Raw genomic sequence first — 72,089 nt, forward strand, 5'->3', positions numbered from 1 at the left:
TAAATGAATGTCCTATACTACAAGGACTTGGGTTGGATGAATCCCATAATTAATATCTCCTTCTAATAAGGGATAGTAAATAAAAATCCTTTATTAAAGAGGTGAGCTGAGTAAAACTCGTAAAGTTCAATTCCCTTACTAAAGGGACGAGCTGAATTCCCTTATTAAGGAGTGAAACTCGTATAATTTATTCCCTTATAAAAGGAAGAGTACTGTTTCCTCGGGTGAAAAAAAAAATCAGGAACAGTACCCCCTCGGGTGGAAAAAAAAAAAAAAAAAAAAAAAACCTGAGTTACTATTCACATGAATAGTGCCCGCGGGTACTGTTCACATGGGTATTAAAAAAAAAATAAAAAATTTCCCTGAGTTACTATTTACGTGAATAGTACCCGCGGGTACTGTTCACCGGGGTTGAAAAAAAAAAAAAAAAAAAAAAAAAAGTTTTATTATTATTTATTACATTCCCAAAGCTAGACGTGCAAGCTTGGGAATGGGGGACAACTGATAGGGAAAAATATAAACCTACTCTACCCTCGATAAGATTGATTAGATTTCATTATCAAGGATAATGAAATCAAATCTGACGTGGTTCAACAAGTAAGAATAATCCTACTATAACTGGAGGAGGTCAAAATGATTAAATCATATCCCGACAAATCTGATAATAAATCTCCTATAATTTTGCACAAGTAGAAGATAAGGTTAACCATCGACATCAGCGGAACGATTTTGATTCCAATCAACAGCCATAAATAGGGCATCAAGCCATTAAAGAAGGTACGACGTAAAAACTATTATTAATCCCTGCCTTCTTTTTAGACCTCCGTAACTAATTTGATCGTCGGAGAGCTCTTGGCAGGCACCACACCGGTGCCGTCAAGGTTCATCGATCTTCTCCTCTCTTCCTTGCAGGAAAACGGTATCGTATCGGATTGCGCGAATTTCAGCCTCAACAGTTTTAGTTTTTAATTTTTCAAAAATTTCAAAAATTCCAAAAATACTTTGAAGAGAGATCATCACAGTTCGATCGAACTGGACAGGAAAAGTTTTTAAAAATAGAACCTGAGGGTCTCAAGATCGATTCATTAGATCCATCCAACCCTCCAAACCCTCAGTCCCTTATTCTCGTCACCACTGTGCACCCATCTTCATCATCATCTCCGGCGAATCTCCGACGAGATCCAGTGGGCTTCGACTCACTCTCTCTTATCTCTCCTCTCGGATTTGAGTTTGCATCCCCCCTTCGCATCTCATCCATTTCTCTCATATTTTAGGTGAGATCCGAGATCCACTTTGTGATTTAAGCTTCTATTCTATGTATTCGTACTTTACATGCTAGATCCATGATATATTGTTGATGAAATCTACCATTGATGAAGCTTGAGGCACTATGTATATATGTGTATATATATGTTTATATGTTTTGTATATTTTTTATTTTTGAATTGATTGTAAGAGTATGGGCTTTGTAAAGTGAGTAGGATTGATTGTATGTTGTGTTGATGGGCCCACGACACTATTCGTGAAGGCCTCGTGCCATCCACGTCACAGATATATGACCTTTCGATTTTCATCTTCGCACAGTTCGATCGATCGAACTTATTACTCAGATAGATCTTGAGAGATTGATCAAACTCAGTTTTTTAGTTTCTCAGATCGATCGAAGTTTTGAGATCGATCTCACATTTTTTATGATCGATCGAACTTCACAGATTTCATACATATATTCCATACATCTTATCTTATGTCATGTTATCTTATATATGCCCAATGCCTATGATATTCCACATTGGATGCATTTTACACTTATACTACTTAGCATGTTCACCTCCTGTCACTTGTATAGATTGATGTCATATATGTTTCGTCTATCTTATTTGACATGTATGTTTCTATTTTGTGCTTTTAATTCTTTATTTTGGCATTGACTACCCTTGCAAGTTTTTAAATTATTTTTCAGGCTATTCCTAAGTGCAAGACTGTAGCCCGCGGTCACTATCACTGCTGGGGCAGGCACACTTTCGATGCCGAGGCCTGTCCTTCTCATGTACAGGACCCTGCACAGGAGTAGCCATTAGAGCCTACTCCACCTCAGTCACCTTCTCATGAGGCTGAGGCTGATCATATTCCATCTACTTCTAAGGCTCAACCTGCGTTTATACCATCTCCATCTCCTCCACCACACCAGCCAGCTCGAGAGCGTGACAGGCCAGCACCTAGATATGCATAGATGATAGTGGACCATGAGTCAGTTTTCGACATAGATTTTTTCTCCAGATTGGTGCTGACCCGATCAGCTTATGATAATATTATCAGGAGGGGCCTTGTAGCTATTCTTGCCCCAGTTACTAAGCCAGTCTACCTGTGGCTCGTACGGATGTTCTTCCAGAACCTCCGACCATCCCTGCGTACCACGGCAGAGTTGGTCACTACCATAGATGGCCATCAGATTTCTATTACTGTGGATACAATAGCCAGATCATGCCATTGTCCACACCGATGCCCTCCGAAGCTACATGAGCTATATCCGAGGCTATACAGGCCTTCTTATGCCCACGTGGCAGTTTTCTTGACAAGTCACCATGCCGATGGCGAGACTTTCGCCACCCGTACTTATCTTCCAGATGACCTATGGTTCTTTGATTCCGTTCTCTTTCGAAACATATATATAGCCGGGCACAAGATTCAGCGGCGAAGAGACTATCTGACAACCCTCAACGCATTTTATACAGGCCACTGGGTATCTATTCCTACACTCATCTGGAGCTCTTCGATGAGTATATCAGCAAGGAGAAGCCCAGAAGGGCTAAGTCTCTCCCATTTGGCCACCTCATTAACCAGATACTTATTGATTAACGTTATCCTTTCCATCCTCGGGAGTACCCTGAGAGAGGTTCCTGTCACTTCTTAAAGAAGGACTGGGACAAAAGCTATAATGCTATTATTACCCGATTACAAGAGGCTACAGCTCAGGCGGCAGAGGACTTAGATTTAGACGATTTAGAGGCTGAGGAGCCAGCAGCAGCAACAGACCCAACAGCGGACGACGCACCAGTTGATTCGGTTGTTGAGCGTATGGATATTGATTTAGAGCGACCTACAGATGTCATAGAGCAGCATTCTCCAGCTGGGTCGCTAGTACACGAGGAGGAGCAGACTCAGGATCTTTCTTCTGATTCATCCGTACCTGAGGCTCCTAGTCAGACCCCCAGCTTTGGAGAGAGTCTTCAAGCTCTAGAGGATACAGTGGTTGCTATCAGAGCTGATACTACTGCCATTCGAGCCGATGCTGTGGCCCACCGAGCTGATTTTGCTACATTCCGCATGGATGTCATGACTGCACTCCGAGACTTATCTCACGATATCCGTGGAGCACGCCCTGCCCGTCCTGCCTCGTCCACCTGAGATTCCCAGTTTCTTCTATCTTTTCATACTACACCTCTGTGATCTATACTTCATTTTTGTCACTGTATATTATTTGCAGCCGGATATGTCGGCTTTGTTCTTTTGATGTACTATATACTTTATTTTCTTTATATATGTTTTTGCTATGGATGTCATCTATTATGTTCTTATATCTATCTATTTGACTCCATCAGGTGCATCAGAGTGACTATAGTGAGAGAGAATGCTACACAATTTTCAGGACCACCCTTATATCTCTCTCCCTATTTTATCTGCTTTATCCCATTTACACTTGCATATCCACTATGCACTGATTATCTCTTTTGTTATCTGATGAATTTATCCGAGTGCCAAATTTTAGGACTACAGTTAATCCCAAGTTTGGGGGGGCCATGCCACCCATTTTGGATACTTCAGTCCCAACCATTATTTGCCTTAATTACACCGGTATACTCTTTCCTTTTATTCACTTTGCACATTGAGGGCATTGGGCCATTTAAGTTTGGGGGTAATGGTGTATGTTACAGTGTTTGCTTTTAAATTCAAAATTTTGAGCATGACTTGTGTATTTGAGAGATTTTCTATGATTGGTCCATATTAGCGATGATTTTGATCTTTTGAGGACTATATTGCTTAAAATTTAAAAATTGTTTGACTTGAGAGTCCAATACTCCTTGTATGCCTTGCGGATGCCATTTAGGAGTAAATTTTTCGAAAGATTGATATCTTGCTTGCATTTGTGGTCCACATCATCTTGATTTTGTGATTGTTTTGAGGTTCACTCTAGTATTCTACACTAGCACAGGCGCACACTAGCATTCATTTGTGGGGTACATGCTTTGTTGATTATTGAATTGGTTATATCCCAATTGGGCTAGTAATGTATTGAAAGCTTTCATTCTTGATAAAGGTGGATAACAACCCCTTTTCACTAAGTAGCCGGGATTCTAGCCTCATCAAGCACTAAACTTCTCGCGCCGAAAGGTGGAGAGCCCAAACTCTAGGTTAATAATTGAATACGAAAAAAAAAAAAAAAAAAAAAAAAAAAAAAAAAAAAAAAAAACAAAAGTTGCAAAAGCAATAAAAAAAAAGTGAGGACTTCTCCCAAATGGTGAGAAGTGGGAAATGATTAGATGGAGGTTGTTTTGATTTGTAACCTAGTTGATTTGAGCTTGTAAGTCCTTAGGGGTGTTTGAACACCTAATGCCCTAAAGCCGTCTGGTTTGGGAGTCATTGACCTAACGCTCGACCTAATGAATCGCTAGAAAGCTTAATAGATCAACACATTGCACCATGCTTCCATCTTTGATCCTAAAAAAAAAAAAAAAAAAAAAAAAAATCAAAAAAAATCGAGTGAAAAGAATAAGCACACCTAGAACAATAAAGCTTAATTAAAAGGTTCACTTTTTGTCTTGATGATTGGTACTAGATTTGTGTGCTAGTTTGAGGGTAAGGATGTGATTATTTCTTTAGTTGGCTTAGATAGCAACACATTTGATGCCGGTCCACTCAAAAAGGATTCTAGAATTGTTTTGATTTGCATGATCATTTTCTTGATGTGTGGAGGACCATACTTGCTTACTTGATGTTGAAATTTTGGGAGATTGCTTAGAAATGTTTGAAAAATTGCATACTTGAGGTAGTTTTCTCCCAATGCTTGTTTGCAATATTGGTGCCTCTTTTGAAAGAATGAGCTTAATGTTTATGGGTATCATTTCTGGAAACCCTCACGAGACTTCACTCGTCCAGTAGGGGTAACCTAGGGGTTTAAAAGGCTTGTTGCATATGCTAAGTTCAATCGTGTTCCCTACGAAAGTGGCGTTATCCATTTATTGCTTTCTAGTTTATAGTTGTATAGTTATTCATTTCATTCCTTTACTTTCTAGTTCATTGGTAGGGACTAACAATATTTAAGTTTGGGGGTGTGATGAGCGCTGAAAAGTACGTATTTAAACCCCTTAAGCTTAAGCATTCTAATACCTTTATCTATCTTACTTTACCGTTTTAGATTGATTTCGTGTTATTTCCATTTTCAGGCACTTATCCCGAAAATAAACTAACTCAACCAAATAAGAGCAGAAATGAAGCAATTCTGGGATGAATCAAAGAAAGAAGCCAAGTGGAAGCAAAAGAAAGAAAAAGGTGGAATTCAACATATTCGATTGATCTCAGATCAAAGTTCGATCGATCCAACATGATCGATCTCAGCACTTCAACATGGATCAAAGCCATGATGACATTTTCAGAGATCTCAAAAGTTCGATCGATCTAACATCATTCTTTGATCGATTGAACTACTTTGTCCTTATCCAAATGATTGATCTTATCTAGTTGTACCACCCTACCAACTACTTTTGTCCTTTTCCCAAAAATATCTTCGAAATATCTCAGATTTGTTTTTATCCAAAAAGGCACTGCCATTGAGGATCGATCCAACTTCAGTTCGATAGATCTCAGCCATGTTCAATCGATCCAAATCCAAGGTTCGATCGATCGAACTTTTTCTAGTGCGAAAAAGTTAAATTTCTAGCCCATTGAAAGCTGTCCTTATCCAATCATTGGGGAATATTTTGTGCACGACCCCAGCTCATTTTGTGTGTCACTTAACCTACCTATATATAGAATATGATACACTTTTTGAGGAGGATATACTGGAGACACTTAGATTGATTTATCACAATAGAGGCTATAATTAGGGAGGAAGAAAGGAGGAGGAAGCTAGAGACACAAGCTTGAGAGCTCTTCATCAACCAAGGAGTAGATTTCTTCCTTGGAGTCTGCCCTTGAGGGTTGGAGAAGCACTACCATAAATGGCTAGACATCCTCTTGGGGCTATAGTTAGCCCCAAACATGCTTTCTACATCTTGATTTTGTGTATTATTGAGGGATTAGTGTTGTAATACACGTTTTGGCACTTTTATATATATAGATCTTGTTTGTTCAATGATTTATGTGGTTTAATACTTCCAATTGATCATTTCATTATATATATATATATCTATGTATGCTAGAATAGATGTTCATGTATTTATCTCTATTTCTTGTGTTATTGATGCATGTCTATGTGCATTAATGCCATAGATCTAGAGATTGTCAAAACATAGTGCTTAATGGAATGCTTTTGAAATTTTCTTGATGGTTCATGCTCATTGCTTGATGAATTATGCCTCTCCCTTAGCTTAATTAGTTTAATTTCATGTTATTAGCTTAATTGTAGTGTAGTGGTCGCATAGTTGTTAGATAGGAGGACAATCTATACTTGTTGTTTGATGTTCCATACTTTTGAATGCAAGTAGCATATGTCTCTAACCTCGTGGTGTATTTGGCTTATGAGCTTAATGAAAGGATTAATGACTTGCTAGATATATTGTGCTTTTCACATGCTACTTAGACAATATATACTTAATTGTTAGATATATTGTACTTTTCATATGTTGATTAGACAATATATACTTAATTGGTCACTCTTGCTAATTGAATCAACCAAATACACACACACATCAATATTGCAACACACATTTCCCTCATTAGTCACTTGTTAAGGGTGTAGAAAAGTATTATTTGGTGGTGACCTCTAAACCCCAAGATCTCTCTCTCTTACTTACTCTTTATTGCATTCAATTATTTAGTTTAATTTGCTTTCTAGTTCAATCAACCAACCAATTATTTGTTTGATCACTCAACCTACTAACCCTAATTGTGATTCCACGACCAAATTCGACTCTAATCCCTTGGGACGATCCCTACTCACCCTAACTATATTTTTAGTGAAGATAGTAGTGGCTTTTATAAATGTAAAACTTGGCCCTCGCCTTAATGCACACTTTCTAAGCTTATGGTGTAGCGATGACCACCACTATCAGTTTCATTGTATATTATTTTCTCTTGTTCTCATTATTATTTGTTCAATTAGGTACTTGACTACAAGGAAAGCAAACTTTGGAACTTGAAGCAATCATTGGAGCTTAAAGCTAAAATTAAAATTTGAAGTTGCTTAAGGACCATTGTGAGCAATTCTAGGAACTCTTGTATTTTAATTGTTTCACTTCTTTGAATGTTTGTGATAGCCCTTGTTAAGGCTTATTATATTACTTTATCTTTGTCCAAGCATAGGCCCTTGTTGAGGCCATTATTTGTTGCATTTGGATTTTAATTATGAATGAAGGAATTGTTTAATCCAAGTTTAGGGGGAAATTATATCCCTTCACCTTATGCCCCTTCATCACATTTTAATTCTTATGAGATTGAGTCCAATTCATTTCATGCATCATCTTATTATGCACTTGATCACTTATTTAATCCTTCTTATGACTATTACCCTCCCCCACCATTTTATAATGAACCAACTCCTCCACCTTCTAAGTACTCACCCGGATTTGAAGAAAAAGTTTTAGCTTTACTTAATGTGCATATTTCACAAACTCCACTTATTAATTCTCATTCTCAAACTTTAGCCAATCTTGAAGCTCAAATTGAGCAAATTACAAGTACTCTTTCTTGTCGAGAAAAGGAGGAAGAGACAAATGAAAAAATGACAAGAATTTCAATGTATATAGATGAGGATGATGAAACTGAAGAGGAAAATAAAATAAGTGAGCTAATGCCTAGCACTCTATCTTGTATAGAGGAGAAAGTGGCAAGTGAGTTAGTGGCTAATCCAATAGAGCATAACATGATTAATGAGGACTTTCCTTGTTTTGATTATGATTTTATCTCAGACATTGTTACTCTAGAGAGTGAGAAGACGTTGACCACACTTGAGGTAGAAGAGAAGGAGGAGGAACTTGTTGAAGAGGGCCTTCCTTCTATTATCTCCAATGACCCTCTTGAGACATGCCTTTTTGAAATGTATAAAAATTACGGTTTTGACCTTGAAAGCTCCAAAAATGAAGTGAACTCTCTAATGGACTCCTTAGCTAACTTGGAAGGAGAGGAGATGGTTATTTTTGAGGAAGAGAAGAAGGATGAAGAGAAGGTGTTCTTTGATATTCCAAATGAGTCTTTGAAAGACATTGACTTGCCAATTTACAAAGGAAGTAATTTTTTGAATACACTTCAAGAGCACAAAATTAAGGCAAGGCTAACCATGATTGATTTTGTTTTCAAGACCGTGGATGAAAAGAACAATATCATCTCTTTCATTTCTTTTCAAGTCATTCTTTTAGAGGATGATTTCATTGTTATAAGTGAGGCATCAAATGAGAAAATGGAAAAAATGGTCAATAAGGATATTTCATATCCGGTTTTTGATTCCTTTGATTAGTGAGTTGGCCCAACGTCTTGTTAGAGACGTTAAACACTAGTATTCGTAGAGTTTTCAACTCTACTCCTCTCCTATTTCTTTTTATTTTTTATTTTTATTTTTCATTCTTGTGTACATTCTTCCATTCAATTTTCAATTTTTATTCTTGTTACTATCATTGGGGCCTAGCATAGGATTTTATGCACTTTTATCTCAAAATGAGGCATTTGGTGCCAGATCGATCACAAGAGCACTTTCGATCGATCGAACATCATCTCTGCATATTTTCATCTCTCTGTTCCGTCGTTCGAAGAAAACCTGCATATTTCAGCTCTCTGTTTGAACGTTCGAACTTTATGTTCAATCGATCCAAGTCAATTCGATCGATCTAGAAGCCATCATGATCGATCGAGATTCCATACCTAGAAAAAATTTCAAAGCACTGCAAATTTCATACTCTCTATCCCATCGTGTGAGCATAGATCGATCATGGTATGATCGATCCAAGTCAAGATCGATCACAGCTTTGCCCCTTTGAATTTTTGACTTTTTCTTTTTTCTATTTTTATTTTATTTTTCATCTTCTTTGACTTTTGTTATTTCTTTTACTTTATTTACTCACTTTTCTCTTATTAAAAATAAATAAATAAATAAATGTTTTAAAATTTGTTAAAAATACAAAAATATTTTTGTTTATTTTATTTTATTTTTGAAAACTCCAAAAAGATTTCTATTTTATTTTATTTTCATTTTTACTTTCAAGATTTATTTTTATTTCAAATTTTTTTTAAAAAAAAATCCAAAAAATATTTTTCTTTTCTTTTATTTTATTTTATTTCCTTTTATCTTATTTCCAAAAAAATCCAAAAATATTTTGTTTAACTTTAATTTTTAATTTTTCTTAATTTTTAATTTTTAATTCCGAAAAAAAAAAATGGTTTTTCAACGTAGCATTCCGTCTTGCTAGAAACGTTAAACTTAGCACCACATGACACATTGTGTCTTTTATCTCTTGTATCATACATGTTCTTGTTCATTCTTATTTCTTTATTTTTCTTGCATTTTGTTTCATTGTATATATTTTCATAAATAAATAAATAAATAAAAATTGCATTCTTTATTTCATTGCATTTTCATTTATTGCATTTTTATTTCTTTGCATTTTATTGTGTGTGTATACATACTTATTATGTCATAAAAAAAATGAAAAACAAAAAGTAAGAAAATTTTGTATATACTTGCATTGTACATATTGTTTTTCATTTCTTACATTATACATATTCTTTCATTACATTTTGCCTTCTTTATTTTTGTTTTTGCATTTTGTTCATGCATTTTATTCTTTATTTTTCTTGCATTTTATATATACTTGCTTTCATTAAATGAAAAATATAAAAACTTTTCACCATTGTGCCCTTATGTGTAGTCATGCACACTTTATGCTTTAGCTAGGGTTTGATCTCATATCTCTCTTTCATCTTATGCCATATTGCCTTAGAATGCATAATTTGATTATTCTTATCCCATTTGATATTTGATGAGAGTTTGCTAGTGTGGTTAATCAAGTAGGTTGCTAATTCCAAGTTTGGGGGAGACGTATTTCGAATTGGATCATTGCCGAGCTTCATGTCTTTGCCACCACGGTATACTCTTTCCATCTTTTCCATTGTTCTCATTGCACATTGAGGACAATGTGTGGTTTAAGTTTGGGGGTAAGGTGTCTTGTTGCATTCTACTTAAAGTTGAACTTTAATTCATGACTGAGATTTGAGATCGATGTTTGCAATGATTTTGATCTTTTGAGGACTATATTGCTTAAAATTTAAAAATTGCTTGACTTAAGAGTCTAATACTCCTTGTATGCCTTGTGGATGTTATTTATGAGTAAATTTTTTGAAAGATTGATATCTTGCTTGCATTTGTGGTCCACATCATCTTGATTTTGTGATTGTTTTGAGATTCATTCTAGAATTCTACACTAGCACAGGCGCACACTAGCATTCATTTGTGAAGTACATGCTTTATTGATTATTGAATTAGTTATATCCCAATTGGGCTAGTAGTGTATTGAAAGCTTTCATTCTTGATAAAGGTGGATAACAACCCCTTTTCACTAAGTAGCCGGGATTCTAGCCTCATCAAGCACTGAACTTCTTGCACCGAAAGGTGTAGGGCCCAAACTCTAGGTTAATAATTGAACTTGCTATACAAAAAAAAAAAAAAAAGTGAGGACTTCTCCCAAATGGTGAAAAGTGGGAAATGATTAGATGGAGGTTGTTTTGATTTGTAATCTAGTTGATTTGAGCTTGTAAGTCCGTAGGGGTGTTTGAACGCCTAATGCCCTAAAGCCGTCTGGTTTGGGAGTCACTAACCTAACGCTCGATCGCATGAATCACTAGAAAGCTTAAGAGATCAACACATTGCACCATGCTTCCATCTTTGATTCTAAAAAAAAAAAAAAAAAAAAAAAAAAAAAAAAAAAAAAAAAAAAAATCGAGTGAAAAGAATAAGCGCACCTAGATCAATAAGCTTTAATAAAATGTCCACTTTTTGTCTTGATGATCGGTACTAAATTTGTGTGCTAGTTTGAGGGTAAGGATGTGATTAATTCTTTAGTTGGTTAAGATAGCAACATATTTGAGGCCGGTCCACTCAAAAGGATTCTAGAGTTGTTTTGATTTGCATGATCATTTACTTGATGTGTGGAGGACCATATTTGCTTGCTTGATATTGAGATTTTGGGAGATTGCTTGGAAAGGGTTGAAAAATTGCATACTTGAGGTAGTTTTCTCCCAATACTTGTTTGCAATATTGGTGCCTCTTTTGAAAGAATGAGCCTAATATTTGTGGGTATCATTTCTGGAAACCCTCACGAGACTTCACTCGTCCACTAGGGGTAACCTAGGGGTTTAAAAGGCTTGTTGCATGTGCTAAGTGCAATCGTGTTCCCTACGAAAGTGGCATTATCCATTTATTACTTTCTAGTTATAGTTGTTTAGTTGTTCATTTCATTTCTTTACTTCGTAGTTCATTGCTAGGGACTAGCAATATTTAAGTTTGGGGGTGTGATGAGCGCTGAAAAGTACACTTTTAAACCCCTTAAGCTTGAGTATTCTATGACCTTTATCTATCTTATTTTCCCGTTTTAGTACTTATTTGTATTTTTGTCTATTTCAGGTCAATAATGTTAAAATGGGCTTAAAATGGTTTCTTAAGGCCTTTTTGGAGTCAAACTAAGTCTTAGTGATGATCCGGAGCAAAAAGAGGCTGATTTGGAGCAAAAAGAGATTGATGCTGAAAATATGCCAAGTTGGATCCATCCAACTCTCAAGTTGGATCCATCCAACTTTCTGAGATCGATCGCAGAAAAAGTGAGATCGATCGAACTTTTCTGAGATCGATCAAAGTTGGATCGATCGAAAATCAAAGTTGGATCAATCGAACATTTATTGGCAGCGAGCTATCTTATTCCCGTGCGCGCCCAAAAGTCCACCTACCACATAGTATGGGATTAGATATTTTTGGAGCTATATTCCTGACTTAGTGACTAAGAAAAGGACCTACTATATAAAGGGAAGTGACCCATTTTGTAAAGGAGTTTTTTATCTTTTTATTTTTTACATTGTATTTTTTATTTCTCTCTCTAGCAAAGTTAGAGATTAGAGTTAGAAGAAAAGAGGGAAGTGGAGGCATATCTTAAGATCCATCTCTAGACCACTCACTCTATCCATCTCTAGAGCTTCAAAGAAGAAGAAGAAGAAGAGGAAGAAGAAGATGGAGCCATATTTGGAGCTTGATTCCATAACCACATCCACCTCCTCCATGATTGACTAGATCTATACTTAGGGCTTGGATGAGCCCTAAGTCTTGTGTAATCTAAACCCTTGTATTTCTATTTTTGGGGATTTATATATATATTGTTCTGATTAGTGCTCTAGCCTTGTGATTGTTGATTTAATTCTTCATTATGATTCTCTATTTTAATTACATGTTGTCTTATGTGTGATTATTTGGGGAATTGATCTCTACACTAGATTCTCTATGTTGGTTGCATGTCTATGTGTGATTAATTAAGGATTTAATGATGGCTAAGCATGGGTTTTCATTGAATGGGTTTGTCAATTAATTTAATGGTTTATACTTATGTATAATGGGTTGTTGTACAATTTAATTCATGCATGTAGGTAGGTAAACAATCTATGCTTGCTTAGATATTCCATGGCTTATTATTGCAAATTCATTGATTCTTTAGATTGATGTGTGCTACAATTGTTACTAGTTAGATGGGTCATGCTTAAAATTGATGGGTTGTGCTACACTTAGTTTAGGTAGACAATTCATTCTTAAATTAGATGGTCCATGCTTAATATTGTAATTGCTAGTCGTATTTTGTTTACAACAACATATTCCCCATTAATTGAAAGCAAGTGGTTAATTACACGAGCTTAGTGGTGATTCCAACACCCTAAGTCCTCTCTTCATATTTCTTAAATCCCTATCTCTAATTAGTTTTATTTCACTTTCATTTTAATTAATTGTTTTCTAGTTTAATCAACCAATCTCTCTCTTTGCAATCATTTGGTACATTAGAGTTGAAGTTAAATTCCAACATGTATAATCCCTTGGGACGATCCCTACTCACTCTTGCTACATTAGTAGTAGTGTTGGTAGTGGTTTTTATAAATTTAAATTTGACCTAAAAGACTTCTTGAACCACACATTCACTACATTATTTTGGCGTATGTTAAGCGGCCTCGTCAACAATCTCTAGATCTATAGCATCAACACACATAGACTTGCATCAATAACACAAAAACTAGAGATAAACACATGAACATCTATTCTAGCATACATAGACATATGGATAGAATGAAATGATCAATTGAAAGTATTAAACCACACAAATCATTGAATAAACAAGATTCATATATAAAATAAATGTCAAGACAAGATTACAACACAAATCCCCTTAAAATACAAAGCATTAGAGTCTAGAAGGCATGCTTAGGGCTAACTCTAGCCCCAAGAAGATGTTTAGCCACTTATTGAAGTAGTCATCCAACCCTCAAGGGCTATCTTCATGGTAGAAAATGACCTTCTTCTTGATGGAAACACTAGAAGAATGGAAGAACTTCCAAAGATGTGTAAAAGCTCTCTCTAGTCTCTAGCCTCTCCTCTCTCTTTTTTTCTCTCTAAGAATGAGATATGATATGATCTTCTATGAGTTATGATGATCTATGATGATATATATGTAAAAGAGGCTCAAAATCCTTATATAGGAGGCTCAAGTGTGACACCCAATGGTCTGGATTCGTGCACTATGGTCCTTGAATTGATTGCACCATGAGCCAACTTTTAATGAGCTGAAACTTATTTTTTTCGGACTTGAGGAGGTTTGATCGATTGAACTGACTTGAGATCGATTGAACATTGCTGAGATCCATTAAATACTGCAGAGATCGATCATCCGTGGCAGCACCTTTTTGAATAAAGACAAATCTCTAAGATATTTTAGGAAAGAGACAAAAGTGGTAGGTGGGGTGGTAGGTGAGGATAAGATCAAATGTTTTCGATCGATCAAAAAAAGGTTGGATTGATCGAAGATTATGAGATCTTTTGGAGAAGGACAAAGGCTTAGATCCACCTTGAAGTGTCTAGATCGATGTTGTTTCGATCGATCGAAGTGATGTTGAGATCGATCGAACTTGTTGATTTTCCACACTTTACTTCATTCTGCTTCCACTTTGCTCTTTTCTTCTATTTAACTTGAGATTGCTTCTTTCAGGCTCTTATTTGGCTGAATTAATTTATTTTGGGGATAAGCGCCTAAAAAAGGTAATAACACGAAATTAGTTTAAAATGGGAAAGTAAGATAGATAAAAGTCCTAGAATACCTAAGCTTAAGGGGTTTAAATGCGCACTTTTCCGTGCTCATCACTTTGCAACTCCCCGTCTAACAGTAACTTGACCTCAGGCTTATGCTTGATATTTGTATAAGAGTAGCAGGTAGATTAGACAACACTCCTAGAATGCTCTAACCCTTTCATAGTGTGATCACTTTTACTTCTGTTCTTCAACTGTCATAACTTGATATAGAAGACAATCTGCTTTGGTTTGATCGATGTAGATGCAACTATATGATCTCAATTAGGATTTGAACATCACAACTCTAACCGTACTAGGTGAATATGTGTGTGTTCTAAGAGGACAACAGTAAAATCAACGTTGATTTTCTAAGGGAAATAAACTTCCTAAGGCTTTGTATGATATATGAATAATGATGTAAAAGTCGTGCATAAACCTATGTGTATGACATGGTTTATATAGAGGTTTGCAAAGTTCTATTCCTTTTGAAAATAAAGGAAATTTCGTGCATAGGACTTGGAAAAAAAATTGAATAAAAAAGGATTTAAACAGAACAAGGAAACTGAAAAACCTTTTACAAACAGGACTTTTGGAATCGATTCCCAATCTTGGTACCGGTTCCTAAAGGACAGTAAAGAGTTCTTCAAATTACAGCTTCTTGAACTGGTTACCAAATGCAGGTACCGGTTCCCACTTGACATAATCCAACTTGAACTTTGATTTTTTGTATTTTTAGATAATTGTGTCCTAAGTGAGAAACGATGTCTTAATGTGTTATTCTTTCCTTTTCGATGATCAACAATACTTTCCTCTTCTGAATAACCTCTGAATTCCGTAGTCGATGTCGAGTCTAATATGGTAACTGAAATTATAACACGACTAGGGTTCATTTTGTTACAGAAATTTGCCAATTATAAAAATATATCTCACATTTTACGTTATCCCGAACGTAAATGATCCACTATGTATGAAGCAAAGTACATCGAATATTGAGGCTCACACCTTTTCACTCTACTAAGACCCAACTGAACATTGAGGCTCACACCTTTTCACACCAAACATTGAGGCTCACACTTTTTCACTCTACCAAGACACCCAACTGAACATGTGAAGTTAGTGAGTTTTTGGATTAATGCAACATTTATAGCACCAAACTTGAGAACAAGTATAAGTCTCAGAGAGAAATTCGGTGAAATACTGATAAAGATTTCGGAGACAAGCTGGGATTCTAACAAAGATTCGATGAAGTTTCCAGCCGACGATGGCATATTCTGGTGAGGTTCCGATAAAGTTTCCATCTACGAACCGGGATTCTGGTGAGACTCTGGTGAAGGTTCTAACCTTTCATTCCGCATTCAATCAGTTATTCTAGCAATCGAAATTGAAATTCTTGCCAACTTTTTGGTAATAAATTATGAAATTCTAAACATTCCACAAGGGTACATTCAATATCTATATATATTAATATATGCGTTTAAATATAATTTCTTAAATTATATTTTATTTTAGACGAATGATTGGACGGAGATGGATACATAGGTTAATAGAGGGTACCTCTATGGACATACAAATTATTAAATATGGCTTAGTTGAATCCCGGAGATAGTGCTGCCAATTGAAATTCCGATTGCACTTAGGATAAGCATCAACTATCTTCAAGAAAGGATTATGCGTCTCTAAGCCTTTGATTTGAAATTATGTTTCATTTCTTAATTATGTTATATCATAGTATTATTATTTATCATATATTATATTTATGTGATTATTTTCTCTTAACATCGAATATATTATCATTTTGTGTTCCGGTTCCAACACTTTACAGGAGGGATAACTGTTGGTAAAATATATGCTTCATGTGACATTTAAGATATAACAAACCTTATACTAATACGTCATGAGATAATTAACAATATGCTAAGAAATCATTAATTGAACATGCAACTCTATATTTAATTAAATATGCAAGATAAATTAATAAAATAATAATAATAAATAAAGAACCTGGACCGAGGCTAGTATTGGATACTATGTCCTTAAGACAGATTCGCCCCGCTATGGTGCTAACGGACGCAGTGGCGTTTATCTCCGAAGATACAACGGTCTACATCCACCAGTAGTAGTACTACAAACTCGTGGATACGGCAAACCTCCTTCGTGTAATACCCTCTCTAACTCAAAAATGCATCTATACTATATATAAATACTGAATTAGATGCAATTTGAACCAAATGGTTCGGACCAATCTTAATATGGCTCGATGAAATTGGATTAGAGTCTAAGTGGTTCAGACCACTTAACCTACGGTTTGAACCCACTTGGATTAGGTTCAAGTCTAGAGAGGGAGAAAGAAGAAAATGAAAATGAACCACTTGCAAATGATCCAAAGGGGGGTATTTATAGAAACAGAAATGCCTTTTCGGATTGGGTGTATCTCTTCATTATTGGACACAACCATTGCAATAGGTTGCAATGGTTCCCATGGTGTCTGTTCAACACTAGACACATCTATTCCAATAGGTTGCAATGGTTCACATGGTGTCTGTTCACCAATAGACACATCCATTCCAATAGGTTGCAATGTGCCTTTTCGAGTGGGTGCAACCATGGGTTATGATGGTTCGAAAAAAGGTGTAACCCTTTGAAAAAAAAAACTAAAAAGTGGTTTTTTAATTTAAAAGGTATAACCCTTTAGAAAAACTAAAATATGGTTTTTTTAATTTAAAAGGTGTAACCTTTTAGAAAAACTAAAATATGGTTTTTTAATTTAAAAGGTGTAACCTTTTAGAAAAACTAAAAAGTTGTTTTTTAATTCAAAAAACCAATCACCCAAAAAACCCACCCATTTGTGAAACCCATTTAAATAAGCCCAGCCCAAAATTAGGCCCAATCCAAAATTCCAAAAAAAAATAATCTGGACTTTACAATTAGGCCCAAGCCCAAGCCCAAGCCCAAGCCCAAATCATAAACTCAGCTTATTTAAATTTTAATTTGTTTCAACATTTTTTCCATGTGGGACAAACACTTCCCACATTTTGCATACCCATTTAGGCTTATCAAAACACCATACTTTGGAGCTAATTTCTCATTCACCCAGAAATGGATTTAAGAAAGTAAATATACCACGTTCATCTCCTTGCGAAGAGAAACACGTTCATCTAGAGATCCGCAAAAAATTCTTAGCGAAATCTATTCCAAATCTCATCCAAAGTTTATGTTTTTAATGCCCCCGTTTCCAACAATAACATCAACATGCATGTTAATGCATGACCCTAGTTGCTGAAAGAACCATTAGCATAAAATCTCCTGGACTTGATGGTTTTAACTCATTTTTCTTCAAAAAAACATGGCATATTGTGGGTGAAGAAATGATGGTTTAACTCCTTTTTCTTCCAAGTATAGTTGGTACAAGTTTGTGCTTTATGTACTTAGTACTTGAAAGGCATGATTAGTACTGTTATTCATGTGTACGGGTACCATAAAGAATTTCAATCATTTTGTGAAAATTTGACAAAGTTTGTATGTCAAGCATTTCTATAAGAATTGTATTTTTCTGTGTGCTCATACATGTATACAGGATAAAAATAGGACGGAGTACGTGGAAGTCCTTCAATTTAAAGAATTATTCTTGAATTTTAGTCAGGATCCGCTGGTGTGTGCCGTATACATGTCGAGAATATTTTTTATTAAATTTGGATGTTAAGAATCGATGTTGTTATTTTATAAGTGGTATTTATTGCTACATAGTTCAAATTTAAATTATCTTACTTCCTTGTGCATGGATATAATAAATATGCTTGAAATGCCCTTAAAATTCAAATAATGTACTTAAATATTCTATCTTATTGCATGTATATATGAATTTAGAGCATTTTTCTTACTGGGCGGTCGTGCTCACCCCAATATGTTGCAGGTCCCAAGAAATAGATAATGAAGAATTCACGGAACTCACCAAAGGTGTTCTTGTTTCACAAGCAGTCTTACCATTCAGATTTGTCTTTAATTTTATATTTATTATTTATGAGAAAGTTTATTGTTAGAGGATAAAAATAATGTCAGTTATTTATTTGTTTTAATTTTTAAATGTTGTAATATTGCCAAGATGGTTTACCTTTAATTTCATCATAGTAAGTTCATGTGTATTTTTTTGCGATTATTTTATTTTATTTTCTTTTATAACGTCCCAACATTCAGTGTATGACAATTCCAATTTTCAATTCATTATATCCAAAATAATTAATTCTTGATACATAATTCAACAGACAGCTTAATTATGTTATTAAATACACTTATGTTCGAAAATCAAAATATAAGAGGAAACACACTGTATTCAATGCATTTTATTATAGATTTAAGCACATAGAATTCCATAATTTATTGGAGTTAACTGCAACAGGAGGATCTCCATTTGGGTTTAATTCTTCTGTTTTTTACCTCCAACTTTTTGATTTGGTTTCTTAACTGCGACAGGAGCACCTGCTTTTTTAGCTGCAACAGGAACTGGAAAACTTCCACGGGGGTTTAATGGATCTTGTTTTTTAGCTCCAACAGAAGGAACCGCTTTTTTACCTCCAACACGAGGAACTGCTTTTTTAACTTTACCCACAGGGCCTTGTTTTACCGCCTTGCCTGAATTAGGAGCAGTTTTGTGTGCATACCCATGAAGAAATAAGAGAGACAGAACAAAGACAAGAATGGTGACTCTAAACAAGACCGCCATAAAGATTAATCTTTTATTGGAGGCTTGATTAATCTTTTATTGTAGGCTCTTGTCAAAACCACACTGTTTTTTTCTCCTCCCTCTTTATCTCTATTTATACTTCCAATAAGGTGATCTGGCAACAATGCCTAAATAAAGAAAATGCTCCTAAATTAATGTATGTTCGCCAATATATAATATTGTTAATGACACAAGTATGGTTGAAGTTGCTACATATGTTAAAGTCATTTGTCTAATAACATTTGCTGTATTATGGTTAGATAATTATATAACCATATTATGTAATTGGATTTGAATTCTTTCTCAGCTTTCCCAATTTAATTTATAATAGGTGACGGATTATTATGGTAATGGAAAATAATTTATAAATAAATAAAAAAAAATCAAAAAAGAAAACAGAATGTTATATTCCCTGAATTACAATCCAAAGGCCAAAAGATTGCTTTGGAATGAGGTGCTTGAACCAGACCAGTTTATACCACTGTGAGACTTATGTGGTGAATTGTTGAAATTATCTATCTAGATATAGATCAGGTCACCTTCTTGTTTAATTGCCAACCATCTCCATAGAATTTTTTTACATTAACAGTGCAGAATTAACTGAGTCTCAAACCCAGACAAGATAATAATTATAATGACAATAATAATATTAATAATAATAGTATGAATTCCAATGAAAGAGGAATTCAAATTACCAAAACTGACTAAGGCTCTTGAACCGGTACAGATATGGCTAACGGTTCAACAAGGGCAGTATGAATTCCGATGCAATTTGGCTACCGGTTCAGCCTTTGACTACCGGTTCCAAGACTCCAGTGATGAATTCCTTTTTAACAGCATTTGGCTATAGGGACCATGAAGACCCTACTAGTTCCCAATGAACAGAAGTGAATCTGTTGTTCCTTCAACCTTCTAAAACTTCCCAAGTGTTCTCACTCATGTACTCGTAAACCATGAACACTTAAACTTCTTTAAAACAACATTCGATCTTCAATCTTGAAATTTTGAATTGAAAAATTAATTACAACTCGGTCGGACTTGTTTTACTTATACTGATTTGTAATCGATTTCCACCAAAACTTGGCATCCTTTGAAAACTTGTAAGTGGCTAGGATGATTTTCAATTGATCATCCGTCACATGCATAGAAGTCAATTGAGTTTCAAGTTGATCCATATAGTCATCCGCTTCCATTGGATCCGCACCACCACCCTCAAACATCACTACAACAACTGAGAAAACCCTTTAATAATCTTGAGACGTTTCTGTGCTGGTGTCTCCTCTACCTGAACTACCGGTTGTGGTACCGGCTGTGGTATAGGCTGCGGATGTGTAGCAATTGTAGCCCTCAAGACTCTCTGTAACAAACGGTTCAATGCAAGTTCCACCGAACTTTTACCCTCTTCAATGGGTGCTTCCACATTATCCCTTCTTGTAGGAACAACTCTTGAGGCAATCAAATCCCTAAGAAGTGTGTCCTCATCAACTGGCTCCGCCGGATTGGAGCTAGAGCTCTCGCCAACATCACCCCTTGTTGGCCTAGGGCCAACTTCCCTTGGTTCTTCACGCCGTGACATCGTTCTATAAAATAAAGAAAATGGTTCAATAACGATAACACTAAGGTCCAACCGTGAACAACTTAACATAAAATGATACTATACTAACACTTAGCATGCAATACTATGCAATGAACACAATAATATAAGCATATAAGCACATAAGCACGTAAATAAGTAAATAGTTAAGCATGCTTTTTCACATAGCAAAACACTTTGGCAAATAAGGAAATAACAATGCCAATGGCTTCCTATACAACCCTAGGTGGGCCTCTACCCATCAATGAGGAAACAATCATCCTCTTCAGAAGGATATTGAGTTGCATGGAAAATGTGGAGTTTGACTTGCATATTTCCAAAGGCGATATCCATCACCCTGGTTCGGCAATTTATCAAAGCATTAGCTGTAGCTAAGAAAGGCCTACTGAGGATCACGGGAATATGTTTCTTTGGATCATGGACCGGTTCCGTATTAAGAACCACAAAGTCTACCGGGAAGTAGAATTTGTCTACTTTGATTATGACATCTTCAAGAATGCCTCGTGGGTGCTTGATCGATCTGTCGGTAAGCTGCAAGACCATGAAGGTTGGCTTTAAATCTCCCAACCCAAGTTGTAAGTAAACTGAATACGGAATCAAGTTCACACTAGCTCCTAAGTTAAAGAGGGCCCTTTCTATCTTGTTGTCACCAATGACACACGAGATTGTTGGGGTGCCCGGATCCTTATACTTTGGAGGAGCGCTGTGCTAAATGATTGCACTCACATTTTCAGTTAGTCTTACCTTCTTTGGTAAATGATTCTTAGAAGTGCATTTTTTAGTACACAAATCCTTGAGAAATTTTGCATAGAGAGGGATTTGCTTGATAGTATCTAAGAGAGGAAGGTTGATTTTACTTACTTGAAGACTTCCCACATGTCTTGAATTTTACAATTTTTGTTCCCAAAATGTGTCGACTCTTGGAGACGTTGAGAAAACGGAGCCTTAGGTTCATAAGAGGTCAGATTTTCAGGAGTGAAATTTGGATTTTTGGGAGGAAGGATTTTGTCATCTTTTCCTCCATCAACCTTGTTGTCCACAACTCGACCACTCCGAAGGGTGGTAATTGCTTGGACATGTTCATGACTCGGCCCACTCGGAGGAGGGGTGTCATCAATCACATGGATCCTTCAAGGATTCTTAAATGGTTGAGCGAGAAGCTTTCCCTTATCTCTTTGAAGAAGTTGGTTCATTAAAGTAGCTATTTGTCCTACTTGATTCTCAAGTTTAGCTATTGACTGAGTATGAGAATGAACCATTTGGAGAGTGGGCTGCAATGATGTCAAGAGTTGCTTGTTGGATTCCAACATTTACTTGTTTAGAGATTCATCATTTGCTTGTTTGCAGTAAGAATTTCATCAATTGGAAACACAGAAGATGGAATAGAAATATTTGGATTGTAGGGTGGACGATAACTTGAAGAGGCCTGAAATTGCTTATTTTGAAATTGAGAAGAGGGCTGATTTTGATGCCCTTGATTTTGAAATGTCAAATTTTGTGGGGTGGGTTACCTCCACGAAAAATTCGGACGATCTCTCCATCCCGGATTGTAGGTATTGGAATAAGGATTATTTCCGGGCCTGGAAAACATAGCATTTGTTTGCTCTTAATTGCTACTAGGAAATTGTTCCGGTGTGGGGCAATCTTCCGAGAGATGGAAAGGGCTAGTGCATGATGCACACACCGCACTGGCTGAATTTTGAGACAATGAAGGAGAGAGATGTGGTGCCATTAATTGACATAATTTATGAGCTATGGCATCCACCTAAGAAGATTCTTCCCTCATTGTCTTTGGTTGACATAGATTGGTGTTCTTTGCATTAGTTAAGGTTGGAGCCCTACGAGAATTATGTTGCAATGAGTTTTCACTCAAATTCTCAAGTAAGGTCCAAGCTTCATCCGTATTTTTAGATATGAACAGCCCTCTACATGATGAGTCAACCATGAATCGATGTGGGTCGGTTAACTCAGCATAGAAAGCTTGCACCAATTGCCATTTTGGAATTAGATGGTGCGGATATTTCCTAAGGAGGTCTTGTAGCCTTTCCCAAGTCTCATGGAGTTGTTCCCCATCGCTTTGTGAAAAGCTAAGAATAGAATGCCTCATTTGGTTGGTTTTACTCACAGGATAGTATTTTTTAAAAAAATTTTGTTACAATTAAGCCTATGTAGTGATAGAATCTGCAGCAAGGGAGTTCAACCAATATTTTGCCCTATATTTTAAGGCGAATGGGAAGAGATGCAAATGGAGAGTATTTTTAGGGAAGCCCCTCAGCTTGATGGTAGAACATATTTCAAGTAATACATCAAGATGCTTATAGGGGTCCTCATGTTCCAAGCCATGAAAGAAAGGAAGCATTTGAATTATACTATATTTGATCTCATATTGGGCTGCATCGATATTTGGCATCACTATGTAAGAAGGAGAGGTATAAGTTGTAGGGATGAAATGGTCCCTAAGAGTTATAGGTACAACATTTGGAATTTCAGCCCTATTATTATTAATTTCCTCATTCCCGACATTTTCTTCATTACCGGCCATTGTATTAAATTCAAGTTCAATTCCTCTTATGTTTGCAGATTCCCTAAGGTTTCTTTTAAGAGTCCTTTCAAGCGAATTTATGTCATGGGCGATTCAAGAGTTGGTAAAGATAATGACCTACAGTCAAACATCAACAACACACTTCACAACCAACACAACAATTCATCACCATAACCTCCACAAACGATGTTCCCTTTCTCCTCAATTATTAACAAGACAAGAAATAAATGGCCACGACAAGGACCGATGCTTTGTAAAACAATAAACAGAAATAGCCTCGACAAGGGCTCCACAATTAAATATCTCTAATTCAACCGCATGCAAGATATTCACAATTTTGAAACTAGAACTTCGAAAACTTACCTGAAGTCCTCTAGACATATGATATTTTCAGTTTTCCCACGGCAAGGCTTGAGTACCTAGAATCTCACTAGAATACTTAAAACACAACAATAGTCAAAACCGAACAAAAAAATATTCACAAGAAACAATATTAACAATCAAACCAAAGTTAATCCTTCAACCTCGGTTACAAAACCATTTGCATTCCCCAGCAACGGCGCCAAAAATTGATACGGTCAATTAATCTCAATTATAAATCAACCATTTTGCAATAACACAAATCATTGTAAAATAAGGCTATTGTTCGGGTAAGTCGAACCATAGGGATTGCTAGTTTATGGCAACCAAGGTTTTTAAAAATCACTTTTAGCTTGATGAAAGAGATATAGAGTTTTGTTTGATTTGTCACTTAGAACTAGGGATTAAAGAGTGCATAAAACAATAATTGCAAGGAAATTAAGAGGAAAGAAATCTAGGTAGAGAGGACTAGGGAAGTGAATCCACTAGCTACCCTATAAACATGCTAGAAAATGATTTACATGGGAGAACAACATACATAAGTGGCCATGATATGTAGCTACACATGGTTGCTACATTATCTTCAAGAAATTCATGAAATCAATGGCAAGAATAACCTATCAAAGTTGTAAATGCTTGAACTACCTAAACTAGGGTGTAGCCTTAGACATGCTTACTAAGCTAGAAATTATCAAGCCCTCAATTAAATGATAAGAGCACATGAAGTTAAAAACCAAGTATAGTCCATCAAAGGAAGGCCCTAAGCTATGGACTATCAAATTTCTTAAACAATATGCCATTAAACCATTCCACAATCTCATTTCCATTGTCACTATGAAAATGCAAGCCATATGATCATGAGAGAAAACAATCTAAGACAAGATAATAAACTCAAAATGATCATTTATAAACATTAATATCTATTACAACATGTGTATAGCTCTAGATTATGGATAGACCAAATCTATACATCATTCCCCCAAAATAAACCAAAACTAAGGCATGTTTACAAGAGAGGGCTTCATCACCTCCCTAAAAAGGGAGTTAGTTACCCGTATGAGCAATGGAGGAAGGAGAAAAGATGAAGAAGCCTTCCATTTTCGCACCTAGAGGACCCAAGACACACAAACCCTCAAGCTCCTAATATTTCTCTCTCCAAAACCTTACAAAATGTGAGAGCCCTTTTTACCTTGTCTTAACTATATCAACCTTATCCTTCCATCCACCCCAAATACGTGGTCTAAAAGCCCTAGACAAAGTGTAGAGCAATCCCCTAATTAAGGGGATAACATTTGGTGAAGAGGAGGGAGCCTATGCTTGCTTGTCTGCAGAATGGCGGGCGCCCGTAGGCGCAGGGCGGGAGCCCACATCTTCAGGATGGTACTGGCCATTTGGGCAGGCGCCTGTGAGTTCATGGCGGGCGCCCGCAGCTTCACAATCTTGCTTCAATATGGTTGGACTGCTTTTGGCTCTGTCCGTTGACGTGGTCATCCTCCTAGGCACGATGTAGCGAAACTCATGAGTTCAATGGATCACTGGCCTGGCCAAAATGAAGGTCCCTGGCAATGGCATACTTTGATCTTCAAAAACTTATCAAAGCGTCACTTTTAACTTTCTTTGGGGAACCAACCTAAAAATAGACAAAAGCATGCAAATAAAGCTAATATATACAGTATAATCAATTAATGGACTTAACTAATGCAAATAAGGGTGCTTGAATATGTAATATTCGGTGCTTATCACCAGGGAACATCATTAGGTCTAGTTATACATCCTAGGCGATATACGCACCCTAACCATGATCCTGAGACTTAAACTCATATCACGGCACCATAATGATATATATAAAAAATCCGTTCAAGGTATGTCATTCAAATATCTATTGACCTGACACATTTATAAGTAGGACTTAACTTTTGTAGTTAATCCATCTTATTTCAAAATAGGTAGGACTTAGTGTTTTGAACTAATCCGTCCCCAAAATAGGTAAGTCTTAGTGTTTTGAACTAAGCCATCCCTAATATGCCACCGTCCCATACCGGTGCATATACATATATATAAGTAGGACTTAACTTTTATAGTTAATCCAACTTATTTCAGAATAGGTAGGACTTAGTGTTTTAAACTAATCCGTCCCTAGTATGCCACCGTCCCATACCGGTGCATATAATTCACAAATCAAATGATTGATGCAGTAAATGTTAAATTTAATCATCAACCATACACCAGAATAAGCATAAGTAAAGTCTAATATCTATATAACCATACTATGCATCAACTATAAGATTTAAACATCAAGTTCCAGTCCTTTAAATTGCTAGAGTAAGACTAAGCATTTTAAATTCTCTAAACAGTCCAATAATTGATGAAATAGTAATCAATAGAGCATCAATTAAAATCCAGGGAATGATATAATATAAATCAGATAACCAATTGAGCATATTATATTCAATTATACTTAAGTATAATCATACATAACCAATTAACTTGCTAGAACAACAAGAAGTAAATAAATAGTCCACATCCACTAACAGCATGCAAATAGTTAATTAAATTTCATGATATCCAGTAATATTAGCATATTACCATATACTAACTGTTTTAGGGTTTTAACAAGTTAATTTAAAACATTTAAAACCTCTCGTTAATTTTCAGAATTCACAATTAAGCCCCTGGAAATCAAAAAAAATCAAAAGTACACCCCGTAGGGGTGTTCCAGCAAGGGAGCAGGCTCTCACACACCTAAAGCCGACTCTCCCTCATGGAGAGCCAGCTCTCTCACCTAGGCATTAGGGAGTCGGCTCTCTCCCTGAGAGTCGTGCTACGCTCCTCCTGTGCATCTTTTTCGCCTCCGGCGAAGTTCAGAGCCCTTTATACTGATTTAATTAAGATTTTTAGGGTTCAATCTAAGTCCCAAAGATTCTAGAAACTCATCGAATCCCAGTACGAATTATTAACAAAATTTAAAACATAATCGGAACAGCTTATGAAACAAAACGATTTCAGTTAAACAAAACATATAATAATTTATAGTCTATTCTAACATGCATAAAATATCCGTTTTAAAGTTTAATTTAATTCCTGGAGACTATATAGCATGCACAGAACACAGGTTTAAGGGAACGAGTTAGAATAGGAACTTGCCTTCGGTTTCAGTTTTGAAACCTTAAACCACCGTCTTTGAGTTTTTCGACGATTTCTAATTGTTTTCACCGACCTCTATTGCTCTTGGTTTGCCCATGAGCAAGCGTCAATTATCCCTCCTTGGTTCAGCCTTTGTCCCTAACCAAACCCTAACCTTTCTTTCTCTGTTCTCCTCTTAAAACTCTCTCTCTGTTCGTGAAACTGAATAGAGTTTTCTTAACCCTAGGCAGACATACATTATAATATTTATAGGCTTCAATCAAAGACCTAATTCTAATTAGAGACAAAAACCAAACTAAATACTAGTCGGCTGATTTCATAAATGAATAAAATCCTAATTTAACATTATTAAAAATTTAAAATTAAATTAATCCCCTAACTTAACTAAACAATTTATGGAAAACAAATAAGTAAATTAAATTATCCACATAAGCACACATTAAAGAAAACACGTGATTAAATTAAATCATTAAACAATTATAACAAATAATGTAATTAAACAAAAACAATCAATTAAACAAATAACTCAATTAGATAAAAACAACAATTAAACATTTAGGCAAACAATAAAACATTTAGGCAAATAATCAAATAAAAATGAAACAAAACAATAATTAAAATGCCAAGACTATCCTTTTAAAATTAGGGGTATTACAACAACAGAATTAATAATTGAATATAAAACTTTGCCATTAGCATCACTACGCTCAATTTCAATTGCAGTAAAAGAAAAAGTATCTTTTAATTCTTTCACTATTTTACCATCTACAGTTATATCTACTGTAGGAGGTGTATAACCAGATTCAACCGTTGCCCAAGTTTTACCACCAGAATTTTGCAAATAAACTCTCATATTTGATTTCCAAAAATTGTAATTATCTCCTTCAAATAAAGGACCACGTTGATTAGAACCACCTTCTTTCAACACATAAGACATGATTTCGAAAACAATTTTTGAAAAACACAACAAAACTAACTTTCCAACAAGGATCAACTCAACGTATAGAGATTGGCTCTGATACCAAACAGTGAGTTATACGCAGCGGAATGTATTACAGAAAGTTATAGGTTTTGAAAAATAGATCTGTATCGTTACCAACTTTACTTATTTTAGCAGTTAAACAATTAATCGCATGCAGTAAAATAAAGCAAAGTATAAAGTTAGAGATGACACCAGGATTTTAGTGAGAAAACCCCAGTTGATAAAATACCTCAATTGTTATGGGAAAAACCTCATGGACTTGTGCAGTTCAAAGTAAACCAATCCACTATACTTGAAACAAAGTATACCGAACTTTGACAATGTCTCACACCCTATCGTTCTACACCACACCAACCACTGACGATCTTCTGGCTTTGCGACTCCCCATCCAACAGCAACTTGATCTCAGGCTTACACTTGATATTTGTAGAAGAGTAGTAAGTAGATCAGACAACACTTCGCAAATGCTCCAACCCTTTTAAAGTGTGACTGCGTTTACTTCTGTTCTTCAATTGTCTAAATGATGTAAAAAAAGATCTGCTTCGTCTGATCGATGTTAATACAACTATATGATCACGATCATGATTCGAACACCACAACTCTAAACTATGTGTTTATGTGTATGTGTTCTAGAAAGCTATCAGAAAAATTAACTCTAATTTTCTGCAAAAATAATCTTCCTAAGGCTTTGAATAAAATCTGAATAATAATGTAAAAGTAGTGAATAAACCGATGTATATGACATGGTTTATATAGAGTTTAGAATGACTTAATCCCTCTAAAAATAAGGTTAAATCGTGCATAGGATTTGGTACAATTCTAAACCAACTGGGAAACAATTCAGAATAAGGAAACTGAAGTTGTATTGTCACTACAAGAAAAATGGCTTTTTACCACGGTGGAAAAGGCTTTTTACCACGGTTTTGAACCGTGGTAAAAACAGCCGTGGTAGAAAGTCGAGACATTCTACCACGGTTTCTAACCGTGGAAGAAATAAGACTTTCTACCATGGTGCAAAACCGTGGTAGAAAGTCCTTTTTCAATTGTGAAGTCGTTATTTCTACCACGGTGCAAAACCGTGGTAGAAAGTCTTCTTTCTACCACGGTGCAAAACCGTAGTTGAAAAAGGACTTTCTACCACGGTTCAGAACCGTGGTAGAAAGTGGTATATAATTTTTTTTTTTTTAAATAAAAAATAAAAAATAAAATTACCGCAGCCCCCATGAGGCTTTTTTTTTCCCTACTACCAGCCTTGCAAAAACTCCATAAGCAAACACTAAATAAATAAAAAATAGCGTCATAACCAAAATAACTTACAACTAACCAACAACATCATATATATATATAACAAATTCCAAATTATTATTTTATATAAAAATTAACCAAATACAAATTTCTTGCTTCTTATACCATATACCAAAATAAAATAAAAATTCTTATATCTTCTTGCTCTGTTTCAGTCTCTCTCTTACATTACATATATGCAACTTCTTCATAAGCCATACAAAAAATATAACGCAACAAAAAAAGTAACGGCAACTGCAATCCTAACTTTGACCTATGATGAGCGCTGAAAAGTGCGTATTTAAACCCCGTAAACTTAGGCATTCTAGTACCTTTATCTATCTTACTTTACTGTTTTAAATTGATTTCGTATTACTTCCATTTTCACGCACTTATCCAGAGAAATAAGCTAACTCAGCCAAATAAGAGCTTAATTGAAGCAATTCTGGGATTAAACAAAGAAAGGAGCAAAGTGGAGAAAGAATGAAGCAAATGAAGCCAAAGGTGAGAAGCAGCAAAGTTCGATCGATCCAACTCAAGGTTCAATCGATCGAACACTGATCAATCTCAGCACTCCAAGATAGATCCAAACCTTGACCCAAAAGCAAAAAATCCAAAGTTCAATCGATCCAATACCACCCTTTGATCGATCGAATACTTTTGTCTTTATCAAAATGATTGATCATATCCACAGTTGTACCACCCACTAACCACTTTTGTCCTTTTCCCAAAAATATCTCTCAAAATATCTCAGATTTGTCTTTTCCCAAAAAGCTCAACCAGTTGGATCGATCCAGCCTCAGTTCGATGGATCTCAATCAGTTCGATCGATCCAAGTCCAAGGTTCGATCAATCGAACTTCCTCCAGTGCGAAAAAGTTAAAAAGCCAGCTTGTTCAATCCGTCCTCTATCCAATCATTAGAGAATATTCTTTGCACGACCCTAGCTCATTTGGGGTGTTACTTGACCTACCTATAAAAGGAATATGATGCACTTTTTGAGAAAGACTCTTAGCATTTGGTAGATACAATTTTAGAGGCTATTCTTAGTGTAGAAGAAAAGAGGAGGAGGCTAGAGACACCATTGGAGTTCTTCATCAACAAGGAACAGATTTCTTCCACTGAGTTAGCCCTTGAGGGTTGGAGCAACATCACCATGAGTGGCTAGACATCCTCTTGGGGCTAGAGTTAGCCTCAAGCATGCTTTCTATATCTTAATCTTATGTATTATTGAGGGATTAATGTTGTAATTAATGTTTTGACACTTTGATATATATAAATCTTGATTGTTCAATGATTTATGTGGTTAAATGCTTTCAAGTGATCATTTTATTCTATCCATATGTCTATGTATGCTAGAATAGATGTTCATGTGCTTGTCTCTAGATTTTGTGTTATTGATGCATGTCTATGTGTATTGATGTTATAGATTTAGAGATTGTCAAAACATAGTGCTTAATGGAATGCTCTTGTGATTTTCTTGATGGTTCATACTTATTCCTTGATGGATTGTGCCTCTCCCCTAGTCTATTTTTATGCTAGTAGTGTAGATGTAGTGTAGTTGTAGTGTAGTGCTAAATGGGATAACAATCCATGCTTGTTGTTTGATGATCCAAGCTATTGAATGCAAGTAGCATATGGCTCTAACCTTGTGTTGTATTTGGATTGTGACCTTAATGAAAGGATTAATGACTTGTTTTAATCTATTGTGCCTTTCACATGTTGTTTAGACAAGATATGCTTCATTGCTTAGATATATTGTGCCTTTCACATGATGTTTAGACAATACATGCTTAACTAGTCATCCTTTTTTGTTGAATCAACCAAACACACACACACCAATATTGCAACACACCATTTGCCCTCATTAATCACTTGTCAACAGTATAGAAATGCATTGCTTGGTGGTGATCTCTAAACCCCAAGACTCTTCTCTCTCTTATTTACTCTTAATTGCATTCTTTTGTCATCACTTAGTTCAATTTAGTTGCTCTCTAATCAACCAACCAACCAATTGTTTGATCACTCGACCTACTAGCCCTAATAGCAATTCCACGACCTTGTCCGACCCTCCAATCCCTTGGGACGATCCCTACTCACCCTAACTATATTTTTAATGAAGGTAGTAGTGCTTTTATAAATGTAAAACTTGGCCCTCGCCTTAATGCACACTCTCTTAAGCTTATGGTAGGACGACACATAGACCAACAAGTTTTTGGTGCTGTTGCCAAGGATTAGGCAACATCGGAATTGTGGAATCAATTAGGATTAATACTCTTTTGATCGTGTCTTTACTTTATTTTTATTCTTCTTTTTGGTTACTTATTGTGTTGTTCTTACTTGACTAGGTGTATTGTTGGAGAGGAAGCAAGCAAAGGAGCATTCAATCTAAGCAAGCACAAAAAAAAAAAAAAAAAAAAAAAAAAAAAAAGAGGAGCTAAAAATTCTAAAAATTTGATAAGCTAAGCTTTGAATTTGGAGTTGAAGTACTAAAGGATCTTTGTGAGACTTTCTTTACTCAATCCCTTAGTTAAATCGTTGGCCCGCGTGGAGGCTTGTTTTTAATTGTTCTTTGCATCATTGTTGTTAAAGCATGGGAGTATGAATCAAGTGTTTGTGGAAGAAGTCTAATTGCATTGTTGTGAAGGCATAGTGTTTGTCATTCTTTGTGCTTGTTGTGTTTTGCATTATGCATGCATGGACGTCATTCATTGAGACCAACTCTTGTTCCTTTTGATTTACATCTTGAATCCGTAATTAGAAATCATAGGGGAAGAAGAAGTTCAAATAGAACCAATCTATCAATGGATGACCATAATAATGATCATGTTGAGGACCTTGGTCACATACACCAACAAGGTATCCTTCATCCTAATGTACACAATGAGAATATATAAGTACCATTAGGCATACCTAGGCCATACATTCACCAACCACCACAACAACAAGGCCAAGTTCCATATGGAATACCAAGGCCAATGTATGCTCCATAACCTCCCATCATCAATTAAGGAATTCAAAACCTAGGCGTTCATGTTGCACCTCAAGTAACTAATCCACCTCTTGCTTTAAAAAACCATTATGTGCCTAATGAGTATAATGCACCTACATGCATCCAATTGCCTCCATTTAGAGCACATCATTATAAAATTAAGCCACAAACCATTCAAATGCTTCCTAACTATCATGGACTTCCAAGTGAAAAACCTTACAAGCATTTGGATGAGTTTCTTGAAGTATGTTCCACCGTAAAATATACGGACATGCCGGAAGAGGTTTTAAGACTTAAACTTTTTCCATTCACCTTAAAAGATAAGGCAAAGTATTGGTTTAACAATCTTAGGCCTTTTTCAATCACTTCTTGGGCAGAAATGCAACAAGAGTTCTTAAAGAAATACTATCCGGTTTCAAAGACCAATGCCATGAGAACTTCAATTCGAGAATTTTCACATGGGGATGGAAAAACGTTTCATGAGGCATGGGAACGCTTCAATGAATTGCTTAGGAAGTGTCCACATCATGACATGCCCAAATGGCAATTAGTTTAATATTTCTTTGAGAGCTTATCGGACAACTATAAGGGTATGGTTGACGCTTCCATCGGTGGCTCATATATTAATAGGCATGAGGATGACGTGTGGCGTCTTTATGAGAGCATGAGTGAAAATTCTTTGCATAGAACATTATCATCCAAGAATGGTATAAATTCACAAGGTAGGAAGAGTGTTGGCTTACACCAAGTTGACCATTCAAATGAAATAGCCACCGAAATGAAGTCTTTATCTCAAAGGTTTGATCAATTTTTGATTAACCAAAACTCGGCGAACCAAGTATCTTCCTTCCCTAACCATTCTCATCGTGCATCAAATGAAACATGTATGACTTGTTCTAGTGTTCTTCATTCTACTTCTCATTGTCCTCATAAACAAGTGCAAAATGAACCTAATGAACAAGTCAATGCAGCTTTTGTGAACCAATGGAACAATCCTTATGGTATTCACTATAATCCAAGTTGGAGGAATCATCCGAATTTCTCTTGGAAAAACCAAGGAAAGGGCTCAAACCCTTCCCAAGGCGGTTTTCAAGGGAAGTACATTCCACCTTCACTTCAAAACCAAGGATCCCAAGGTTATAAACCTAATCAATCACAGGGAATCAATTTACTAATTCTCATTTTCCCAACCAATCTTATTCCCAAGGAAATACTAGAAGTCCCGCCTTTGAAGAAAAAGTTTTAAATGCTTTGGGCACTTTAGAGGCTAACACTCAATTGCTTCATTCTCACTCTCAATCTATTGCGAAACTAGAAACCCAAGTAGGGCAAATAGTAAGCACTCTTAATGCAAGAGAGAAGGGAAAGATGCCTATTAATGCCCCACTTAAGCAACAATGTTTTGTGGAAACCCATTTTTCATCGAAAGGCCACACCATTGAACATGTTAATGCGGTGACTACCTTGTAGAGTGGTAGGATTGTGGACAATCAAGTTGAAAGGTCCAATGAAGAGAGTGAACCGCTGCAGCCTCAAGTTGTCACCCGTCCCATTTCACATCCCATTCCTCCTTCATTACATATACATGATCTTGTGAATGAGAAAGTCTTGAAAAATGTGTTTGAAAAGAAGTTTTGAAAAATGATGTTGAAAAAGTTTTGTTGAAAAATGATTTGAAAACTTCTTATGTTGAAGAGAGTTCAAAAGAAAATTCTGAAAAAGTGTTTGAACCAAAAGTTCCATTCCCGGATGCCTTAAAAGGATCCATTTCAAGAGACAAGCAAAAGACAAAAAGTAATGAAATCATGGAAATGTTTAGGCAAGTAAAAGTCAATCTTCCACTATTGGATGCAATCAAGCAAATTCCGGCTTATGCCAAATTCTTGAAAGACTTGTACACCCAAAAGCGGAAGAACAAGAGCCAAGCACCAAGAAAAGTGGTTTTGACTGAGCAAGTAAGCTCAATTTTGCAACATTACACTTTGCCAAAGTTTAAGGACCCCAGTTCACCCACTACTTCATGCATTATTGGTGATCATATCATTAATCGGGCGCTTCTTGACTTAGGAGCAAGTGTTAACCTTCTTCCATACTCGGTTTATGTCAAATTGGGCCTAGGTGAACTAAAACCGACGTCGGTAGTTTTACAACTTGCCGACCGATCCATTAAGAAGCCTAGGGGTATAATTGAGGATGTTTTGATTAAAATTGATAAATTCTTCTTCCCGGTTGATTTCGTTGTCATAGACACGGAACCGGTTCACAATCCTAAGAGCCAAATTCCCGTTATCCTTGGCCGTCCTTTCTTGGCAACCGCTAATGCCAACATCAATTGTAGGACGGGGATAATAAAGATCTCATTTGGCCACATGAAGGTGAAGTTGAATATCTTTAATCCCACACCCAATTCATTTGACAAATATGAAAGAGAGGTTAATGTTGTAGATAAATGTCATGAACTTCAATGTCAAGGAAGTGAGTTTTTGTGTAAGACCAAAATTTCGAAAGGATCATCTTCAACCTTGCATTCTAAAAGTCTTGTTTCAAATTTTTGCTTTGAAAGGGCATGGAAGCCCAAAAGTTGTGATTGCATAGACAAAGAATCAAAAGTTTCTTTTGAGCTTAATCCAATAAGTTCTTCAAAGAACCATTTGTTGGGTGGAGTTCAAAGCATCTATCACCCCAAAAAGGAGGGGATGCATTATAAGATCTTTGATTCGGGCTAAAAGAGCCCAATGTCTTGTTAGAGATGTTAAAGACTAGCAAAAACATTTCGTAGGGTGTCAAAACCCTATTCCTCCCTCATTTCTATCTTAAATTTCATTTCTTGCGAAATCTAGATACTTATTTTTGGTTCATATGCATTGAAAGGAACTTTGGTGAGGATTGCATGAGCTTTCATGTCATTATTGAGCATTCTACATAGTTCAATCGATCTCAAACCTGAGTTCGATCGATTGAACTCCATTCTGCATCCAACACTTAGAAAAAAAATTTGACCTACAGAAACCTGCATCCAAATCACCTCTCTGTCCCATCGTTCGAACTTATTCTTAGATCGATCAGGAGACCTTCGATCGATCCAACTTCAAAGTTCGATCGATCTTGACGGCTTAAGGTCATGTCACTCGTGCATGCCAAAATTGATGTGGTGAATGTGCAGTTCAAGAAAAGCCTTTTTGGTCAAGTTTAAATTTATAAAAAACCACTACCATCACTACTACTAACGTAGCAAGAATGAGTAGGGATCGTCCTAAAGGATTATGAGGATCGTGCAATGTCGTGGAATCACAATTAGGGCTAGTAGGTCTAGTGATCAAACAATTGGTTGGTTGGTTAATTAAAGAGCGATTAAATTAAACTAAATAATAGCAAAAGAGTGCAATTAAGAGTAAGTAAGAGAGAGAGAGATCTTGGGGTTTAGAGATCACCACCAAGCAATGCATTTCTATATTATTGACAAGTAATTAATGAGGGCAAATGGTGCGTTGCAATATTGGTGTGTGTGAATTTGGTTGATTCAACAAGCAAAGATGACTAGTTAAGCATGTATTGTCTAAATATCATGTGAAAGGCACAATATATCAAAGCAATGAAGCATATATTGTCTAAACAACATGTGAAAGGCACAATAAGTCAAAACAAGTCATTAATCCTTTCATTAAGCTTACAATCTAAATACAACCCAAGGATATAAACATATGCTAATTGCATTCAAAAGCTTGGATCATCAGACAACAAGCATAGATTGTCCTCCCATTTAACATTACACTATAACTACACTATATCTACACTACTAGCATGAAAATAAACTAAGGGAGAGGTACAATCCATCAAGAGATAAGCATGAACCATCAAGAGAATCACAAAAGCATTCTTCTAAGCACAATGTTTTGACAATCTCCAAATCTATAATATCAATACATATAGACATGCATCAATAATACAAAATCTAGAGACAAGCACATGAACATCTATTCTAGCATACATAGACATACGGATAAAATGAAATGACCAATAGGAAGCATTAAACCACATAAATCATTGAATAAACAAGATCTATATATATCAAAGTGTCAAAACATCAATTACAACACTAATCCCTCAATAATACACAAGATTAAGATATAGAAAGCATGCTTGGGGCTAACTCTAACCCCAAGAGTATGTCTAGCCACTCATGGTGATGATGCTCCAACCCTCAAGGGCTAATTCCATGGTTGAAATATGCCTGGTTGAGCTTTTTGGAAAAAGACAAATCCGAGATGTTTATGGGGGATATTTATGAGAAAAAGACAAAAGTGGTTAGTGGGTGGTATAGCTGTGGATAGGATCAATTATTTGAATAAGGACAAAAGTGTTCGATCGATCGAAGGATGGTGTTGGATCGATCGAACTTTTGGAACTTTATGCTTTTGGGTCAAGGCTTGGATCTATCTTGAAGTGCTGAGATCGATCATTGTTCGATCGATCGAATCTTGAACTTAGATCAATCGAACTTTGCTGCTTGCCACCTTTGGCTCCATTTGCTTCCTTCTTTCTCCACTTTGCTCCTTTCTTTGATTAATCCCAGAATTGCTTCAATTAAGCTCTTATTTGGCTGAGTTAGCTTATTTTCGAGATACGTGCCTGAAAAAGGAAATAATACGAAATCAATCTAAAACGGTAAAGTAAAATAGATAAAGGTACTAGAATACCTAAGCTTAAGGGGTTTAAATACGCACTTTTCAGTGCTCATCAGATCTCATGACTCAACACTTAGAAAAATTTTGAGCCTGCATAAACCTGCATATTTTTGCTCTCTGTCTCATCGATCAAAACATTCCAAGATCGATCTGAAGTTCTTCGATCGATCCAACTTCAAAGTTTGATTGATCTTCAAGTTCCAACACTTAGCCAAATTTTTTAACCAAAAACCTTCATATTTTTGCTCTCTATCTGATCGATCGAACTCTTGTTCCGATCAATCTCAGTTCTCCATTTCATTGTTTGACTTTGTTTTGACTTTTCAAATTTCAAAAATCCAAAAATATTTTCATTTTTATTTTATTTTGTTTATTTTTCATTTCACTTTATTTTATTTTATTTTTCAAAAAGTTTTCCAAAATTCAAAAATATTTTAATTTATTTAGTTTTTAATTATTATTGATTATTCAATTAAAAAAAATATGAAAATAAAAATCCAAAAATATTTTATTCTATTTTATTTTATTTTACAATTTTTATTTTTAATTCTAATTTTTAATTTTAGTTTTGCATTTTTCAAAAATTTCAAAAATCCAAAAATACTTTGAGGAGAGTTCATCAAAATTCGATCGATCTCAATTGAAGTTCAATCGATTGAACTCTGTCAGGAATGTTTTTAAAATAGACCTGGAGGGTCTCAAGATCGATCATTTAGATCAATCCAACCCTCCAAACCCCCTTCTCTCTCGTCGCCGTCATTGTGCATTATCATCATCACCTCCGGCGAGTTCTCCGACGAGATCTAAGCTTCGCATCTACCTCTCTCATCTCAGATCTCATCCAATCTTCGCATCCACTTCTCTCCCTTCGATTTGAGGTAAGATCCGAGCCTCTCATGTTCATTTAAGCTTCAATCTCATCCATACATACTCTATGTGTTGAATCCAGGCCATTTTAATGATGAAATCCACCATTGATGACCTTGAAGCATGTTTGTATATATGTTGTTATTTATTTTTTTTTTTTAAATTGATTTTGGGAGGATGGGCCATAATTGGGTGACAATTTTTGTTGTTTTGTTGTGTTGATAGGCCCACGAACACGTTCGTGTGGGCCCCGTGCTTCCAAAGTCACAGATCTGTGACTATTTACACTCGTCACACAGTTCGATCGATCGAACTTGTATCTCAGATCGATCTTGAGAGATTAATCGAACTCATGTCTCAAATCGATCGAAGTTGTAAAATCGATCTCACTTATTTTCGATTGATCCAACTTTTGTGATCGATCTTACTTCTTTTTGTGATCAATCGAACTTCACAGATCTCACACACACACTTCATTCATCATGCCTTATGTTCATGCTATCTCATATATACCCAAGACCTGTGATATTCCACATTGGATGCATTTCATACTTATATTGCTTAGCATGCTTCACATCCTGCCACTTGTATAGATGCATGTTATATATGTTTTGTCTATCTTATCCGACATGCATGTTTCTATATTGTGCGTAAAATTCCTTATTCTGGCACTAACTCCCATTGTAAGTTTTTCTTTTTCTTTTTGCAGGCCATGGTTAAGAGGAGATCGTTACCAATAAGCAACACAGGCCTCAGCGCCATATCAGACCACGGACAGAGGAGCCAGCAGAGCCTTCTCATGCACAGGAAGAGCCAATACAGGCTACCCCACCTCAGTCACCATCTCACGAGGCTGAGGCTGATCATATTCCATCCACCTCTGCGGCTCATCCTACATTTACTCCATCACCATCTCCACCACATGCTGGAGCTGAGCATTCACCCGTACTGTCTCCACCACGCCAGCCAGCTCAGGAGCGTGATAGGCCCATGCCTAGATATGCACATATGACGGTCGACCATGAGTCAGTGTTCAACACGGCCTTTTTCTCCAGATCGATGCTGACCCGATCCGCTTACCATGACATCATTCAGAGGGACCTGGAAGCTATTCTTGGCCCAGTCACAGAGCCAGTCTACCCGCGGCTGGTACGGTTGTTCTACCAGAACCTCCAACCATCCTTGCGTACCACAGTAGAGTTGGTCACTTCTGTAGATAGCCATCAGATCACCATCACAGTGGACTCATTAGCCCGCTCGTGCCACTGCCCATACCGCTGTCCTCCAAAGCTTCAAGAGACATATCCGAGGCTATACAGGCCTTCATATGCCGATATGGTAGTTTTTCTTACAGGTCACCATGCCAGTAGCGAGACCTTCACCACTCGGACATTCCTTCCAGATGACCTTTGGTTTATTGATTCCGTGCTCTTCCGAAACATATACATGGCAGGGCACAAGATTCAGAGGAGGGGAGATTATTTGACAGCCCTCTATGCCTTCTACATCGGGCACTGGGTGTCCATTCCCGCGCTCATCTGGAGCATGATGAGGAAGCTATATGATGAGTACATTAGCAAGGAGACGCCCGACAAGCTAAGTCTCTCCCATTCAGCCACCTCATCACCCAGATTTTGATTGACCAGCGCTACCCTATTCACCCTCGGGAGCACCCCGAGAGAGGTTCCTGTCACTTTTTGAAGAAGGACTGGACCAAGAGGTACAACGCCATTATTACTAGACTGCAAGACCACGCAGTAGTGGTTGCAGAGGAGCTAGAGGCTGAAGAGGAGGCACAGGCAGCAGCAGATCCCGCAGCGAACAATGCACCAGTCGATCCAGCTACTGAGCATATAGATATTGACTTAGAGCACCCTGCAGACGACACATAGCAGTACTCTCCAGCTGGGTCGCCTATTCACGAGCAGGAGCAGACTCATGAGCTTTCTTCTGATTCATCTATGCCTGAGGTTCCAGATCTGACCCCCGGCTTTGGAGTAGGCCTACAGACTCTTGAGGATGCTGTTATTGCCATACGAGCTGATCTTACAGCCCACAGAGCTGATTTTGCTGCCTTCCGCACGGATGTCGCGACTATGTTCCGAGATCTATCCAGAGATATCCGCGGAGCCCGACCTGCTCGTCCTACCTCATCCTCCTGAGTTCCCAGTTCCTTCTATCTCATAATCCCTCTCTACTATTGATACTTTATTTTTGTCACTGTACATTACTATTATTTTTGCAGCCGGTCTGTCGACTTTGATATTTCTGTTGTACCTGTACTTTATCTGTTATATATATATATATATATATATATATATATATATATATATATATATATATATATATCTATTTTTGTTATGGATGTCATATATTATATTCTCATATCTGTATGTTTGACTCCATCAGGTGCATCACAGTGACTTCAGTGAGAGAGTGCTACCCAATTTTCAGGACCACCCTTATACCTCTCTCATCTTTTTATCATTTTATCCCATTTACACTTGCATATCCACTATGCACTAATTATCCCATTTTGTTATCTGATGAGTTTATCCAAGTGCCAATTTTCAGGACCACAGTTCATCCCAAGTTTGGGGGGGCCATGGCACCCACTTCGGATACTTCAGTCCCGATCATTCTATGCCTTAGCTGCACTGGTATACTTTTTCCTTTGTTCTCTTGCACATTGAGGACATTGTGCCATTTAAGTTTGGGGGGAATGGTGTTTTACAGTGATAGCTTTAAATTTTGAAATAATTTTGAGCATGACTTGTGTAATTGAGGGATATTTCTATGATTGGTCCATATTTAGCTATGATTTTGATCTTTTAAGGACTATATTGCTTAAAATTTAAAAATTGTTTGACTTGAGAGTCCAATACTCCTTGTATGCCTTGTGGATGCCATTTATGAGAAAAATTTTCGAAAGATTGATATCTTGCTTGCATTTGTGGTCCACATCATCTTGATTTTGTGATTGTTTTGAGATTCATTCTAGGATTCTACACTAGCACAGGCACACACTAACATTCATTTGTGGAGTACATGCTTTGTTAATTATTGAATTGGTTATATACCAATTGGGCTAGTAATGCATTGAAAGCTTTCATTCTTGATAAAGGTGGATAACAACCCTTTTTCACTAAGTAGCCGGGATTCTAGCCTCATCAAGTACTGAACTTCTCACGCCGAAAGGTGGAGGGCCCAAACTCTAGGTTAATAATTGAACTAGCTATACAAAAAAAAAAAAAGGTGAGGACTTCTCGCATGCAGTAAAATAAAGCAAAGTATAAAGTTAGAGATGACACCAGGATTTTAGAGAAAACCCCAGTTGATAAAATACCTCAACTGTTATGAGAAAAACCTCGTGAACTTGTGCAGTCCAAAGTAAACTAATCCACTATGCTTGAAACAAAGTATACCGAACTTTGACCCTGGCTCACACCTTATCGTTCTACACCACACCAACCACTGACGATCTTCTGGCTTTGCGACTCCTCATCCAACAGCAACTTGATCTCAGGCTTATACTTGATATTTGTAGAAGAGTAGCAAATAGATCAGACAACACTTCGCGAATGCTCCAACCCTTTCAAAGTGTGACTGCGTTTACTTCTGTTCTTCAATTGTCTAAATGATGTAAAAAAAGATCTGCTTCGTCTGATCGATGTTAATACAACTATATGATCATGATCATTATTCGAACACCACAACTCTAAACTATGTGTTTATGTGTATGTGTTCTAGAAAGATATTAGAAAAATTAACTCTGATTTTCTGCAAAAATAATCTTCCTAAGGCTTTGAATAAAATTTGAATAATAATGTAAAAGCCGTGAATAAACCGATGTATTGACATGGTTTATATAGAGTTTAGAATGACCTAATCCTTCTAAAAATAAGGTAAAATCGTGCATAGGATTTGGTACAATTCTAAACCAACTGGGAAACAATTCAAAATAAGGAAACTGAAGTTGTATTGCCACTACAAGAAAAATGACTTTTTACCACGGTGAAAAATGCTTTTTACAACAGTTTTGAACCGTGGTAGAAAGTCGAGACATTCTACCACGGTTTCTAACCATAGTAGAAATAAGACTTTCTACCACGATGCAAAACCGTGGTAAATAGTCCTTTTCAATTGTGAAGTCGTTCTTTCTACCACGGTGCAAAACCGTAGTTGAAAAAGAACTTTCTACCACAGTTCAGAACCATAGTAGAAAGTGGTATATAATTTTTAAAAAATAAATAAAAAATAAAAAAATAAAATTACTACAGCCCCCATGAGGCCATTTTTTTCCCTACTACCAGCTTTGCAAAAACTCCACAAGCAAACACTAAATAAATAAAAAATAGCGTCATAACCAAAATAACTTATAACTAACCAACAACATTATATATATATATATATATAACAAATTCCAAATTATTGTTTTATACAAAAATTAACCATATACAAATTTCTTACTTCTTATACCATATACCAAAATAAAATAAAAATTCTTATATCTTCTTACTCCGTTTCAGTCTCTCTCTTACATTACATATATGCAACTTCTTCATGAGCCATACAAAAAATATAACAGCAACAAAAAAAGTAACGGCAACTGCAATCCTAGCTTTGACCTATGATGAGCGCTGAAAAGTGCGTATTTAAACCCCATAAGCTTAGGCATTCTAGTACCTTTAGCTATCTTACTTTACCGTTTTAGATTGATTTCGTATTACTTCCATTTTCAAGCACTTATCCCGAAAATAAGCTAACTCAGCCAAATAAGAGCTTAATTGAAGCAATTCTGGGATTAAACAAAGAAAAGAGCAAAGTAGAGAAAGAAGGAAGCAAATGAAGCCAAAGGTGTGAAGCAACAAAATTCGATCGATCCAACTCCAAGGTTCGATCGATCGAACACTGATCGATCTCAGCACTTCAAGATAGATCCAAACCTTAACCCAAAAGCAAAAAGTCCAAAGTTTGATCAATCCAACACCACCCTTCGATCGATCAAACACTTTTATCCTTATCCAAATGATTGATCATATCCACAGTTGTACCACCCACTAACCACTCTTGTCCTTTTCCCAAAAATATCTCTCAAAATATCTCAGATTTTTCTTTTCCCAAAAAGCTCAACCAGTTGGATCGATCCAGCCTCAGTTAGATGGATCTCAGCCAGTTCGATCGATCCAAGTCCAAGGTTCGATCGATCGAACTTCCTCCAGTGCGAAAAAGTTAAAAAGCCAGCTTGTTCAATCCGTCCTCTATCCAATCATTAAAGAATATTCTTTGCACGACCCTAGCTCATTTGGTATGTCACTTGACCTACCTATAAAAGGAATATGATGCCCTTTTTTAGAGAGAGACTTAGCATTTGGTAGATACAATTTTAGAGGCTATTCTTAGCGTAGAAGAAAAGAGGAGGAGGCTTGAGACACCATTGGAGTTCTTCATCAACAAGGAGCAGATTTCTTCCATGGAGTTAACCCTTGAGGGTTGGAGCAACATACCCATGAGTGGCTAGACATCCTCTTGGATCTAGAGTTAGCCTCAAGCATGCTTTCTATATCTTAATCTTGTGTATTATTGAGAGATCAGTGTTGTAATTAATGTTTTGACACTTTAATATATATAGATCTTGATTGTTCAATGATTTATGTGGTTAAATGCTTTCAATTGATCATTTGATTCTATCCATATGTCTATGTATGTTAGAATAGATGTTCATGTGCTTGTCCCTAGATTTTATGTTATTGATGCATGTCTATGTGTATTGATGCTATAGATTTAGAGATTGTCAAAATATAGTGCTTAATGAAATGCTTTTGTGATTTTCTTGATGGTTCATACTTATTCCTTGATGGATTGTGCGTCTCCCCTAGTCTATTTTCATGCTAGTAGTGTAGATATAGTGTAGTTGTAGTGTAGTGATAAATGGGATGACAATCCATGCTTGTTGTTTAATGATCCAAGCTTTTGAATGCAAGTAGCATATGTCTCTAACCTTGTGTTGTATTTGGATTGTGAGCTTAATGAAAGGATTAATGACTTGTTTTGATCTATTGTGCCTTTCACATGTTGTTTAGACAAGATATACTTCATTGCTTAGATATATTGTGCCTTTCACATGACGTTTAGACAATACATGCTTAACTAGTCATCATTACTTGTTGAATCAACCAAACACACACACACCAATATTGCAACACACCATTTGCCCTCATTAATCACTTGTCAATGGTATAAAAATGCATTGCTTGGTGGTAATCTCTAAACCCCAAGACTCTTCTCTCTCTTATTTACTCTTAATTACATTCTTTTGTCATCACTTAGTTCAATTTAGTTGCTCCTTTATCAACCAACCAACCAATTGTTTGATCACTCGACTTACTAGCCCTAATAGCAATTCCACAACCTTGTCCGACCCTTCAATCCCTTGGGACGATCCCTACTCACCCTAACTATATTTTTAGGGAAGGTAGTAGTGGCTTTTATAAATGTAAAACTTAGCCCTCGCCTTAATGCACACTCTCTTAAGCTTATGGTAGGAAGATAAGTAAACCAACAACCTACAAAGATGTAATAGTTGAAGTCAGAGAATGTAAAGCAAATTGTAAAGTTGTCAAAATTAAACCAAGCAAAGCAAGCATTACAATAGACTCTTCGTATTAACTCAATATCTTAGGTTATTGACATACCGTCACCAAAAGAAATCATTTGAGTAGTAATGCATGACTACAATAGTCCTCCTTCAAATCTTCAAAGTAATATATATCATAATCAAATAGAGCTGAACCAAAGAAACATTGAGACTAATTAGAATTCTAGTTACATGCACTTAGCTTCGTAGTTATATAGGCTAGCTGAAATATCATTAGCTTCTACTATATAATAGTACTTCAAGTTTTCCAATAATATCCCACAATAACAAGATTTGTTATAATTCAAATTAATTTACCTTTACCCCCTTCACCCCCATTGAAGAAGAAGAAAAAAAGAAGATCCAGAAAGATTCAAGAAAGTCTTTAGCTCGCCATTTCATAGAACACTTTTACCACCTGAATACTATATCTGATATAAACGAGCAAGTTTTGAAGTTACCCAAATCTGCACTTTTAAAATTTTAACAGCGTCTCTACATTTATTGGAATGTTACCAATACTTCAAAAATATCCCCTCATATATAAACATGAATGTTAGATCTAAATCTAAACACTGGTATAGGCTATTTATCTAACCAAAAACACTAAAATTTCCCCAGTGACAGGTATGGTGATGTTATCTCAATTCGACAGTATGGAAGACCTGTACTCGTTCTTGATGACAAAAGTGTAATGCTACTGATGGTTTTACCAAGCCATCTACGAAAAGAGTGATCCAGCTTAACATGTCGAGTTTTAATCATATCCCTTTTGTGATTTATTCTTTAAACATAAAAGAAACACAACAGAATATGCGATACTATGCATGGGGTAGCTGAGTTGTCATAAGCCCTTTGGGCATGACCAAGAGGTCTTGTGTTCAAAGGCATTAGTCCCCCCTCTCAAAAGGGGTAAGAACCCTCTCCACTTTAAAAAATAAAAAAATAAATAAATAAATAAAAATAAAAATAAAAATTGGAAAACAAAACAGACATTTCTATCTAGAATCACAATGCATAAGTTTGTGCCAAGTCTCTGTCAAGGAAAGTGACATTAAGAAAGAAAATTAATTCATGTAATTGATAAACTATGTTAGTAACAACCTTTTTTGTAGATTATATGATGAACTGCACTACCATTTTTAGTATCTTAATGAAAAGGTTGCAGTTCCAAAAATAAATGGAAGCTCCCTATATAGAAAATGAAAAGGTTGTTGTTCCAAAAATAAATGGAAGCTCCCTATATAGAAACTAACAAGTGTTGAATAGTTATGATAAAATTACCATAATTTTGTTCTACAAGCACGACAGTAACAGGGGTACACTAAAATTTCAAAGTTTTGCTTTTCCCAAACACCAAAAGGAGCCTACCCCTTACATCAATAAAACAAGTAATCATCAAACAATACCACCATTCTTTTCATGCACAGACAAAAAAGTCAGATTATTACATCCTTCTTCTGGAAATGCAAACCTTCCTCTAACATCTGGTAGTATCAGAATAATAAAAGATCCAAGGAACAGGAAGATGAAAACAAGTATACAATTCTCAAGGTGTAACCAACTTAGAAAATGGGATGACATACAGTAATTAAGGAGCATGCAAAACCAATATATGGATTTGTCACTCAAGTTAAAATAATGTAGTGCAAACCTGAAACTACAAACTACTGATTGCTTTAAATATTGGTTTGACTTGCCTTACTCTCACATAAGTTCCACATATTATTTAATTTATTTCTACAATTTTAATCATAGGTACAATCAGGCCATTGTCAATAATTAAATATATGTTTCATGTCATGAGAAGAAAATGTTTGATTATTTATAACTTCTTTTCATTATAGGGTTACTCTTCATCAAAATTAGAACCCTTTAAATGGCCAACAAAGAATCATAATGATTGGTAGTGCGAATACATGCTTTATTTTTCAAAGTAGTTAGTGTTTGCGCAACTTAAGGTCTGAGCTTGAGAATTTTAAGTCTTGGAAATTACTCTTTAAAGTCAGTTAAGTTGAACATTCTTCTTTTCCCAAAAAAAAAAAAAAAAAGTTGAACATTCTTCCGGAAATTTAAATAGGTCTAGTATAAAGTCTTATTTTAGTGGAAAATAGAACTAAAATAAGAAGTATGTTCATACTAAATAATTTTTGCCTCCTATAATACAATCTTGAAACTATGTAGGCTCATCGTTTACATGAAAAATGGCATCCTGATTTTTTTTATACAATTTCGAGCATGTATTATTGCGAAGATATGTATTAGTTGTTATTCATGTTATATGCATATAATATGAATAACAACTTATACATAAAAATAAAAAATAAAAATTAAGTTGCCAACTTGCATTAACTCCTTAAACAACATATCGACAACTTCTCCTCCACAACAATCAATCAAAACCTCCACATACGATGATCCCATACTCCCATGCTTTCAACATTTTAAAACAAGAAATAAAAATGGCCTCCACACAGGCCGATGTACCAAAAGGTAATAAAGTTCAAGATACACCACAAAATTGGTCGCTTAAAGACATGTGACCCCCATTAAAAAATATGCAATCATAAAAGAATTTTATCGAACATAAAGACCATATAACTTACAAATTGTGATGTACTTGATAGGTTATGCAATCGACGCTCCCATTGTTGTCTTTTCCCAGCCCCTTTGGAAGACTACATTTCAAGTACATGCAAATCAATTAAAGAAAATATAACACCAAAATACACCCTAAGTGGAGATAGTTAAATGAAAAAACTCAAAAATAAGGGACATTATAAACAAATACACACAAAATCAAGATCACAAAACATCATTAAAACATCTTTGCATGATCATGCGAGAAGTCCACAGAGAATCCATGGAATGAGAAGCCCTTTCAACACCACTAGTTTGGATTGAATAGTAATTGGGAAAGCTTTGAGCTGAAAGGGTTTCAACATCAAGACTACTGCTTTAGCACCAACCCAACACTCCCATCATTGACTGCTCTTATAATAGCTTTTGTGAATTTTATTGGAGATAAAATGATTTATCATGTGGAGTAAAGATCAATAGTTGTATAAGTGAGAAAAAGTAAACTAATTTTTAATGTAATGTTAGCAAAATCAGAAGACAAAAAGTAAAATGGGTTGACTGTAAAACATAATTCTACTATGATAGTTGCTCTAAACATATGTGTCAAATGAATCATAGGCACCTCATTTTGTAGTCGTGTGTGTGTGTGTGTGTGTGTGTATCATGTAAATTCAACTCCTACACTAACTGTGAAAAGAAACAGGATCCACCATTCTTTTGGCTCATTTACAAATATTATCAAGTTAACTATATTTTTTATGCATGCAGCTTATTCAAGTAGCTTTCTTTCTAAATGTCCCTTTAATGTTTCAAGAATTTGACATTTAGAATGCTGGCTCACTATGACAAACTGCAAATATAAAAAATAAAAATAAAAATAAATTCCAAATGACTTCTCCAAAGATTCAACAACCAAGAGATCCTTCAAAAAATTGTATATGAAATGTAACTCCCAAAACTTAGGTCAATAACTTCATCCAAATTCAGATGAAAAATGTGCTTCCATGACAAGAATTACAAAATAAATAAATAAATAAAACTAAACAAATATATAACTTTTGGTGAACCATCTATGCAGTAAATATCTAGATGTGTTTCAACACACAGGTTTTTAGTCATATCAATGAAGATCATGTTTCCCTTAAGTAGAGAAAAAAAAAAAATAATTGAACTTCATGAATGTTATGGTAATGAAGATAGTAAAATAATCGTATAACTGGTAAGAAAGTGCAAATGCAAAATTCTAAACACATTCTTACTTGAAACAACTATTATTAGGGTAGTAAGAGAACATTTTTTTTTTTTTAAAGGTAAAATCAATTTTGTAAGATAATAAGATATACAATACAAGTTAGCCCAAGCTAAGCAAATACAAGAACAGCCTATGAGACAGCCCAAAGCACAAGAGCAAAACAAACCCAGCAAGAGTTACATTTGACACGACACAAAGCAATGTGTTTGTAGCAAGAGACCATTTATAAAAAAGAAGCATAGTTTTTTACCTTTTGGGTATATCACATAGTTTGAAGAAATGAAGCCAAGTGATGAAATGCACCTGTCATTTAAAAGTTGTTCATAAATCACACTAGTAGTTTCCATAGGAAGTTGCTTAATGAACACCTCAAAAGCCACTTGATTGCTAAGATGTGTGAAAGCATACAAGAATTTGCAGTATGAATAATTGTTCTAGAGTTATGAATGAATTAAATTATGGTTGTGGAAGGGAAACAAGTGGAATAAACCTTCGCGAAAATTATTGAAAGCCACCCTATGATGAAAAATATTTGTAAGAACCACATAGCCTGCATTACAAGATGAACCAAAATTAAAGAATTTGTATAGTGTTTGCAACAATAATTTATATTCTGTCAAGAAGCATCTTAAGGTAGGAGGAAAAAGGAATAAAAAACTTACACCTCTCGGGCCAATGAGATCCGCAATTTTTCCACTTACTGCTGCACCTAACATTCCTCCAATTGTCAATGCTGAACCAAAAAGTGAGTACTGCACAAAGCAGAAAGAGAATAAACAAAATCGATTAAACAGAAAAGCAAATACATTCTATTGACATGACACAATCTAATGTGCTGCTTGACTCGATCAGTTGTCTCAACAAGTGTCTTCAATATCAATTGGCTCCGAACAAGTATTCAAATTCAAGTAGCAGTGATAAATAGAGATTGAAATTTCAATGAATTCATTTAACATGGAAATGGTGTAGCCTAGTTGTTCTGTTCCAAACCCCCGCCTATGTTAATGAGCAATAGAGATTAAAAACATCGAAAAGAACACAACATTGTATTCTCTATAAAACCCGAAAATTGTTTTTCTTCATTATCAGATAGTTGACATAATTAAATTACTTAAAATTTCATCTAAACAATTTCTCAAACACTATGCATGCACATAGACACTCACGTAAAGGATTGCAAGTAGTAGTAACCATCAATCCAACTTTAGAGACCAAATTAAAACTACACAGGCACACACAATGTCAAGATATTTTTCAGAGTACTGTTTAAATCATTTTGCAAAACAAGAATTACAGAACTTGATTAATTGATTTAGAAAAAAAAAAAAAAAAAATTTAAAACAAAACCCATACATACAAGTTACCAGTTGCAGAGAGAAGGCTTGAGAGTTGAGAGACAGCGGGCCAGAGGCTGAAGCTTGCGAACGACGAACCCGAACTGGAACAGCGGGCGATGGAAACTGAATGATATGGGTTTTGATTTTTTGAACAATCTGAAATGATATGCCGATATGGGTTCTGATTCTTGTAGATTTTGTAGTTTGCAGTTGCAGAGACAGAGAGAGGGCAAGTTCAGAGTTGAGAACGAGAATAGAGATGGAGGCAATTTGGGAGGCTGATCAGATTCTTGTAGATTTTGTAGTTTGCAGTTGCAGAGACAGGGAGAGGGCAAGTTCAGAGTTGAGAATGGAGGCGATTTGGGAGGCTGATCTGATTCTTGTTGATTTTGTAGTTTGCAGTCGCAGAGACACAGAGAGGGCAAGTTCAGAGTTGAGAACGAGAATAGAGATAGAGGTGATTTGGGAGGCTTAAATGATTTGCCCGTGTGTGTGGTCTGTCCGTGTGTGCGTGTGGGGTCTGAAATGATTCGCCCTAAAATTTTAATTGAGTAGCGGGAATAAGACCTGCGTAAAGTAGTCTTGCACCAAATTTACTTTTTACTACAGTGCCTGAACGGTGGTAGAACAACTTACTACCACGGTTTTTCATTAACCGTGGTAGAAATAGCATGTCTAAATTTCAGTTAAATTAATTTACTTTTTTATCAAATTCACTTTCTATCACTGTTCTTTTATAATTGTGGTAAAAAATACAATTACTATCATGGTTTTCCCTTAACCGTGGTAGAAAGAATCTTCTACCACGGTTTTAAAATAGCCGTGGTGAAATATATTCTTTCCAAAACTGTGATAGAAAGTGTCTTTTACCACGGCTATTTTAAAACCGTGATAAAAAAGGCGTTCTAAAAAGCTATTTTTCTTGTAGTGTGCAAACAAGAGTTCTTGAACCAGTTCAAGGAAGCTGAACCGGTTCAAGTTTAACAGTGACTCAAACTTGAGCATCTTGAACCGGTTCAAGGAAACTGAACCGGTTCAAGGTTGGCAAACTTGAATATTCGAATTCTTTCAACCTTATTTCATTCTACGGGAATTTCAGGCCAACATGATAAGTGTAGAATGTCCAACCTTGTGCATATTCCTTCCTAAAGTAGTGTTCTTATTTTTTTCTTCACAAACTCTTCAAGTATTGTAAGTTTAACTCTTTCCCAGTTCTGTAATCCCTGTCGAACTTGATAACTTGTAGAACAAGTAATTTGAATTACAACTCAACTTGGAGTTGTTATGTCTACGATAATTGTCAAAAATGAATTAATATCTCACATATTTTTATGTATATCCGTACTTATTGCTCTGGGTTATTCATTGATGGACACACAAGTAAATTTTAAGTCAATTTTATACCACATAATAATTTCAAAGGGATAACACATTACATCATGATATAATAAATGAAATAACTTATAATTAATATGGAAGGGAAGAAGTATAGGAATATATAGATATATATATGTATACATACAGACACATTATATATGCATACCTGAAAATGGACCTCCATTTGGCAGAATTGATAGTGCCCGGACCAGAGCAGATGAATTGTCCTTTAAATACACAGCTGGTTCCATGCGCTCTCAAAACAATGGAAAAAGTAGTGTTCAAAAAGTCATAAAAACCACACTTCTGTCAATCCACCACTGGTCCACCTTCTTCTACCCATATATTAACCCCTCAAAAGAATCTTTACTTTCACACGCGGAGTACTATCACCCTTCTCTACTCTGTCCTATCACCATACCAGACGTGACTAAAACTTTTGGTGTGTTTCTTTTTGGCCCATCTCAGTGAATACCACGAGATACTGTGGCCTTCAACATTTAAGACTTCTTTGTTTGAACCTTAAATATTTTCCATATTCTTTATCTTTCAATGTTTGACAACGATACATAAAATAATTTTTAGATCCGTTTTTGTGTGCAATTTACCCTTTTTCTTCAATATTTCTCATCATAATAAACTCACAGTTAACTCTTTCTCTTTTTTCAGTGATCCTTACCAATAGAAAATAGTACTCCTAATCCATTCCCTTTTCTTTCCTTGTTATTTTTTTTCTCTACGCTAAACCATTCCTCCCTCTCCTCCTTCTTACTTTCTCTCTCCACTCTCTCTCTCTCTCTAGGACCATGTTCTTCCCAAATATGTTTTTCTTCAATTATACCAATTTTAATTTCAAGACGTCAATTTTATTTAACCAAACACATAAAAATACATATCAAAATCCAAAGTTGAAAGTTCATATTAAATAATTTAAATTAAATTTTAAATGAATGTAACTTTATATTCATTACGGTTATGTTAATGAGATAATATATATACATATATATTGATTTGTGGTATTGATTTCTTTAATATATTTTTTATATTTATCACCTCTATTCTTTTATTTATAAATAGAGGTGATTTATTGTATACAAAGATTAAAAGAGAATATAATAAATAAAGATGATGTAGTCCTTTTGACTTTGTACTTGCTTTCATTTTCTATTTCTCTCCTTAACTTGAACAATTATAATCAACTATATAATCAACTAGGCATCCCCATAATCACCAGATCATGATTTCACCATCGTATAATTCTTATCTATATATATATATATAATATATCAAAAGTGTTAAATTCTATCTTACTTAAAAAAAAAAAAAAAAAAAAAAAGGTGTTAAATTCTGATTCTTATCGTTAGGAGCATCACATATCCTACCTGTAAGATTATTTATTAATTGTGTGGCCCACATGTTTTGGACATGTGATATATTTCATTAATTAATGATTAAGTAAATAGGTATAAGATTAATATTATATTATTTGGTCAACTTATAATTACCTTTTTGGTAATTACTTATTAGAGAAGCGTTTTCCTTTCTTATTCTTTACTTTGATGGAAAGTAGAATTGTATTACTAAAAGGAAAACTGGTCATCTCTCTGCCTTTTTAAAAGTGCATATACTCCATCAATTATGTACGATTAATGATACAACATGTAAAAGTTTTATGTGTGCAAAAGGCCAAGAGAGAGAAACCAGTTTCCACCTTTGTCTGTTGATTAGAGTTGTAAATTAGTTCGTGACTAAAAGATTTATACGTTGGACTTAATCTCAACAAGATTTGATATAGTGAATCGAGGTATTTATATCTAACTAGTATTTATTTATGCATTATAGATTTGTGAAAATAATGAAGTTCCAAGATTATGGGATTCATGTTTATTTGTGATGAATGGCTTAACACGAATAATTATAGTTTACATGTGGTATCAGAGCATATGGTTTAGGGGCTCATTATTTTCCACTAAAGATTGCATAAATAATAATGTGTAAATACAAAGTAAGATTAAATAATTGTATAGTTTAATTTTCTTTTAGAATCGATATTATTTATTTTGATTGGTCTCATTGACTGTTCATGAATTATTGTATATATGCAAATAAATCAAAATGAAGAAATGAAATTTTTATTTTTTGAACTTACGTTTTTTTTTTTTAAGAGGAGTTAATCATGTTCTAATGTATACGGGCAATTGCACTATTCAAAGTAAATATTTGTGTATAATTGTTCTTCTAGATTTCATGGTTTGGAGGATCACAATTTAGATGACAATTGGTTGGTTCAAGTTTTAGTTATATTAGAATAATATATATTATATTAAATGTATCAAGTAACTTCACTTGAAACCAAGTTTAGGTTCTTGTCATCTTGATTTACGTGTATAAGGAAACAACAAAAGTTGTAATAATTAATGAATTACATGTACCCGTGACTACATGGTTTACATGTAGTTTGAATGCCTCATGTGATTGCCTTTGCCCAATGAACATGCATAAGAGATACATCATATTATGTTTGTATAAGAGTGCATATTGACTGTGCCTGTTAATATTAATTTATTTTTTATTTTATTAGGCATGTAAATAAATTATTATTTTATACGCATACATAAATGATGGAGAATCAATTTTGGATTGATTCAATTATGATCTTTAAGTCTGAAAATAAAAATTATATGTTTTATTATGTATATAAAGTAAAAGGATATTTTTTATTGTATTTTCAGACTATTAAGTTTTTTGGATCGAACTTACCTAAAGTTGGATCGATCAGTATGAGTATGAGTATGTGTATATAATATTAAATGGGTAAATTAATGATTAATTAGTTACTAGCTAATTTAATATTCATAGTATGTGAGGGTTAGTAGCTATCAAAGTGGCCTAACCATAATGATCGATGATTATTAATTTTAGTAATAAATATTTTTTAATGATGAGTTAATCTCTGTCTAATTTAATATTCATATTATGTGAAGATTGGTAGCTACCAAAGTGGCCCAATCATAATGATTGATAAATATTAATTTTTGTAGTAGACATAATTAATCATAAATTAGTTACTATCTAATTTAATATTCATATTATGTAAAAGTTGGTAGCTACCAAAGTGGCCTAACCATAATGGTTGATGGATATTAATTTTAGTAGTAAACATAATTGTAATATTTCATGAATTACGATGCTTGTGATTTATTATGATATTCATGAATATTGACTTTATTTAATTATAAGAAATAATTCCTCAAAGGGAATTAATTTTCAAATGATTAAATTAAAATTAAGGGGTTGTATGTATTTTTAATTAGGTAAATATAGGATATCCAAAGGTAACTTATTTATTTAATTAAATAATGCATCACCAATAAAAGTATACATATAAATACATGTAAGCATCATTATTACTATTTTATAGTTGCCACCCAAAGGGGTACTATAGTTATACATTGTATTTATATTTTTAAGTTATATATACGTGTTGTTAACTCAAAGCATTATTGTTGTGAACATTTTATCTTATTATGTTTGTTTTATTATATCTCTTAATGCGCATGCTACATCTGTTCTGATTCTCAATAGGACTAACTTCTCATAATGAAATGAGTACGTTGAGTTCCAAAATTTAGGTATGCTAAATTAAAATTTAGCATTTTAAATTGAGAAACCTACTGATATTACTGAGAAAAACAGTGAGGAAGAAAAGATTTTCCATAAAGCTTGGCAGAGATCGAACAGATTAAGCATTATAGTTATGCGAATAATTGTTTCTCATAATAATAGTACTAAGGAATATTTTGACTAGAAGAATGTTTTCGTATTGTAGATAAATATCTAAAACGAAAATTATTAATTTATATCATAACTATGCATTTTTGTTGATACTCTTATCATGTAGGGTTATGTTCTTAAGATGACTAATGTTGCTACTAAATTGAGAACCTTATGGATGATTGTGGATAAGAATTTTATCATTCAATTTATTTTTAATTTCTTGTCCACTAAGTATGGGTCATTTCGAATTAAGACAAGTGGAAATGAATGAATTGACCATTATGTTAATTTAGGAGGAGACAAGGCTTAAGTAGCAAGGTAATCATTATGTTTATCTGATAACTCAAGAAGCTAGAAAGAAATTTGGGAATAAGCCTGAAAGAGCATTAAGTGAGCAAACCCCAAAATTAAAAGATTTAGGTTAATCTACTAAAAGAAATTAATGTAATAATGAAAAAGTGTTATTAATGTATTGAACACTTTTAGAAAGATTATATAAAATATAAAGAATGATTCAAAAAAGAATGGTAAGTTTTTGACTTTTATATATTTCGAATTATTTATTGAAATTCTTTTTAATATATGATAGGTTGATTTAAGTAGTAATGTTTATGTTTCTAATAAATGCAAGAATTTTTTATGGCCTAAACCACAAATTCAAATAAGAAATTCTTATTTGATAATTGGGAAAAAGTTTTGTTGAAACTATTGTGACACTATGTTTAATGTTAGACAGTGGATTTTATTTAAATTATTTTAAAATTTTTATATTTATTCAATTTCCCATAATTTGATTTTATTTCAAAACTTTATGTTAATGGTTTTTCATTTAAATTTGGTAATGATATTTATTCAAGAAATTATAATTTGTGAGTTATGGTATTATTGTTGATGATTTCTGTAAATTCAAACTTGATGGTTTATTTATTAAAAAACTTTTTGATCTTGCATCATAATGTTAGAATTAAACATAGCTCAATTAATAGAAAATTTATCTTTCTTGTGCCATAAAAGACTAGGTCAATATCTAGTGAAATGTTACGAAAATTAGTAAAGGATGTGATTCTTCTGAATCTAAACTTAATTGATTTTGGTGTGTGTGTGGATTGTATTAAGGGTAAATAAACTAAATACACAAAGAAATGAGCCACACTAAGTACATAGCTTCTTAAAATTATTTATACAGACATTTGTAGACCTTCTGATGTTCCATCTTTTGGAGGAGAAAAGTATTTTATCGTCTTTATAGTTGATTTTTCACATTATGGATATATCTATTTGTTGTATAAAAAATCTCAAGCAGTGGTACTCTTGAAGTATACATAAGTGAGGTTGAAAAACAATTAGATAGAAAAGTGAAAATCATAAGGTCATATAGAGGTGGTGAATATTATGGAAAGTATGATGAAACGGGTTAATACTCCAACCGTTTGTTAATCTCCTTGAAATATATGGCATTTGTGCTCAACACACTTTGCTATACATGCCATAGTAGAAGCATGTAGCTGTAAGGCGTAATTGTACTCTTATGGAATTGGTTAGGAGTATGTTAAGTAATTCCTCATTACCCATAATGTTGTGGATATTAAGTAATCTAAAGGGTATAAGTTTTACTATCCTAAACATAGTATGATAATTATTGAAACCGATAATTTCAGATTCATTGAGAATGGTGAAATCAGTGGGAGTGATAAAAAGAAGAATTTGATCATTCCAGAAGTTAGGGTACAAATCTCTTTACCGATAACTTATAAGGAAATAATTGTTTCTTCGGTTGTTGAACTGTATAACAACGAAAAACAATTGAATGATCAACAACTCCATAATGAGATTGTCACCAATGAAAAGATTGTAGAAGAATCACAGAGGAGTAACATTAAGAAGATCTAAAAAAAGAAAGGAGATCTGCTATTCGGGATGACTATGTGATATAACTGCAAGAATCTGATTTTGATATGTAGTGAGATATATACGGATCCAGTTACATATTCACAAGCCATTAACAGTAATGATTTTACTAAATGGATTAGTGTCATAAATAAAGAGATTATAAAGAAACCTTCTCTCTAGTATTTAAGAAAGAATCTTTTAAAATATCATGGCCTTAGTAACTTATTTTTAGAGTTATATCAAATAGATGTGAATGCAATTTTTATGAGTATGAGTTTATAAGAGGAAGTCCATATAGAACAACTTGAAGGCTTCACATTAGAGGGTAAAGAATCCATGGTCTGTAAACTTAAGATGCCAATATATGGATTTAAACAAGCTTTCTAACAATGGTATATTAAGTTTAATGATACCATTATTTCTTTTAGTTTTAAGGAAAACACTGTTAATCAGTGTATATACTAGAAGGTTAGTGGGAGTAAGTTTATATTTCTGATTCTATATATTGATGATATTTTATTTGCTAGTAGTGATCTTAGTTTATTATATGAGACTAAAAGTTATCTCTAAGAACTTTGAAATGAAATATATGGATGAGGCATCATACGTGATAGGAATAGAAATATTTCATAATATATCACATTGATTTTTTTTTTAGAATTGGCTCATAAAGCATATATTAAGAGAGTTCTAGAAGATTTGGTTGGAGGAACAATATTATGAAAAAGTGTAAAGTAATTTATGATTACTTTGTCTATTATGAAATTTTAATTTGTAACATGATTTGAGGCTACAATTTATGATTGCAAAATTTATTTCAGAACTTGGAATTATGGGTACTATTTTCAGATTGCTGAAAATTTATGCTGCAATTATTGATCTTCTTGTATGAAAAATGATAGGTACTCTAAAGTTGAAATACTTTATTATTAAAGAAGATATTTAGAAACAACGAATGTCTATTGAATATATAAGCACACAATTTATGATTGCAATCCATTAACGAATGGACTACCACCTAAGACCCATTTATGGAACATGTTGAAAGAATGAGTCTTGAATGTAGTCAATGATGATTATTTGTAATTGTGGATTGTTTAACAGTGTTTATATATATTTGACATTTTGAGCTGATTAAATGTATTTCTGATATTTCCTATTAATTAATGTACATGTACGTATTGTTTTAATAAATGGTAATAGGAATAGTCTTGGAAAAGACATTATTGTTAGATCATTATTGAAACTTCTCATTTATACACTATGTCGAATAGATTACTAGTGTTGTGGTACATAGAAGGGACTGTGTCATTTAAGGACATATAACCGCCATGACTCGCATTGGTAGTTTATTTACCATGGTATTTATGATGATCAATTTAATGAGTCAATCTGATTTATGGTGCATACTAATGGCTATTTTACTAAACCACTACAGAAGTTATCATATGGGCCAAGTGGGAGAATGTAAGATTATTTATTAATTGTGTGGCCCACATGTTTTGGACATGTGATATATTTCATTAATTAATGGTTAAGTAAATAGGTATCAGATTAATATTATTTGGTCAACTTATAATTACCTTTTTGGTAATTACTTATTGGAGAAGCATTTTCCTTTCTTATTCTTTACTTTGATGGAAAGTAGAATTGTATTACTAAAAGGAAAACTGGTCCTCTCTCTGCCTTTATAAAAGTGCATATACTCCATCAATTATGTACGATTAATGATACAACACGTAAAAGTTTTATGTATGCAAAAGGCCAAGAGAGAGAAACTAGTTTCCACCTTTGCCTATTGACCAGAGTTGCAGATTAGTTCGTAACTAAATGATCTATACGTTGGACTTAATCTCAACAAGATTTGATATCATGAATCGAGGTATTTATATCTAACTAGTATTTATTTATGCATTATAGATTTGTGAAAATAATGAAGTTCCAAGATTATGGGATTCATGTTTATTTGTGATGAATGGCTTAACACGAATAATTATAGTTTACACTACCATTCAACTACCACACCACATCCATACCAAACCAATTTATTGCGCCATTGAAGTCATATTGCGTGGCTTGACTTGAGTGAAAAACATATGAACGAAGTCAAGAGAATATGATTCATTCAATCTTCTTCACCTATCACATTGATCCAGCACTGTTACTGGCCTTAAACCACATAAGACGTCAAGTTGGGTGCCCTTTTTCAAAGGAAATGGATGTATCAGGCCAGTAGCAGTGCTCCATCCAATTCTATACACCTTGTGGAAATGCAGAGGGATTCAATGGTTATCATTGTTCCATGTCAAAGTCACGAAAATTCACTCTCGCGAAAATTTAAGTTATATATATATATATATAGAGAGAGAGATTTGTTTAATAACTTAAAATTTCAAATATTATTATTCCACAAAATTTTATTCTGAACCAGAGATTAATATTTTTTGAGCTCCAAAAAATAATAAATAAATAAAAACTATCTTTTAAGAAAGAAATCCATTGAAGTGTTATTATTATTATTTTCTTATTACTAAAATTATCCACAACAAAACTAATTAGTGTTCTTCACTCCCTTGAGCAACTGCTGAAACGTATACAAGAGGTCAAGTAAAGAATCTTCATTATCACATGGAGGGCATTAGTGGTTTTTTGCCCCATTAGGATAGACTAGGATCCTCTGTAAATGAGTCCTGCTATACTCATGCTGTAGTGCAAGAAAAAAGCTAGTCAAAAAAAAAAAAAAAAAAAAAAAAAAAAAAGAAGAAGAAAGAAAGAAAGAGAAAACTACCAAACAAAAAAAAAAAAAAGGAAAACAAAATATTCTGCTTCGGTGTCTCCCTCATCACCGTATGGTAAAACAATGACAAATATTTGAAGCCAAAATGACATGATAATATAATATGTGAGAGATAAAGACCATTTTTTATGGTAGACCTTCTTTTTTTTTCTTTTTTTTTTTTCTTTCCAAATTACTCAGATTTGAGTTTGAGAAAAAATTAAAAGGCATTGAGGTAAAGATTATAGGATCTTAAGGTAAAGATTAAAGTTGTTAATAATAAGTTTAAAAGGTGTTGAGAACAAGATTAAAACTATTAAGAACAAAATTAAAAGGTGTTGAGGTAATATTAAAGGTATCGAGAACACGATTAGAAGGTGTTGAGAACAAGATTAAAAGTGTTGAGAAAAATATTAAAAGGTGTTGAGAACAGAATTAAATGTGTTGAGGAAAAAAAATAAAAGGTGTTAAGAACAAGATTTAAAGGTGTTGAGAAAAAGATTAAAAAGTGTTGAGAATAAGATTAAATGTGCTGAGAACAATAAAGGTGTTGAGAAAACTATTAAATCGTGTTGAGGTAATTAATGATTAAAATATGTTTAGAATACGATTAAAGGTATTGAGAACAAGATTAAATGTATTGAAAAAAAGATTAAAATGTAAAGAAGGATTTAATTAGGTATCCTTTCAAGCATGGGGACTTAAATTGCTTAAATTTCAATTGTATTTATCTTTACTTGTTTCATGTGTTAAAATTTTGAAATTGAATTTTTCATGAATTTTTTTATCAACTGTTGCACAAATTGTTTTTCTTCTAGTAGAGGACTATTGTTCCACTTTCCAATTTTACCTAACTAATCGCGCCCTATTGTACTGGAGCGTGACAATGTCCCACTACTTTTTTGAAAAATATAGATGTTAATATATTATGAATCATATATATAACATATAGAATTAAATTCTTGTTCAAAGAGCATTTTCATAATTAGTATGTACTTCCCAAACATTGGACATTATCTTTTCAAAACAATGACAAATATTTGAAGCCAAAGTGACCTAATAATATAATATGTGAGAGATAAAGTCCATGTTTTTGTGGAAGACTTTTTTTTTTTTTTTTTCTTTCCAGATTACTCAAGTTGAGTTTGAAAAAAAATTAAAAGGCAGTGAGGTAAAACTTATAAGGTCTTCAAGTAAATATTAAAGCTGTTGATAATAAATTTAAAATGCGTTGATAACAAGATTAAAGCTCTTGAGAACAACATTAAAAGGTGTTGAGGTAATATTAAAGGTGCTAAGAAAAGGGTTAAATGGTGTTGAAAAAAAGAATAAAGGTGTTGGAACAATTGAGCTCATCTACTGCAGAAGTGTAGATCAGGTTGCAGAAATATTCACAAAGCCCCTCAAATTGCCTTCGTTTCTGAAGTTAAGAGATTTGATGGGTGTTTGTACGCTACATATTTGAGGGAGCTGATTTTTTACCTGTGTAATAAACTAAATGATTGAAAACATCAGTTTAAGGGAGGGTTTGTTATGAATTTTTCAAAGTTGCCTTTCAAGTTGTCCTCTAGTACTTCTTCTTCATAGAGTCCCAAATCTGCTTGGAGGTGTCTTTGCAAAGAATCATCTCCAAGATAGAGCGATCAATTGCTTGAAAAAAATAGTTCTTCGCCTTCAAATCCTTCAGCTTCAGTGCTTCAAACTCTGTCTACTGCACATCCGTCAACATTGTACCGGCTACTGATTCTGCTACTCCAGAAACAATCACCTACCAATACTCTTTAAAGCGCATGAAATTCTCCATTAGCATGCTCCAATGGTCATAGTGACCATCAAAGCGTGGAATACTTGGTTGCACAAAGCTTTCATGATTTAAGCATATAACCATCACATGATTTAAGCATGCAAATAAAAATCATGTTGCACCATAAATAGTGCTAATTCGCCTCTCATGGCCGGATAAATATCATCTCATGATCACCTTGTGCTTCCAAATTCCTCCATTGGAAGCCTTTGACTCTTATCTCGTTTGAATCCTCTCTTGAACTCTTCAAGAACTTCAACCATAAATTTAATAAATATAGTACAAGGCTTTGTCCTATACCCAATTTAGGGTTTACAAAAATTATAAACAAGATAAAATAAAATAACCTTATTCGGCTAGGGAAAAACCAACCCTTATTGGATCAGCCCTTTAAAACGCCGCCTCTATTAATTAATTACTTCACATATAATTAAACAATAAATTAAAACTCAACCGGGCCATGAGAGAGATTAAATGTTAATATACATACAAATAATATGTGTATACTCGTATGTAAATTTAGTTTCTTTACAGATTGCATAACAAAATAAAATAAATAAACACACATGATACACATTATTTACTTGTAACCCAAACAATGAAAAGCTCACTGTTTTAAAGTAATCATTACTTTATTTAAAATATAATATACATATATATATATATCAAATGCAGAATTACCTTTGTTTAAGGTCATGACAAACAAGGTAATGATTACCATTTGCTTTCCTTTTATATATAAATGTTTCTAAAGTAATCAAATTACTTTTTTTTTTATTAAAGTCTTGAAAATCATGGTAATCAATAAATTATGTAATTAACAGCCCATCACATGGCCGTAATTCAAAAAGCAATCAAAAAATTGCATTTTCAATCACTTTGCAATTGACCGCCCATCTCATGGGCGTAAACAGGTCACAAGCGGCTACTAACAGGTATTTTATTATTTTATTTTTATGATCCGATTTCTATCTCATAGATTAACTGATCAAATAAATAAAATAATAATAATAATAAATAAAAAATATATTCATGAAACAAACAAATATAATTCATGAATATAAATCTATACAAGCATAGATAATAATCAGGTATTTAAATCATCACTATGATTTGATGAAAAGCATGTGAGTTGCTCTTATACCAATTGAAGGTACAACGGAAGTATTTAAAAAATTTTAGGAGCGTATCCACGCGATTTTTCAACAAATCAATAAATATTGTAAAGGGATCTCATACATTTGGACGATTGAATAATCGTCATATCAGAAAACAATATTCACTTTCTTCTTTGGCCTTGAAAACTAATGAGTCTTCATCTCTATGACTCCAATGGCAGGTTTGTGGAACCCTTAACCTTTTCTCTCACTCTCTGTATAGTGTATCGTGTAACAGAATAATTTTGTATCGCAGCGTTATCAAATATATGACTTGAGAGAGTCGGTTCAAAGTCTGGGGCTAGAGATGAGGATCCAATCCTAGCTCCAATTGGATAGAGATAACTCTATCCTATCCAATTAATTACAATAAGCACCACAAAAGTATTGTAATTGCACTCTAGGATTTAGAAATTACGACATGGACCTATCTACTAAATAATTACATATAAGCCCCTCCACTACCGAATATCCATAAGTAGCCCTAGGAAAATATATACCGTCCCACATAAGGCTTACTTATATTTTATATTCCTTGAGTAACCAATTTAATCCTTATGATCACTGAATTAAATTCTTTTATAAAAGGATTTTTCCAAATAAATATTTTTCTAAATAAATATTTAGTAAACATTTTACAAAAATGCCCTATCCAGGTTCCAGTGATCAAACATATTAAATTGCATCAAGGGGATATTCTAACTCTTATAAAGAGTGTGGATTCCATGTTGAGCATTTATGTTCCCAGAGCTCCAACATTAGCCACCCAAGATACCGTAGTATTGACCTTAAAAAGATCTCACACATTGGTAAGTCAAAGTGACTAGTACTGAAACTTGAGTTCACTAAATCTCTCAGGATTTAGAGCCTATGAATTTAGTAGATAAGAAATACACCAGAATAATGACAGTACATTGTATGGTGTGATCTTATGGTGATCCTGTTTAATGTACTCCAAGCACACTAACACACTACCTTAGAGTCAACTACCCCAATAGTCGAGACAACCCATTCTATTTTATAGAGGTCAAGTGTGTTATAGACTTACAGATAAAAGTGCTCAACTTTTATCACTGACTGCGAACAATGCCAAGGTGCAAGAAACTGGTGAGCCCAAATCTCCTGCGTGTAAATCTCATTTACACACTTAAGTCACCTATAATGCAACTTGAGGACTATAATGCATCTTATACAAATATATGTAAAGCCCAATGCATGAATATCATATTTATTAATGAAATATCGAATAACTAATAAATAATTGGCTTGTAGGGCATATGATCCCAACAATAATGTGGTGAGGCTGGAGCAAATGAATTCCTAAAATTAAGGCTATTTGCTAATTCCCTTAAAGGGCCCGCATTTTCTTGATATATAAGTTTATCGGCAAATTCGGTCTATACTTGGCAACAACTGGAAGAAATGTTTCATACCCAATTTTATAAGACCGAACCAAAGGTGTCATTGGCTAACTTATCTAGGCTATCCCAAATACATGGAGAGACGGCTGAAGCCTTTATTGGTAGGTTTAAAAGGGCGAAACACAAATGCCAAGTAGCCCTTCCAGAAACTGAATATGTGAGTCTAGCCTTGAATGGTTTAGACTTTAAATTACGAAAGAAATTTGAGGGAATGCAATTTCGGGACTTGTTTCAACTAGTCTCTAGTGCTACAAGATATGAAAAGGCCTGAAAAAAGAACAAGATAGAAGGAATGCCTCTAGGGATACCTATTACAAGGACCTAAACTATGAAATTCATGTGACAGAGGCGTCGAATAATAATTATGTCAAAGATCCTACTTATGAGAATCATTTGACAAAGCTAAAATTGGCATTAAAATGACGTTGCAGAACTGATAAAAATCAAGCTTTACATATGTCGAGCGTCGAAAAAGCCTCTAGAAAGGGTTAATGGTGTTCATGTATTGAATTTAATAACCAAAAGGACACTAAAAGAGGGTGAAAAACAATATAATTTTGAACCAAGGCTTATTTGGCCTTGGGGGCAACTCATTCGGCCCTAAGAAGCCCCAAGAGGCCAAAAGAATTTTCGTTCGATCCTGGAGGACCCATTAGGTTGCTCAACCACTTGGGGTACCAAAGAAGAATCGGTTATTGTGACTGATTTAAATTATGAGTTGTTGATTGACAGTCAAATATGCACATTTTGGTTGCAAATGTCAACAATTTAGGCTGAGATTGGAAATTACTCGGGGGCTAAACACAATCAGCCTCTAAATAAATCAATCCTGCACCTAGACCTTTTACTTGTCACGTTGGTGGTAAGGTTTGATCAGCACCTTAATCGATTAAGTGCTCAAAACGATAGTATGGTGAATGTGCCATAGTTAGGATGTGGCTGAAAGATTGTTGATAAGCGAAATAAAAAAAAAAAAAAAAAAAAAAGGGCTAACGGCAATAAGGTGCTGATCGGAACAGCAATCGAAGAATTGCCAAAAGGGAATAGTTAGTTATGCAAAGGGCCGAATTAGAGTGGCTGATTTAAATTCTGATCCATCGGTTCAACTCTTTAAAATTTTGGTCTGCCCTTATTTCAAAGAGCTAGGGGGCATTGTTTGCACCATAAAATTAATTTTTATATGACACATGGTGTTGTTTGATTGGAACAAAAGATTTATACAGTGTTATTAAAAAAAAAAGGACTCTTATTTTATGAAAAATGGAGTCTAAAGTCACGTGTGTTTGTTTCAGAACAAAGTTTGGATAAGGTTAAGACAAAGTTAGTTTTATAATTCAAATATAATTTTTGAATTTAAAAAGAAACTACTGAAGGAAACTGCTGCTTCAAACATCTATAAATAGCACCATAAGGGCCTTGTGCAAAAGGTCCCCGACCAACACAAATTTCCTGTTTCTTTATTGATGTTTTTCATTCTCTGCAATTTCATACAGTTCTTTAATTGTATTTTACTTCTGTTCATAGGAGTAGCCTCTAGTGTTAGAATTCCACTTCTTGTACTCTGTGTAAGAATTTTACTTATTAAGTAAAAGTCGACGCTTGGCATCAGTCCCCTCTACTTTTATTTTCTAAGTCTCTTAGAATAGATGAATGCTCGTGTAATTTGTTTTACTCCCTTCATTCATTCTACTTATAGTGCTGAAAGTCCTCTTTATTGAGGCGTTAAAGAACCTGAAGGAAGGGGTCATCCTTGCCTTCCAACAGTCGCTTGATTCACAAAAGGGCCGATTACGAATTTGGTCAGCACCAAAGATAGTTTGGCTATCCAACCCCTTGGGTCGAAAGACTTTGGCACGCCCCTAAAAAAAAGAGCCAAACAACAAGTTCATGAAACTCAAATTATTTTAAATGCAGACGTTTTAATTAGACTATATATTGGTTTAAGTTAAACATGAAGCTCAGTTTTATAGGTTACAGCTAGGAAGTCTTGATCCTTCAGCCTAGAACACTCTTAATCCTGCTATTATCACCCACTATATCTTCTCTCGGTGTTTTAGAAGTCAGCATTTAATTAGTCGGTGATACCATGTAATTGATATTAATCTTGTATAAATTTATTTATTTATTTATTATTTTTGTGTGTGTGTGTTCTACATACTTGAGCCTTAGAAAATAATGTTTAAGAAATATGTACTTAACAAGTAGTTATCAACATTCAGCAATTGAGATTTACCTAAAAAGAACGTTCAGTTATTAAGGACATTGTTTACAAGACTTTAGAAGAATATAAATAATGGATTTAAAATGAAAGATAATCCATATTTTGTGTTTTTCGAAAGAAAAAAAAAAGTACAAAATGTCAATGATTTTGACAACACATTAAATTCATAAATTGACATTTCCCCAAATAATAATATAAAATGATTATATATTAGCCTTGTCCTGGGGTCCCAACGACTGCTGCAACTATTGGTTTCTAACTTTCTGGGCAACAGTTAATAAGCATTAATACTGGGCTTACCGGTGACAGTCTCAATTGACATTGTGTGGTTGTCTTAATTAATTTGATTCAGAACTGGCAACAAGACAAAGTTCTGAACTCAACGTAGCAAAATGGTGGCCATGGAAATATGAACTGGACCAATTAGATCAACAGTAAACTGGACTAAATTCAAGTCCATTCAATTGAGACTGTCACGAGTCTCAAGAGTGTATAAACTATTGATTATGTTCTTTGCTAGATACAAGTTCAAATATTATCTCCACAAAACTCAAGCTCATGGAAAAAGTTTCCTTCCTTTTGTCCATTGCACAGTTTGCACTTTTGGTACTGTTGTTCTATGCTTTGTTTGGCTAGGTCTGACAAAAACTTGAATACAGATCAATCTGCTCTTCTTGCCTTTAGAGCCCACATCACTTCTGAACCTGAAGATGTATTGGCCAACAATTGGTCTTCCACTACCTCTGTGTGCAATTGGATTGGTGTGTCTTGTGGTCTCGCCCACCAAAGGGTCACAGCCTTGAATCTTTATGATATGGGACTCAAAGGTACCATCACACCACATCTTGGAAATCTCTTCTTTCTCACATCACTTGACATCAGTCGCAACAATTTAACGGCTATATTCCCAAAGAGATTGGCAAACTTTCTAGATTGAAAGTATTAAACCTGAGTTTTAACAAGCTCACGGGCTTCATACCATCTAGCATATTCAATATTTCTTTTTTGAAAATGATTGTTCTTTCAAATAATAGCCTATCTGGAAGCCTGCCGGTAGACATGTGTAGCCATCTTCCTGAACTTGAATTACTCTATCTTGCTCAGAATCAGTTTAATGGGCAAATTCCATCCAATTTATACAGATGCAGGAAACTCCAAGTTCTATCATTGTTATTCAATGAATTCAATGGCAGCATACCGAGAGAAATTGGAAATCTGACTACGCTCAAGGAGTTGTATCTTGGGAAAAACAGCTTGGAAGGTATAGTGCATTAACCTTTAGGGCCCCTCAACAACCCGACTAATCATTGAAGACCCGAAAGGGCACCTTCTCACCCAGATCGGTTAAGTCACTGCAGGGACAGCGAAGGTTAGTCACAAAGAACACCCAGCGGGACTCAAACCCCAGACAACATTATATGTCAAAATAACATTATATGTCAAAATATACATATTTTGCCTTGCAAACAATATTTTCTCCTAAAGCTAGCCCTTGGCTGTCATATTTATCTTGCTGTTGCGTAGTTACTATTATTTAGCAGTTGCTCTAGCCACTGCAAGTTTTCACCCTTATCATTCAACTGTTTCACCTTCATCATTTTTGATAAATGACCTAGCCTGCATTGCATAGTTCAGTAATTGAATTTGTATAAATCAATCTGATAAAAGGAGAGGATGAACATCTTTGAGAACTAAGAATGTTCACTCATCTACACTGATTCACATGAAACCGAGTCCTTGAATTATGATGAAATTAAAATGAGATTGAGGGAGTAATCCATATTCTCTACAATCATATACATACCCTGTTTAAGACCGGCTACGGTCTAAAACTTAAAAAACTTAAAAAAATGTGCTTGGCATCCAGAATTAAAAGATGGTTTTGAGCCAAACAAGCAATCCTGTACTTCGGTGAAATTGGAACTGAGACCAAAATTTTGTATTTATAAAGTGAATTGTTTGACACAAAATTTCGACACCTCATTTGAAGGAAAACAAAAATAATTTCAAAGCTTTTGTAATTGGTTGAAATCATAAAGTTTCATAGATTGGAAAAAACTGTACAAATATACTTGGGCATACCTATTTCAGTTAGTTCAGAGAAAAAATTAGATTTAAGTGAACCTATTTCATTGCACAAGTGTATTTTGATTGGATGAATATATGAATGATGTGTATGTTCCCCTCATTCAATATTTTCTCCTAAAATAGACCTCGGCTGACTAGACAGTTGACAAAGTCATTTAGCTTCAATTGACTAACACAAGAAATCATTTTCAATCATTTGGAGGTAAAATGATTTACATGAAAAATAGTTTCTTAACTTTGGAGTCTTCCAAACACCGAAAAATGAGGAAAATAATTTTTGAAATTTTTTTTACCGTGAAACAAATAGAGCCTTAATAGAAGCATTTTATTGAATTCAATTACACATTCAAGAAGAACCGTGATTGTTAGTCCAATCCCATAGTGAATTGTTTGATTGAACAATTTTGATTGGTATATGTTCACTGAACAAGAAAATAGATAGAGTCTCACTTCCTTATATTTGCATATAAAATAAAATTTTGATTCAATAATTTTTTTTAGCTATTTTTTTTCAATTATATCAATTATAATTTTAGGGGGGGGGGGGGGGGGGGGGCCATGCTGGCCCATTAATTTTAATTACCAAATGACCTATAATTTATAAAAGTATTCAAAATGCCCCCCTAAAATAATTTTTTTTAAAGAAAGTGGCCATTAATTTTTATTACACATAGGCCAATAATTTATAAAAATTTGAAAAATACCGCCTGAAATAATTATTTACCCTTGGGCCAATTAGTTTTTATTGCAATTAGGTCTATAATTTATAAAATTTTACAAAAATGCCCACTAAAATAATTATTTTTAAAAAATATCTTTAATTTTTCCTTTCTTTTCATTCTTACTCATCCTCCTCCTCCTCCCCATCTTCTTCTTCTTTATATTCTCTTTTAAAAAAAGTTGCATTTCTTTATTCAAACTATTTTTTTTTCCTCTTCAAAGTTTGGTAATTAAATTTATTGCCTTAAGGTCAGTATTTTTATGTTCTTATTTTTTTAAATAATTATTTTTTAAATTATTAAATGTTATTATTCTACTATTATTATAGTTTTATTTTTTGATTTATTGTCTTGTATCACTTTTTGCTTAAAAAAATATAATTTATTATTTTTAATATGGTGCCCCCTGAAACAAATTCCTGGCTCCGCCCCTTGTCACTACTGACTTAGGATCCACAATCTCAATAACAACTATGCATGTAACTTTATATTCATTACGGTCATTGAATTGAATTGTCTCGTGAACAATGATGCCATATCAATGCCTTACCACTTAACTACCACACCATATCCATACCAAACCTACTTAACTACCACACCACATCCATACCATGCCGATTTATTGCTACTTAACTACCGCACCACATCCATACCAAACCTATTTATTGCGCCATTAAAATCATATTACGTGGCTTGCCTTGAGTTACCAATTTATTGCGCCATTGAAGTCATATTGCGTGGCTTGACTAGAGTGAAAAACGTATGAAGGAAGTCAAGTGAATATGATTCATTCAATCTTCTTCACCTATCACATCCATCCAGCACTGCTACTGGCCTTAAACCACATAAGACGTCAAGTTGGGTGCCCTTTTTCAAGGGAAATGTGTCAGGCCAGTAGCAGTGCTCCATCCAATTCTATACACCTTGTGGAAATGCAGACGGATTCAATGGTTATCATTGTTCCATGTCAAAGTCACGAAAATTCACTCTCGTGAAAATTTAGGTTATATATATATATATATATAAAGAGATTTGTTTAATAACTGAAAATTTCAAATATTATTATTCCACAGAATTTTATTCTGAACCAGAGATTAATATTTTTTGAGCTCCAACAAAATGAAAAAAAAAAAAAAACTATCTTTTAAGAAAGATATCCATTCAAGTGTTATTATTACTATTATTATTATTTTTTTTTTGAAAGCACAAATAAAAATATAATAAAAGTGTAATACTATTATTATTTTCTTATTACTAAAATTATCCACCAAAAAAAAAAAAAATGTAATTAGAGTTCTTCACAACCTTGAGCAACTGCTGAAACGTATACAAAAGGTCAAGTAAAGAATCTTCATTATGACATTGAGGGCATTAGTGGCTTTTTAACCCATTAAGATGGATTAGGATCCTCTGCTGTAAATGAGTCCTATACTCATGTTGTAGTGCAAGAAAAAAGTCAAAAAAAAAAAAAAAAAAAAAAAAAAAACTACCAAACAAAAAAAAAGGAAAACAAAATATTCTGCTGCAGCGTCTCCCTCATCACTGTCCCGTAAAACAATGACAAATATTTGAAACCAAAATGACGTGATAATATAATATGTGAGAGATAAAGACCATCTTTTTATGGTAGATCTTTTTTTTTTTTTTTTTTTTTTTTTTTTTTTTTTTCAAATTACTCAGATTTGAGTTTGAGAAAAAAATTAAAAGGCATTGAGGTAAAGATTATAGAGTCTTACGGTAAAGATTAAAGTTATTAATAATAAGTTTAAAAGGTGTTGAGAACAAGATTAAAGCTATTGAGAACAAAATTAAAAGGTGTTTAGGTAATATTAAAGGTATTGAGAACACGATTAAAAGGTATTGAGAATAAGATTAAATTAATATGTTGAGAAAAAAATAAAAAGTGTTAAGAACAAGATTTAAAGGTGTTGAGAAAAATATTAAAAAGTGTTGAGAATAAGATTAAAGGTGTTGAGAACAAGATTAAAGGTTTTAAGAAAACTATTAAATCGTGTTGAGGTAATTAATGATTAAAATGTGATTAGAATACGATTAAAGGTTTTGAGAACATGATTAAATGTATTGAGAAGGATTTAATTAAGTATCTTTTCAAGCAAAGGGACTTAAATTGCTTAAATTTCAATTGTATTTATCTCTACTTATTTAATGTGTTGAAATTTTGAAATTGAATTTTTTATCAACCGTTGCACAAATTGTTTTTCTTCTAGTAGAGGACTATTGTTCTACTTTCCGATTTTACCTAACTAATCGTTCCCTATTGTATTGGAGCGTGACAATGTCCCACTACTTTTTTTAAAAATATAGATGTTAATCTATTATGCATCATATATATAACATATAGAATTAAATTCTTGTTCAAAAAGCATTTTCATAATTAGTATGTACTTCCAAAACATTGGATACTATCTTTTCAAAATAATGACAAATATTTGAAGCCAAAGTGCCCTAATAATATAATATGTGAGAGACAAAATCCATGTTTTTGTGGAAGACTTATTTATTTTTATTTTTTTCCAAATTACTCAAGTTGAATTTGAAAAAAAATTAAAAGGCATTGAGGTAAAACTTATAGGGTCGTAAATATTAAAGCTGTTGATAATAAGTTTAAAATACTTTGATAACAAGATTAAAACTATTGAGAACAATATTAAAGGTGTTGAAGTAATATTAAAGGTGCTAAGAACAAGATAAAATGATGTTGAAAAAAAGAATAAAGGTGTTGGAACAATTGAGCTCATCTACTGCAGAAGTGTAGATCAGGTTGCAGACATATTCACAAAGCCCCTCAAATTGCCTTCGTTTCTGAAGTTAAGAAATTTGATGGGTGTTTGTACGCTACATATTTGAGGGAGCTGATTTTTTACCGGTGTATTAAACTGAGTGATTGAAAACATTAGTTTAAGGGAGGGTTTGTTATGAATTTATCAAAGTTGCCTTTCAAGTTATCCTCTGGTATTACTTCTTCATAGAGTCCCAAATCTGCTTGGAGGTGTCTTTGCAAAGAATCGTTTCCAAGATGGAACGATCAATTGCCTGAAAAAAAATAGTTCTTCGTCTTCAAATCCTTCAGCTTCAGTGCTTCAAACTCTGTCTTCTGCGCATCCGTCAACACTGTACCGGCTACTGATTCTGCTACTCCAGAAACAATCACCTGCCAATACTCTTTAGAGCGCATGAAATTCTCCATTAGCATGCTCCAATGGTCATAGTGACCATCAAAGCGTGGAAAACTTGGTTGCACAAAACCATTAGAAGCCATGAACTGCAATAAATGAATTTGTTGCTGCTGCACTCTCAAACTCGCTTTTTCACTCTCGGTGGCTCTGATACCATTGTTACAAATTGAAGGCTAAT

General features: G+C 34.3%; 2 protein-coding genes and 1 pseudogene across 7 annotated transcripts in view; 1 reads left to right on the forward strand and 2 right to left on the reverse strand.

Moving 5' to 3' along the window:
* Window positions 1-18,900: 18,900 nt before the first annotated feature.
* LOC132279611 (uncharacterized) lies at window positions 18,901-49,953 on the reverse strand. 6 transcript variants are annotated; one of them, XR_009471361.1, is made up of 8 exons: window positions 49,505-49,953; window positions 48,812-48,899; window positions 48,638-48,697; window positions 48,398-48,450; window positions 46,922-46,993; window positions 44,374-44,465; window positions 23,729-25,355; window positions 20,695-20,809 (listed from the first exon to the last, which is right to left on the reverse strand). XR_009471361.1 is itself a non-coding variant. In XM_059781630.1 (6 exons), the coding sequence occupies exons 2-6, from the start codon at window positions 48,861-48,863 to the stop codon at window positions 20,452-20,454; spliced, it is 597 nt and encodes a 198-aa protein (XP_059637613.1). In that variant the 5' UTR covers window positions 48,864-48,899; window positions 49,512-49,946; the 3' UTR covers window positions 18,901-20,451. The 6 variants fall into 6 exon arrangements, 2 of the variants coding, with proteins under 2 accessions (XP_059637613.1, XP_059637612.1); XR_009471360.1 differs by lacking the exons at window positions 20,695-20,809; window positions 23,729-25,355 and adding exons at window positions 36,166-36,755; window positions 41,127-44,244 and having other exon boundaries at window positions 49,505-49,952; XR_009471359.1 differs by lacking the exons at window positions 20,695-20,809; window positions 23,729-25,355 and adding exons at window positions 36,166-36,755; window positions 41,025-44,244 and having other exon boundaries at window positions 49,505-49,952.
* Window positions 32,562-32,660, reverse strand: LOC132280470 (small nucleolar RNA R71; annotated as a pseudogene).
* Window positions 49,954-66,365: 16,412 nt separating the features above from the next.
* LOC132277073 (probable LRR receptor-like serine/threonine-protein kinase At3g47570) overlaps window positions 66,366-72,089 on the forward strand; it is a 12,605-nt gene continuing 6,881 nt past the window's right edge. The window contains exon 1 of the mRNA XM_059778797.1: window positions 66,366-67,168. Within this exon, the coding sequence (XP_059634780.1) occupies window positions 66,919-67,168 (250 nt within the window). The 5' untranslated portion in view covers window positions 66,366-66,918. The remainder of the gene's footprint in view (window positions 67,169-72,089) is intronic.

The sequence above is a fragment of the Cornus florida genome, unplaced genomic scaffold (assembly GCF_030987335.1).
Source record: "Cornus florida cultivar Cherokee Brave unplaced genomic scaffold, ASM3098733v1 CherokeeBrave_3.0.0_Hap2_Chr10, whole genome shotgun sequence".
Lineage (NCBI taxonomy): Eukaryota > Viridiplantae > Streptophyta > Magnoliopsida > Cornales > Cornaceae > Cornus > Cornus florida.

Coding starts and splice junctions, on each gene's coding strand:
- LOC132279611 (XM_059781630.1), bottom strand. CDS start 48,863: ATGTTAGGTGCAGCAGTAAGTGGAAAAATTGCGGATCTCATTGGCCCG. Junction 48,698..48,809: donor ATCTCATTGGCCCGAGAGGT/GTAAGTTTTTTA, acceptor CTTGTAATGCAG/GCTATGTGGTTCTTACAAAT. Junction 48,451..48,637: donor TTTCAATAATTTTCGCGAAG/GTTTATTCCACT, acceptor TTTAAATGACAG/GTGCATTTCATCACTTGGCT.